The sequence below is a fragment of the Cetorhinus maximus genome, chromosome 35 (genome assembly GCF_964194155.1).
Source record: "Cetorhinus maximus chromosome 35, sCetMax3.hap1.1, whole genome shotgun sequence".
NCBI classification, from domain to species: domain Eukaryota; kingdom Metazoa; phylum Chordata; class Chondrichthyes; order Lamniformes; family Cetorhinidae; genus Cetorhinus; species Cetorhinus maximus.
The window spans coordinates 11291496-11363584 of NC_135913.1; the positions used below are offsets into that span (position 1 = coordinate 11291496).

At 42.6% G+C, this 72089-nt stretch overlaps 1 protein-coding gene and 1 non-coding gene across 2 annotated transcripts; both read right to left on the reverse strand.

Moving 5' to 3' along the window:
- Positions 1-15857: 15857 nt before the first annotated feature.
- Positions 15858-17740, reverse strand: LOC144672002 (putative G-protein coupled receptor 139). The gene is made up of 2 exons (XM_078533937.1): positions 17671-17740; positions 15858-16762 (listed from the first exon to the last, which is right to left on the reverse strand). The coding sequence occupies exons 1-2, from the start codon at positions 17738-17740 to the stop codon at positions 15858-15860; spliced, it is 975 nt and encodes a 324-aa protein (XP_078390063.1).
- An 11907-nt stretch (positions 17741-29647) lies between these two features.
- Positions 29648-29719, reverse strand: trnag-ccc (transfer RNA glycine (anticodon CCC)). Its single transcript has one exon. It is a non-coding gene; the product is annotated as a tRNA-Gly (tRNA).
- Between the last annotated feature and the right edge of the window lie 42370 nt (positions 29720-72089).

Sequence of the window (72089 nt, forward strand, 5' to 3'; positions counted from 1 at the left end):
CCAATGCTTAAATTGCAGTAAAGCAGTCACATGAGGAGAAATCTGCGCCTTGAAAGCTTTCTCCCCAGTTTGACCCCATGCCTGACACTTGGCACCACACCTCAAATTCTCAGCCCCATGGGCAGACACTTTGACTTGCAACCGGAATTTAATTCATTGAAAAAAATGCTTAAATGTTCAATAAAATGTATCGGCCGTATCTCAGTTGGTAGAACCCACGCCTTTGCCTCAGAAGGTTACATTCTAAAGTCCAACTGCAGGCCTTGCACACAAACATAACAACCGACACTTCAGTGCAGTATTGAGGGAGAGTTACATTGTCTTTCAGATGCTCTCTCAATTGGGTGTTGAAGATCGCATGGCACTATTTCAGTAACAAGGATGTCCTGGAACAAAACCTATCCCTCAATCATCCTTACAATAACACTAATTATCTTGACAGTCTAACATTGCTGTTCGTGAGAATTTCTTCTGCCCAAAGCGGCCCCTGCATTTCGTAAAATGCAACAGTGACAACACTTCAACGGAATTTCATTAGCTGTGAAGAACTTTGTGAAGTCCTGTGGCCGTGAAAGCGGTTATGCAAGTGCATGTACTTGAGTTTCCTTTTTTGAAATGCTGATCAGTTTTAATGAATGTTTAGTACAATAAGTCAGGTTAACGGTTATTTAAAAGATGATCTGGATTCATTAACGCCAAATGCTGTATGTATTTTTAATCGAACACAGACATACGCTACTTAGTAATTTGGGAAAAAGAGCAAATCATGCCTTCATTCGATTTTGGGAAATGCGCGCCACTTGCGCTGATATTCATTGCCTATCCCTTGTGGCCCTCCCGCTTTAACGGCCCGTGACGTGAACGTGTTTATACATTACTGCTATTGATGCGACTGAATGGGTTTAGGCCACTTCAGAATGTATTTAAGCAGCAACATGATTGGATTAATATCGCTTTACCGAAAGGACATTAATGAACCTACTGGGCCTTTACGACACAGCAAAAGCTACATGACCACTTTTACTGCTATTCATTTACTGCTATTGTTCATTTCATTAAATCATACAGCACAGAGCGTTGTCATTTAGTGCATCTTCTGAAAGAGATATTAAATAGTTCGGTGCCCCTGCTCTATCTTTATCGCTTAACGTTTGTTCTTTTTAAGTGGAGAATCAGTTCGTTTTTCTGTTACAAAGGCAGCTGTTTGATTCACTAAATTAAGCAAATATTTCAGAACATAGAAAATTGCTGAGTAAATGGGAAGATATCAGAAAATCCTTCCTTATATTTCTTTCTTCTTTTTTGTCAATTATTATAAATCTGTTTCCCTTGGTTACTGACCCTCGTGCCAATGGATAATATTTCTAATTTCCTTAACTATACAAGCACTTCGTATTCTTGATTCCCTCTACTATATCTACGTTAGTATTTCCCGTTTGAAGGAGATTATTCCAAGCTTCTCCAGGTTCTCCACATAACTGAAGTCCACGAGTCCTGGTGAAGTTCCAGTCCAACTAATCTGCACCTTCCACGTGAAGGACTCTAGATCATTCCTGAATTGTATTTCCCAGAATTTCGCAAAATACCCTAGCTCATGTCTAACCAGTGATTTGTACATATTCCTCATAATTTATTGCTTTTCTTGTATATGCCCCCTCTATTTGAAAAGCCTGTGTGACTTGTTCACAGCTTTCTCAACTTGAGTTGCCACCTTTAATCACTTGTGTCAAGGGGCCACACGGGTACCTTCGCCTGTTTACAACTCTAGTTAGTACCTCTCAGAATGCTTCTTCCAAGATGAATCACCACGCTTATCAAATTCAGCTTTCATCTGCCGTGTTTTAAACCTTTCACCTCTTAGCCTGTGCCCTCCTGAAGTCTGTAACCTTCCTTGATAATTACTGTAATTCCATGCCCTGTCTTAATGTTTTGAAACTATACTCTGTATTTCGGAATTCAGCTCATTAGTCCATATAAACACGAAGAGTGGCTCAGATACACTGAGAGGCACCTTTGTGCACTCTCTTAGTGTTAAACGAAGTAACCGTTTACTACTATTGCTAGTTTTCTGACTCACAAGCAAATCCCTTTTGACCAGGACACCGCCCCTTTAATGTCATGACCTTCGACTTTGAGAACAGGAGCTATTTTAAAACGAAATTCAAATTGTAAGTGTACCATTCGACCTGGGCTCACCCCATAATATAAACTCTACACCATGGCTATGATAAACCTAGGCCTTTAACAGTATTAGTGCTCATACGGAACTCTTCTTCCCAAATCATTTATCTGTCCTTTGCTCCAATTTTCGCCTGGCAGTCCACGAGCAATGGAAGAGGAAGACAAAGAGGGAGGGAGGAGAGAGCCAAATTATTATTTGTGATATAGTGGAAGGGATGAGAGAGTAAAGAAAGAAATGGATGATGGATCAATGTAAATAAGCAGTTACTAGTGATGTTGCCTTTTCCAGTTACAACTCCTCTAGCTCCATCTTTTATTTATTTACTTACACCGTTGTCAGCTGTTTTTGATTTCCACCATCAACCCCTTGGTCATCTATTCTCTACTAACTTTCCTCGTGTTTATTCCACACCTCACTTACATTGCCCTGTATTTGCTTAAAACCTGTTGCATCTCTAACTTGGTTGAGAACAGGAGGAACTTCTTCTCTCAGAGTTTCGAAGTTCGTTATTCTTTGGAATTCTCTTCCCCAGGGAGCAGTATACGCTGAGTCATTGAATATGTTCAAGGCTGAGTTAGACAGCTTTTCGATTGAAAAGGATATCTGAGGTTTGAGGGTCAGACAAACAAGTGGAATTAAAGCAACGGCTAGATCAATCTCAATGAATGGCAGAAAAGACTCGAGGGGCCAATATCCCCTATTTCTCCTATATCTAACTTTCATGCAGTTCTGATGAAAGTCCGTCGACTTTCAGTGATCGACCATTTATCCTGATATGTTTGAGGCTGTCAGTTCAGACGACTGGTTCTTTGTCCTGAGGTCATACTGAATCCGCCTTGTTTTTTATGTCAAACTATCAGTTTCTCAGATTGTGTCTCATTCCACTCCACACTTTAGCAAATTTATTGAATTTACTTGTAAGGCTTGCTATTTGAAATCACAAACTTGGGCTTGTGAATTATTGAGCGATGTCATTCTCCAATCAAAATATTTAATTTCATTATCGATCATTGTGGCCTTTTAGCTCCTTATTCTAATTTCTCGATTCACTATGTATTACTAATCGAGTTTTTATTTCATTGATTTTATGGAATGCTTGTACTCTTTGCTATTTTAAGATGTCAATGTGCTTTGTGTTGTTCCGCAGAAATGCAATACATTTGTTGCAATTGCAGCATAATTGCAATTTTTATGCTAGGTCCAGTTAAAGTGATATCACTTTCTCTGTTAATTTGCCCACTAAGTTGTTGCTGTTTCATTCTATTCCCTACAGTTAACTCAGCGGTGATTGTGATGCTGAAACAAGGGAAATGTGGCTCGTCCAAATGTATCACTCAATACCTATTGGCAATGACAACGGCAGATCTACTGCTTGTCATCATTGATGTTATACTGAACCGAATTAATAATATTTATTTCCCAATTAATTTCTTATTCATTACTCCTGCGTGTAAGCTGAAAATAACTCTGTTTCTTGCAGTTTTGTATTGTTCTGTCTGGTTCACAGTCGTTTTTACCTTTGATCGGTTTGTAGCCATTTCTTGCCAGAAACTAAAGCCAAAATATTGCACCAAGAGAACAGCAGTTGTGGTTGTGGTAACTGTGAGCGTTGTCAACTGTGTGAGATCCATTCCCTGTCACGTTGTCTTTATTCCTTCAATAATTATCGACAACATACCGTGGTTTTGCATTCAATCACAAGAGTATTATACCTCATCTTTTTGGATCGCCTTCGAGTGGACTGACAGTATATTAACACCGTTGATATCATTTGTCCTGATTGTGGTGTTCAACTCTCTGACGGCCAGGAACATTGTCATTGTTAATCGACTCCGGGGCCAAGGCAAAGCAGAGAATCATACTGACCCAGAAATGGATAACCGAAGGAAATCCATCATTTTACTCTTTGCTTTGTCCGCCAATTTTATATTGTTGTGGATTGCATATGTTGTACATTCGTTGAACTGGCAGGTAGTAAACTATAATTATAAAGACAAAAATTTTAGCAATCCAATATTTTTCACCCAACAATGTGGATTCATGCTACGGCTTCTAAGCTCGTGCACGAACATTTATGCACTAACCCAGAGCAAATTTAGAGAGGAGTTGAAGAACGGGCTTGAATATCCATTCATTTTAATTGTTAAAATATTTTCACGACAACGTTGATTTGAACGTTAATAAGGCATGCATTATTAGTGTTATCACTCACTCCCCTTTCAAATTTTCATTCCATACTATCAAGTTACATTCATTGCAATCCGGCATAATAAATAATAACTGATAACTGTGGCCATGGTAGATTCGCTATTCATACCCCTAACAACATTGTGGGCTGCCAGACCGTTGACTTCCCATCCAATTGAAACATCTCCCTACCGCTTTGCAGCTCAGTGGGACTTCACCATAGATAGAGCATCTCCAGCGAACCTGATAGTCTAGTCCCTGTAATGCTATGTGTGAATTCATATAAAGATCTAGACTTGGAGCTCTCCTCTCCCTCAATTGCATTCAGCAACTTGGTGAAATCGTCCCAAGTCGTCGGAGCAGATGAAGTGCTGGGACCCAACTATACATTGCCGCCATTTTCTCAACATGGACCGTCTTTGGCTTGTGCAGCTGCTTGTTTGACCTCGAATTATGAATGTGATGCAAATCTCCTCTAGTTAACCACGAGAGAGACAAGAGCTGTCAGCCTTGGCTCCTTTGCAAATGCAGTAAGCTTGCCGTCGATTCTATCCTTCTCAATGGATACTGTGTCATGCTGATTCGCATTGTGTACACTTTTGACATCCTGTGAACCAATCCGCTGAGATTATGGTCTTTATATCCTCTTCGCCAAGTAGAGAACCCCCTTTCTGCCCTGTAACAGCATTTGTCCCTGCGACAACACATCTACTGCTAAGAAACTTAGCCATGGATATGTCATCTGCAGATGCGGATAACCCAATGCTCTCCTAGACAAACTTTTCACGAACCAAGGTTGTTCATAAATAATACCTAATATTGAAGATCTATATAGGCATCCAGTTCCCACAATGTCCTCAATTACTAACTCTCACCTTCGCGGTCACTTCATGTCGTTAGCCAATGGTACTTTCAGTAGAGCCATTTGTCTCGTGCCCCCAGCCCTTTGTTCCCCCATTTCTAGACGTACCTTCATTCATGTCGCCCAGGTTCTGTAAACCTTTCCCTATACCCCTTTACCTCTGAACTTATCGCGCTTCTTTAAAAAACCTTCCTTAAAATTCACCTGGCCAAACCAAATTTTGCCCCCTCTGCTAATACACCTTCCACTGACTTGGGATTCATTTTTGTTGGATGAAGGATCTCTGAATTACAATAGGATGACGGGGCCACTTTCTGCATTAAAGGTGGTAAAATAATATAAGTTCTTATTGTATAATTATATTTGGTTTCCCGCTTTTAAAATTTCACAACACAGAAGGAAATTATTTACCCCACATATCCTTACTGGTTCTCTGAAACAAGAAACGGTTCGACCAATTTCCAGAATGGTTATATATGGTTATGCTTTTTGCCTCTGTTATGCCTTCACAACCATCTTCTTTAAAACAATTGTTATTTGGTTTCATGGCTAAGAAGGCTAAATTTATACTCTGTAGTTTCGAATTTACCATGCTTTGGGTATAGTGTACAATTCAGTTTATCAAAAATCCTCACAAACTTAACCAATTTATTCGGTCACAACTTAAACGCGATAGTTCTAATAAAATGATTTAAAATAACATCACAGTTTTATCGCTCAGTGAGGTTAGTACTGTTACTTATGATTTTTGGGTGGGTGCCACTGTCATGGCTGGCATCTGTGCCTGTCTACTTACTCTGAGAAAACGCTGGTGTAACTCTGCCGTCTGTACAGCGATGGTACTCTCACAGCCTTGACACCGACTTTGCCTCGTCTCAGCTGATCTGCTGTTGAAACCCTCATTCCGGGCTTTGTTGCCTGCAGACCTTACTATTCAAATACACTCCTGCCCCACCTCCTACATTTTGCCTTCCATAAACTTGTGGTAATCCAAATCCCTGCTATCCGAGTCCTTATCTACAGCAAGTCGAGTTCACATATTATGCTTGTGCTCGCTGACCTCCATCATCTCCCGGTCAATGAATGCCTGGATTTTAAAATCCTCATCTTTGTTTACAACTCCACCACCTTCCCTCCTCCACCCATCCGCCCCCCACACCCCCCCCCCCCACCCCCAACAACGCATTGCCCCATGGCGTCACCCATTGTAAACCTGAAACCTCCTCCAACCCCACAGACCGCGGCTATATTTGTGATCTTCTAATCTGGCATATTGGACATCCCCAGTTATAATTGTTCCATCATTCGTACCAGTATCTTTCGTTCTTAGGTCCTTCTCTCTGAATTTCCCGCCACAAATCTCCCCGCCCCTCTATGTCTCTTCCACACTTCAAGATACTCCTTAAAGCTTCAATCTTTGATCAAGCTTCTAACCACCGTCCTAAATGCTCCCCACGTGTTCTCCACGTAGATTGTTTCTATGGCATTTCTTTGAAGGCGCCATATAAATATAAGTTGCAGTTGTTGCTACTTACACCCCATCTTTCCTGAATCGCACAGGTATGGAAAATATGTTGAATGTTTTTGCATTTTAATGGTGTTACTCGTGTAAAACAAGTCATTGTAGAAAAATGACAGATGATTGACTGATGGCTTATGCTTTCCAATATCGTGCCAAGTCGCCTACCCTCCACTACCAACCCTCAGCTAAACATTCCCCCTCCCCCTCCCCCCCCCCCCCCCCCCGCTGCATCCCACGACCCCAGGCCCCCGGTCCCTATTATGAGTTCTCAGCGTCTTGGTCTCGATGTTGTGGACCATTCCCTTTTACCATTCCACTCCCTGAACCCGAACGAACTTGTTACCTTCTGAATGAAATGTGTGTGAAGGGAATTCAGTGTTCAATTATTTATTTGATTCGAAAGAAATGTCATCAATGTTTGCCTCAAATTCTAAAAGGAAACCGTGCTCCCAATTCTAAGTTGAAACACATCTACACGTTGTGCCACAATATGTGGCCAAGGGCTTCTGAGTGCCAACCTCCCATATTTAACTCTTCCCCCTCTTTCTTACAGTGAACATAGTGACAATAGTGACCCTCTGCAGAGGAAAGTCCCACCTTTCCAAAAGCATCTCTATGTAAATGGTGGCCATGGCAGCAGTAGATCTACTGGTCGCGCTCGTCTATAAATTGCGCATCAAATTTTCCGGGAACGCTTTCCATATTCATTCCTCTCCTACACTGTCATTTGCAAACTTAAGGTGCACATGACTTCTACCAAGGTCGGTTTGTGTATGTGGTTTACTGTCTCCTTCACGTTTGACCAGTTTGTAGCTATATGTTGTGATAAACTGAAAACTGGGTATTGCACAATGAGAAATGCGTCCATCGTCATAATAATTATTTCTGTGATAATGTGCTTAGAGAACATCACTTTTTGGTTTGCCTTTCAACATAAACTAATAATTAACAATATTCAGTGGGGTTTCATCCCCAGTGAGACCTTTTTCAGGTCGCCTGCAGGCAGAGCCTACTTCAAATTACAAAGTGTTCTGAATACATTGGTTCCTTTCGCTTTAATATTACTGTTTAATTTTAACGGTCAGGCGCATTTTAGTAACCAATATTGCGCGCAGGAAGCTCCGGGCTCCCCGGACTGGGACTCAGCGCGACCCAGAGAAGGAAATCCATTATTTTGCTGTTCGCCGTGTCGGCCAATTATATATTTTTGAGTCTGACATCGTTGGTGTGTCAGTGGACTGATGCCCTGGTTCAAGGTATCCAACAAGAATATACAGGTGCTGCATATGTTGCCAATGAGACCGGATATATGCTCACCCAGTTGAAGTCTTGTATAAACACATGCATTTATGCAGCGACCCGAACGAATTTCAGGGAAGAGCTCGTTAATGTGTTGAAACCCCCTTGGATATTTAATTTTCCAATTGGTTAAAAATATGAAAAATCAAAGCCAAACGCCCTGCCCTAGTTTGAGCACAATTGCAGCCCGTGACTCCGTATTGAATGTTCACCTTTCCGTTTTGGTCCAAGGGTTTTGTTGTCATTGAAAATGAACTAGAATCGGAAAACATTTCCTGAATTTAGTGCCGTGTGTTTCATGTCTACTGGGACTCTACATCTCAATTTCCGGCTGAAACCTTTCACTTTACACCCCAGATTCAAAGGCAACAGTCATGATTGAGGTTCAGATAAGGAGTCGAACATGTGCAAATCATCCTTTACTGCCCTACACTTCAGCACCAGGAATAACTCTCTGTTATATTAATTGACTGGTGTGAAAGTTAAAACTTTGGTTTATAATTTCCATCCACTAGGACGTTTCCTCCACAGAATTATCTAGGCGATAATGCTGGTTGACCTCGAGTTTGGGACCTCTGCATACATGCCAAACACCCTCCACCTGTTGAATTTTTTTCTGTTTAGCCTCCCATATGACGTTATCCCGTAATATATTGGCGGCTACAACAACATGTCGGTCATGGGGGCTTCTGTTTCTATTATTTTGTCAGGATGGCATTTCCATTCCGCTCTTTTATCTTTACACACTGTGACCACTCCTCTGCTGAATTCTTACCAGATTACTACTATTAAATCCCCCGTATACCCTGAGACCCTTACCGCCGTAACTGAATGATTTATTTTTTTGTGATTCATTGGCCGGTCCATTGTTGCAACTCGAGCTACTTCCCTATTTTCCATTAAGGCCCGTGACCTTCACTGCTTGTCCATCATCCTGGACATTCAATTAATTCTTATCGTTTCCAATCGGTTACCCTGCTCGCCCTACCATTTTTGCATCCCTCCAGTTGTTATATCCTTCTGGATGGTCCGACATACGGGGGTCAACTTTGGGCAGCTGGCATCTAGACAAAATATCCCACTCCTGTTCATCACGATCAGTTTATCTCTTGACAACCAACCCGGATTTATCATATCCTGTTCCTCCATAAAAAGGAGCATTAGGACCGTTTTTGGACCAAACAGGGGATTTATACACATGGAGGCAGGGGAACTGGTGTCTATTACATGGTGTAGACATTGGTATACAGGGAACATGTCAAAATTTGGACACCATAGTTTTAGAGCTGCAAAAGGGCAAAAAGATGCAAAAGTTCCTGGAATGTGAGAATAGGTGGCAGATGAATTCAATGCAGCGAAATTTGTGGTGATACATTTTGGTAGAAAGAACATGGACAGACAACATAAAATGATGGGTGCAAGTCTAAGGGCGCAGTAGGAGCAGAGGGGCCTGGGTGTATGTGTTTCTGTGCCATTAAGCGTTGCAGGACAGGTTGAGAGAGCAGTTAATAAAGAATACATTATGCTAGGCATTATGATTAGCGCCAGAGAGTTCAATGTCTGGGAGATTATGTTGCGTATGTCTAAGACTTCAACTGGAGAGCTGGGTACAGTTCTGGAAAGGATTTGAAGGCACTGGAGAGGTTGCAGAAGAGGCTTACAAGAATTATTACCGGGATATGAAACTTCAGATATGAAGATAGATTGGAGAATTTGGGAAACTTTTCCTTGAACAAGGAAGCAGATAGGGGATTGATAGAAGTAATCAAGGTCATGAAGAGTCTGTACAGGATAGATAGGGGGAAAAGTGTTCCTATTGGCGGGATAATTGAGAACCTGGGGCATAGATTTAAGGTAATTGGCAAAATAATTAAAAGTGATATGAGAACAAACGTTATCACAAAGCGAGTGGTTAGGCCTGGAATGCACTACCTGAGTGTCTAGTGGGGACATGTCCGATAGAGGTATGCAATAGGGAATTGGATAAGTGCTTGAAAAGAAACAATGCACAGATTTAAATGGAAAAGGCAGGAGAATGGCAATCGATGAACGGATTATTGGGAAAGACGGTGCTGAAACGATGGATCGAATGACGTCCTTCTGTGCTATAACAATTCTGTGATTCTGTCTCTACACTGCAAAATATATGAGTGTAAGATGCACAAGCTGTCATCGCCAGGTAACACCGCACAGTTGAACGAATATCGGGCCCAAACGCTCATCACTGGGCTGAAGCTTCCGTAACCCAGTACAAACCCTTCAGGCCAGTTGTCATCAATGTCAGCGTTGAAATTGTTTATTTTACACTTTGCCGGAAAGAATCGATTTTTTGCGCTTTGGGCAATTTATTGTGTAATGGTAATTGGAATCAGAGCAAACAACTCTTAATCATTCTACGTGCAATGCTAGGTTTCAAACGCCTAGTCCGCCATTCCAGACCAGCTTTTGGTCAGAACTCTAAAACTGTCTAAAAGTGCCACCACCTTCAGATCGCCGATCAGCAATTCCGTCTTTGTACTGATGGCTGCACCAATATTCTGTCGACCTCGAAATTCAGCAATCATGGAGTCCTCAATTCTTTCAATCGCTGCAGCGTTGTCTGTGTTTGATCAGAAAATAATTGGAAATGATTGTTTCCGCCTTTTTTACGGCAGCAGCCATTTGGTCTAAAATAGGTTCTTTTCCATGAAACTGAAATACCGTCAGAACCAGGAGTCTAACTCTATGTGACATTTGCGCACTGCCCAGCACCTTAAATGCAAGCAAAGCTTCGGGGACCTATTCACGAAACTTTGTTAATCTTTTATGTCGTCTTCCATGGATTGATTATTTGACTTCATAAATTTATCATAATTTGACAACACTTCGTAGGCGTGCAACAAATCAATTTTCTTCTAAATCCGATCCATAACTTGTAACAGATGAGTTAATCCCTCTTTAGCATCTAAATCACTCGCATCCAGCTCCGGAAATACTTTACTCCTAATCTTCCTATTTCTTGATGGTGACAAAGCCAAAGCCGGTCTTTGCATCACCTTGGTTAACGAGTTGAATCGAGTCCACATTCCCATCTGCTTCTGCACTGTTCATTCAGTTTAGATTTGGGGAAAAAAAAACAGCGAGTGATCAAATCTTGAAATTTGCATCGGGCTTCAGCCATTTTGCACCAGAAGTTTCCCTGGACCGTGCTCTTGCCAAAAAATAGTGAAAACATGACATATTCAGCTTCCAACCACTACAGCTCGATGACCATTCCCTACTACCATGTTATAATTTGCTGCACATTCACTGAGTAATGAAGGAATCTGGGGCCAATCCTTACATGACAAAGGTTTATTCGTGAAACCTAGAGGATTCATGTACATACTTCCTTTCCTTCCACCACACGGGTCAAAGCCGTTTCTTATATATACTTAAGAATAATGCAGCGACGTTTCCGCAATTAGTAACAATTTCTCTCACAACTAGAGTATGCACTTAAAAGTGACAGGATTGTAATATTAACAATCAAAAACCTTAAGTTAGGCACTTCAGAATTGGTCTGTGGACAAACACAGGAGGTTCTGACTACCAGTTAGGCAGGTATAGGGATTCGGAAAGTAGCAATGGATGGGCATCCGCCCTAGCACTTGCCGAACAGGTTTGACGGGCTTGCAGCCTCACGAAAGCAGTGGCTATAATGCTGCCTACGGGTACTCATTCAAATGGGCAAAGTAAAGAAAAATGAATTTACTTGTAGAAAGCGAAACTAAAGTTAGGTTGATAGAGAGCAATCTGCATCCAAGAACGTGAATTCTGAATGTTCAGCTGCTGCCAAGATGCCAGTTTTAAGGGCACCTCTTCTAGGTTGGAGATGAATCTGGAATGGGAGGGGGAGGATCTAGTTGCTGTGATCCACGTGGGAACGAAAAACATCGCTAAAACTAAGGAAGAGTTTCTGCTGAGGTAGCGTGAGCATCTACGGGTCAAACGAAGAGGTAAAATCGGAGAAAAATTATATACCTGCATTACTACATGTGCCACCAGAAATTTGACATAGGGTGAATAAGAACAGAGGGTAGAAAACTCAAAGATTGGTGTGGGAGTTTATTACATATATTAATGAATGGGTGGCCAATACAAAAATGTAGTTCCAAAGTGGCCCCCATTGGGAATTCAATATGCACAGATACTTCAGAGAATAGGTAAAAAGGAAAGGGAGATGGAATAACACTGTGAATAAACGATGAGTTCAATATATTAGTGAAAAGTGATATTGGATCGGAAAATTATGATGCCAAATCACTTAGGGTGTAGCCATCAGATATCCAATGAAATGATATCATTGGCAGGAGTTGTTTACAATACCCCAATATACCTTATTTTAGGCCATACATTATATCAACAAAAAAAAATGGGGCTTCAAAATGTACTGCAATAATTGTGGGAGATTTCAATCTTCACAAAGTTTAGACAAATCATAGTGCCAAAGATAGAGTTAAGGACAGAGTTCATATAATGTGCTCATGCCCTTTTCGTAGGCTAATGAAGTCTGGTACCAACACAGGGCAGAGTGTTTCAGAGTTTGTAAGGCACAATCAGAAGGATTAAGTAATTACCTCACAGTGAAGGATCCTCATATACTCATAGACTCATAGACGTTTAGAACACAGAAGGAGGCCATTCGGCCCAACGTGTCTGCGGCGGTCGGTAAACATCTGACTACACTAATCCCATTTCCCAGTGCGTGGTCCATAGCCCTGGTCATTTGAATCCAAGTGAATATCGAAATGCTTCTTAAATGTGACAAGAGATTGTGATTCAGCTGTCCTTTCAGGCAATGTAGCAATCCAATTCTGCCAGCTGTCTCAACCTCCCCCAATACCAAAGCTGGACGCTGCATCCAGTTTAAAGAGAATGCGATGATAACAAAAAAGTCAACTTCCTTTCATCACAATTTGTTACAAAAGCTGGATGCTACGCGGTTTGTTAGAGCTGGGTTCCATGGCCCATAACTTCCTGGGCTCCAGAGCAGGGTACATGGCGAAACCCCAAATATGCGCAGGGAGGATCCCAGGTAATGGTTGCACAGCAATTGCCTAGGTTGTTCAAACTACCTTTAGGCAATTTCCCTGCACTGTGAAACATCTAAAAAATTAATTTAAATCAGAAAATTCCGATGTTTCGAACTGTCTTGCCTCAATATATACACAGAAGAAGTTAAAAGAATTAAAACCACTTCTAACTTCCAAGCAACTATTGCAAATACCCACACCGAAACCCATTGGAACCCTGCCCACCCGCCCCCCACCCCCCTCCACACCACCACATCGCTCCTCCACCCCTCACAGACACGAAACCCCGGGGACTCCTCCCTCACCAAACTACCCCACCCCCACGGAACACAAGCCGTGTTCCCCCACTTCCGAGACTCCACCCAACACTGACAGCACTGACCCGGACACGACCCGGCACTCCCTCCAACTGTCAAACCCTCACCCAGACTGGCCGACTCGCCGACTACCGGGAAAATCCCAGAATCGTCACCCCGACTGCCCGGCCCATCCCTAAAGGGCCACCCTCTCACCCCGAGTGTTCGAACACCTCCCGGCCACCTCTCACTCTCCACACACACCCCCACCAACCCCCCCACACCCCCACCACAGCACTATTGATTGTCCGTACCCCGACTGCCCGGTTCTCCACCTAGACTGCTCTACTCTCCCCTCTGACTGCCTGATCAAGCCCCTCCCCTGACTGCGATCTTCCCTCTCGACTACCCGACCCTCCTCCCACCCCACCGACTGCACGACCTCCCCACCACTCCACATGGCTACCCGCCCCTCTCCCCCCACTGACCGACCAACGTCCCATGGACCCCTTCTCTCCACCTCCACCAGCACAAAATTCTAAACACTTACTTCACAACCCCACTATTTCCCTGGCTTGAAAGGGGTTGGGCCTTACAAAATATCTGATTTACGGTAGCCAGTGCCCTGAAAACGGACCTCCTTGCGTCCGACTCTGCCCTGGTGGACTACACGCTCAGGGAGTGCGCTGCGCTATCGAGTTCTTGCCGGGCCTGAGTGCGAAGACAGTTGGAGATATGACCTGTAGGATCTCATGGTAAGAAAGTGGGAGGAGAGCGGCAATCCGACTTAGATTGTCACTCCGCGGAAACTAAGACCCGATGTAGATTTTGATCTTTTTAATGTCGGGATAGCGTGCAACATTAAAGTGTGATTATGAAAGGAAGTACTTAAATATTATTATTTAATGAAGCCCATTCACGTGTAAAGTACTGACACTATTGTTAGCGTAAGGATTTCAATAATGTTCGTGACAATGACATGAGGCAACATAAGTTTATAGGTCCCACAGTACATGCACACCATTAAATAAGGTTCAGATTACAGCTACAATGAATTATAGTTGCTTAGGTATTCAATTGTGTTACAATTTTGACCACATTGAGTTGAGATTTTTGCTTCAAATGCAGATAATCATTACGCATCGGACATTTTGTTAAAATTTCCTTGCTTCCTCCAATTGACAGTCGTCACAAATCTCATTTGCAGAATTTTATAAAATTTAAAGTTCAAGTTTATGTAAGGAACGTTTCATTTACTTTCCTTGAATAGCTATGAAAGATTTGCGCCGGTTTTCTTCATTGACTGTGGCACATTTCGGTTTTCTCGCTGCAACAGGTCACTTTTTCCACACAAACTGGTGTCCCAAGGCCGACCTTCGACACTTCCGGGTGGATGGAGGGTTTGTGGAATCTCTCGCGGAATGTCCGAGCACCAGGTCGTGTCCAATATATTAAATCAGCTCTCAATACCAGCAAGGAGGTAACGGTGGTTTTCTTGTCTACTTGTTTTTTTTTGCAAAAGAAAGTTCTGGAAATAGCCACTTACACATCCTTGAACTTTAATAGAATGTACATTGATACCATCCTGCCCTATTATTTTGAGTCTTGCCGAGTGGATTTAAGTTTAGCAGGGTAAGAAAGGATAAAAGTAGACAGCTTCCGTCAGTTGAAATAACTCTAAATAAACCCCACAGATTAAGAACATTTTAAACAATTTAGAATTGATGAAGTGTAAAGCTAGGTTCGTGAACAGAGGTAAAGTCATTCGGCAGGTTAATCAACAGTGGCAAAATATATGTCCATATTTAGGATCAAATTGAAGACAAAATAAACGATGTAGATTGAAGGGTTTTTGAGGCTGGCCTGGTAAATTGGATTTATTTGCTCAGTGGATGGTAAATTACGACTAGTACTGCTTGGGTGTATTTGTTTTCTATTGTCGTCGCATTTCAATATTTTAATGCGCAAGCGAGATATCAAGTAATTATTTGTAAACAAATATATCTAATCTCACAGTAACCGGCCAATTTCTTCCCATCTCCATCAATGGACACCTCTACAGATCCAGGCAAAATGTGGGGATTGAGTTTGTTGTGAGATAAGCGTGCACAATATTCGCAATACAATTATAAAGTAATCACAAATGATGACGATTGTAGCACATTGCTTCAACAATACAGACATATTAATAATCAGATGTATCTCACTGCAACAACAAGTGTAGCTCAGTTTATGCTTTGCCCATGTTCTAACTCAATGCTTCACCGTTGATATAGCAGGAAATGGTTGTGTTCGCTCGTGAAAATATCAAACAGACAGCACAAAATGGAAAAGATCGTATAAATATTTATTTTCATACAAGCAAATCATTTTTTTCCTGGTAAGAAACGGCTTTTCGAGAATGTAACACGGCTCTTGTGCAGCATGTTAGGGCTGGAAGCGTTGTTTTCATTCTTCAGTTTTTATCCAATGTCAGAATAAATGTGTAAGGAGATTTCGCCAACTTCTTTAACTCTTCCCTGAATTTAGTTTGAGTAGCTGCATAAATACACGCGTTTGTGCAAGAGTTCAAATGCATAAGCATATATCCACTTTCAGCGGCGATATAGGCAAGTTTTCCATGATCATCTCCGTAATGCACGGTGTTGGTCACTCTGTTAACTAAAAAGCTCACGGCCGCTGTTAACCACAGCAGTACAAAACTACCCGATACAGTGAACAGTAAAATGATGGATTTCCTTCGGTTGTCCGTCTTTGGATCTTTCTGATTCTCAAGGTTGTTACCCCGAAGCTTCCTGCGGACTCTACCGGCTATTGAAATACGCCTGACTGTCAAACCATTGAACAGTAATATTAAAGCAAAAGGAAACCATGAGATTAAAACGCTTTGTAACCAGGAGTAAGCTGCACCAGCAGGCGATAGAAGGAAGGCCACACTGGAGCGGCAGCCTCTGTGAACATTGTCAGCCATTCGGTCATGTTCAAAGGCAAACAAAAAGGGGATGTCCTCTAAATAGATCAGGACTGAGACCGTTGTGAGAACCGTGGCCGCACTTTTCACAGTGCAATACTTTGTTTTAAACTTCTGACAACATATAGCTACAAATCTGTCAAACGTGAATGAGACTGTAAACCACACGGACATATCCAGGGTGGTACAATTCACGTACACAACGAATTTACAAACGACAGTGTAGGACAGGAATGAATGTGGAAAGTGATATGTGAAAATGTGATAAACCACTATATTGAAGATCATGACCAGTAGATTTGCCGTGGTCATTGCCATCATGTAAACAGAGATACATTTAGATAGACCGCAATTTCCCTTGGAGAGAATGATGATTGTCATGAGGTTCGCTGAAAGGAAAAAAGAACAAAAATCATGCTTTTATAAAATGCTTTTAACGGCCAGTGGAAGTAGCAAAACTCATTAGAACCAATGAAGTGCTTCTCTTTATTGAAATGCAGCCTCTGTTGTGAAAGAGTAAAGACAGAAGAGTGGTAAATGTGGGCACACAGATAAATTTCACAGTACTTTGTGAGGAAGATACAAATATGACCCTACCAACGGAGGGACAAGGGGATTTCTCGTTAATCATATATTTAACAGTTGACAACTTAAACAATTAAGAAAACAATTGCAAATTCAGAGCAGAGGCCTGGGAGTCATGTGTCCTTCCAGTACACTTCCAGTCAGACACCATCAATAACTAAGTACAAATCCATAGCTATTTCTGGAACTTATGAATAGAAAGAGTACAATCATCTGAGACGAACGAATTCAATTCAATTCACTAACATGTGTTTTTTCTATTTACAATTTCCTAATATTGATAACCGCGTTGGCACTGGTAGAACGACAAAGGTTCTTTGCAGCTGCGTGGAGGTGAACAATCCTCAGCAGCAATCATTTCTCAAACTATCTTCCAAAGTGCCCTGTTGGTTGCAGGCGCTGCAGCCCGAGCAACCATCAACGTAGAGAAAAACCATAATAACGCGATATGAAGCAGCACATTCTTTGGTGACCTATCTACTGTGGTAACAATGGAGGAATCATTCTTGTCTTCCCTCTGCATAGGGGGTGAAAGCTGAACACCCACTGCCCATGAATTACTCACCAGAATTTGGTTTGCACTATCTGGTATATATACTGATATACTGGTGAATATCTGATGCTGCAATGAGGAGATTCTCTGAATCTATTATACTAATCAATAAAAATGAGATTGTAAACAGCGACAAAACAATTGTATACGCTCACCTACCAGGAACACCGAAGGCTGTGAGGACCGGGTAGTAAATCTCCTTTATCCTTACAATTATTGAACGTTCCATTTTCTTTAGTATGTTGTGTGATTCTTTACGGCTTTACAGGTCCACTGAGAATGTACCTAAGATATGTAAAGGCTCCAAATTTATAGAACAACCTCTGCTCCGAAGGGAATGTAAAACAGGTTACTAATTGGTTTTAGTTACATTCACTTAACAAACAGGGCAATATTCCCCACTTCGTCATGCCCAAGACGAAGTGGGGAATCCTCAGTGGCAAGTGGGAAGCTGCCCATCTCAGTCCGTGAAAAAGTTTTAATTAAGTTAATGAGAAGGGTGTAGTTCCTGAGGGAATAAGATCTCTGAACATCTTATGATCCTTTAGGGGAACATTCCTCCCCAACAACATGTTAGGATCTTAGTACCTCATGTAAACTTGATGAAAGCATCACTTAGCCATCAAATAATTTTAAAAGAATGATTTGTACTGCGGCAACGATTGATGTGAATTTAAAGTGATGTTACTAATGACGGTTTTGTTGTAACTTTTCAGAAACCGACACAATTATAGAATCACAGGTGATGAACCAGCTCTACTTTTATTGATGACGACCCAACATAAACTTACTGCTGGTGCTCCCATTCTAACATTGCTGGTGAAAATTCTATACTATCATTGCTGTCGGCGACCCTACCATGGTGTTGCTGGTGATAACATTATTCGAAGATTGCTGCAACTGAAGATGCAGCACTATAAATGCCGCTTTTCCAAAGGTAACATAACAAGTGATGATAATATTCAGCATTATGTAATGAGCCTTTTCCAGCATTATTTGTTTGTTATTATTTATTATATTCAGCATTATTATCACGGCTTGCTTATCTCCACAATCACCACACCCTCAACTTCTCTCTTCCCCCCCCCCCCCCCCACCTTAAACCAGTTTATATTTCTCCTTTCTCCTAACTATGCTTCAGTTCTGCCGAAGGGCCATGAAGGCTTGAAACGTTAACTGATTTCTTCTCCGCCGATGCTGCCAGACCTGCTGAGTTTTTCCAGGTAATTCTGTTTTTATTTGTTTGACCCTGCTCTGACATCAAAAATTGTGTGTCAAATATAATTTTAATTGTGTTGAATGTATCTTATGTTAGGAGCCCCTCCTCCAAATTGACTGCTGGTGACCAGATAGTAACATTATTGTTGTTGACTTATCATTAATAGAGATGAGGCTGTTCTAACGTTAGCTCCAGCGAATCTGCGGCAAAAATAATGATTGTATGGGGATGAAAGACTTCTCAAATAGAGAACCCTCCAATCCTTGCTCCTTGCATGAACCACTCAATGTCACCCGGGCGAGACATTTCTAATGGGGCCGAGCAGGGTGGTTTCCTCAGCCCATCACAAGTGAGACAATTTGCAAACACTGTGGGTGGGCAGGAGCAAAGGACGGTAACTATCAAAAGCAATGGGTCAGGTAAAGGACAATAGCACATTAACATGTGGATCAGGATTGTGTCCATGACCGGCAAAACAACTGCATGATAGCTTGGGATAGCTTGCCAACGTCAAAGCTGACCTGCTGCCCCTGCAGGAGTGTGTGAAACCGCACCTCAGCTCTTGCAGGTATTGGTAGCGATGGCAGTTCAATGGGCCATCAAGTTCCTCGTGAGGAAATGACTCATATTTCCCTGGCCTGGGTATTCTGTTGCAGGGAGGCAACCTCACCAGCTCCAAAGTTGAGGCAGTGCTTGGCAGGAACCTCTTCTTCGCAGGCGTAATGTATAATAAAAGTCCATCTGGTTAAATAACATTTACGCCCCAGCCCAAAGCAATGAGCGGATGGACATTCTTCACCAGCTCCCAGTGCTGCTGGCAACATCCAGGCCGGTCATTGTAGCAGATGCCTTCAACTGTATCGTCCATGCAGCTGGATGATCTGGCAGGGCTAACAGCAAACTGAACGCCACGTCCGGTATTCTGATTGACACAATAAAAGATGCCAAGCTGCATGTCATATTCAGCAACCCTGCAGATGGATCGCCGTTTAGGTATTATTGGACGCGGCCCGACATCCTATGCGTACTGCGATAAGCTTCCTGTTTGTGTGCTTATGTTGACGGTCAGATCCACCAGCGTCATGCCGGCATTGTCCTTTGACCACTGCCTCCTACTGGCTGATTGGCATTTGCAGGAAAACCAGAGGTTTGGCAGAGGGGACATGGAAGCTGAGCGTGAAACTTTTGACCCTAGTGAACATCGAGGAACTCAAAAGAGATCACAAATGTTGGAGAATGGCTAAATGCAGATTTGAGTCTCTGACACAATGGTGGGAAGTAAACAAGGCGAACATCAAATATTCTTTATTCCCCAAAGATGTTCGGAAGGCTAGAAAAGAACCGAGAAAAATCTCCCGACTCCAGAAAAGCATGCTGGATCTGCTCCAGCTGCAGCCGATGATGGTCGGTGTAGATTTAAGTAAGGGGCAGGAGGTTTAGAGTGGTGTGAGGAAGAATGTTTTCACCCAGAGGGTGGTGGGAATCTGGAACTCACTGCCTGAAAGTGTGGTAGAGGCAGAAACCTTCAGAACATTTTAGAAGTATTTGGATGGGCACTTGCGATGCAAGGCGATCGGCCTAGTGCTGAAAAATGGGATTAGAATAGTTGGGTACTTGTTTGTGCGCCGCAGACTCGATGGGCCGAATGGCTTTTTATGTGCTGTAGACCTATATGAATCTATCACACATAGATCTTAGATGAAGCATGGGCGGCAGCCTCGACAAACTGCTAACTCTGGAACAGCTGATGGAAGCCCTTGAGTTATTCGCAAAGAGTAAACTCCTAGAAGCGAAAGCTTACAGTCTGAGGTGTATTCTGCTCTGTGTGACTGGATCCGCCCAGACGCGCTTGAAGTGTATTAGGGCAATGCTTCTGGTTTGCAGTATGTCAGAATCCGTAAGGAAAGCCTTCATCACTCTCATGTACAAGCAGAACAGGGGAAAGGGAAGAAAATAGAGATCGGTGACCCACTTAACTCTAAGAGAGGACCACAACATTCTGTCCAAGGCAAATGCCAATTGGGTAAAGGCTGCTCTGGGGTTCGTGATCCATCCTGACCAAGCCTGTGCTGTACCCAGCGGGAAAGCATCCGATCTCACGTTACTCAGGGATATGGTTCTCAATTTGCAGAACAGGGGCGTGGACACCTGCCTCCTCAGCCTAGGTCTTGATAAAGCCCGTGACAAAATAATGCGCACTAATATGGTGGAACTGCTCTCAAAAATGCAGTGTGGGAGGGGCATTGCAACTAGATCCAATTGCTCCACACGAACATCAAGAGCGCAGTTTCAATCAGTGGGTTACAGCCACAGCAGATATGATTACTGAGCAAGCCAGATCCCAGAGGGAAACCTGTCTAAGTGGCCATAAACCCTTTGCCTGTATTTTGAAAACGAGGAGGAAGAGTTATTGAGCACAAAAGCATAACACTCCAGGAACACCTGTATGATTTTAACAATTAAAAGATTTATTTTAAAAAACTTAAAAACATGCGATTAAAGTTACACAGCTAAAAGCAGTCTTACAGAACAACTAAACTCACAAAAACACATTTGGTCAAAACACATGAATAAACCTGCTCCATGGCAGCAACTTCTGTACAGATGTCTAACCATAAAGATCCAGTCATATTACCCAAAGATATTAGTTGTTGCTGCTTGAATCAACGTATACCACACAACTCCTCCAACACTTCTACACAGATGGGAATATCAGAAACGAATATTGAGAAGCAAAATGCTCCCTGAAAACAATAGTTTTTATGGCTTGAAACTGGGTGACTGCTTAAAATTCAAAACTTCCACACCTTCTCAGCACACAAAGCTGGTACTTAGGAAGTTTTCCCACACAGCCACACCTGCTCAGTTGAACATATTTCCTCAAATAAATTTTCCCTTTCTTCTCAAGGTCGTTCGTCCTCAGCAACACTTTTTCAAATATATTAATCTATCATGTTTTTCCATTGCCTCTACTTTCTAGTCAGTAAGAAGTGATATACCTTCTCCTGTTTACCTATGAAACCTCTGTAAGTTGAATAACTTTCTCGTCATTTCATTCCTTTGAAAAGCGGCAGGTGAAAACATCGTGTCCGCACTTATATGGCATATATTAAATTCAACCTATTTACTTGTAACTCAAATACACCATAAAACCTCATTACAAATGCATGAAGCTAACAGCTTAACACTTTTATTTTCAGTTCTCACTGAGAAGCTGTCTCTGTTAACCTCCCCCTTTTTTTAACGAATCATGAACACACATAGGTGCGCACACACGTACACACACACACATACACATGCGCACACACGCACACACATACACACGCACACACACACAACACTACCATAACCCCATAAATGTATTGCAAAAAAATCCATCATCATAATGGGAACCAGAAAGCTTTCCAATTAAATCTGGAGTCAGGCAGGGCTGCCATCGCTCCCCTGCCCTGTTTATGTGTTGCACACAACGTTTTGCTGAGTACATTAGGCAGGATTCAGGCAGAGGAGGAGTAAAGATCCTGGACAGTGGATGAACTCAGGTCAAATCTTCCTCTACATGGACTATGTTGCCGTCTCCTTCTCGGGTCCACAGTCGGTGTACAACCTGATCATCATTGGTGACCTGTTCAAACTGGCCTCCAGAGCCAAGGTCAATTGTGGAAGGAGCAAGGACATGTTCTTTGTGAACTAGGGTAACTGATCATTTGTCTCTTTCGCTGTCAGATCACACTGCCTGAAGGTGCTGGCGATATAGTTCAGAGAGACCAGGGCATGCGTTAGAAAAAGGAAGAAGCGAGTCGCAGTGGTCAAACAAAACCTGGACTTCTGGGATCGATGCTCGCTATCCATTGCGGATGAGAACCTGGTCATCAGATGAGAGGCACTTTCGGTATGGCTGCAGGTGGCGCAGGTCTGGCCTGTCCCTCCCCGCTGCACTATGTAAATCATCCAAGCAACCTCCTGTTTTATCTGGGGATTGAAATTAACCATGTTCACAGGGAAGCGATACACAAACACCTCGGAAAAGAGGCAAAAACATAGCCAACACCACTTCATCCTTATGACCATATTATTTGTAAGCTGCATCAAGCTGTACACAGACTATGGTTCGCAAACACCAAGTGCCACTACGTGCTGAGAATTTTCCAGTACCTGGTATTGCCAAGGTTGGTCGTGGCCTCTTTGTGGGAAGAACATTCCAAACAGTTGGGAGGTGCTGTACCGCTGATACCTCTTGGACATGTTTATGGACAGAAACTCTTTTGGCCACAAGTCCGACAGGGGCCTGCACTTGTCGTCATAGGGGCCCTGATGGAAAAGGAGATGGTGCATTTTGTGGCATCGATCCATAAGCAGTCTGTCAATGTCATTTGGTGGAACGCCTCATAGCCAGGACATTCAAGCAAGCACCAAGGCTTGTCTCGCAAGTGGTGTCAAATTCCTTCCCAGTCGGATCCTTCCTGCACACCCGGAGTTTCACCCTCTCTACGCATTCTCCTCGGGAAGTCTGTGGTGGGGAAGAGATCAATGCTCACTTCCGTCTGGAATGTGCCTTTGCAAAGAAGGCCTGGTGAGAGGTGCAATGGCTATTGACGAGGTTCATCACTAGCAGTTATGTGACAGAGGTCTCTGTGCTTAATGGGCTCTTTCCATTGGCGCACATGGCGACAAACATCTACTGCGACTGGAGGGTCATCAGCTGGCTGGAATATGTTCCTTGGGCTGCCTAAATTTGCTGTGCTTCCAGTGCAAATGGTCGCCCTCGGCCGAGTGCTGCAGACTGGCCCACACCCAGGTCCAGGGCTATGATCTGAAGGACACACTAAATCTGGAACAGCCGCAGAGGAACAATGGTGAACGGTTGCTGCCTGAGGCCTTTCGGTCATAGTTCACTGAGGGGCTGAAAAGCTTCGGAGTGTCTATCTGTCATTGAAGATAGTTCCCAAATATAGTAAATAGTATTGAAATTGTATTGAGGCTCCTGAGGAACATGTTGTATGGAAGAAAGTTGAACTCTATTGCACTTTTTGTAACTTGACAGTTTCAAATAATTCCCCCAGGCTGTGGGCCTGACATGGAATGAATATTGCAAACATCAAGAGAATTATAATCGTGTAAAGATAGCTAAGAGTGGAACACACTGTCTGGAGAAAAGTCGAATTTTATGGAACTTTCAGTTAGTTTCACATTGAAATGTTTCTTAATGTACAGTTGCAACTTTTATGAAAAAAGTATGTTTTGATTCGGAGGAAAGCAGCTCCAAAGAAGGGAACCAAATTCACTCGATTGAAAGGCCAGTGAAGGGCGGAAAGAAGCAGAGAAAGTCAAGGAAGGAATGCTACTCCATTTACATGTATAAAGTGATGAAGCAGGTTCACACCAACACCAGAAACTCCTCCGAAACCATGAGCATCATGGACTCCTTTGTAAACGATATTTTCGGAGATATAGTGGGTGAGCCTTCCCGCCTGGCCCATTCCAACAAGCGCAGTACCTTCAGCTCCCTGGAGATCCAGACCACCGTGCGCCTGCTGCTGCCCCAGGACCTGGCCAAACACGCGGTGTTGAAGGGACAAAGTCGGTGAACAAGTCCACCAGCTCCAAGTCAAACTCCGCAATTTACTCCTAATATAAACTTAAAAATAACCGCTCTTTGAAAGCCATCAGAACCTCCCTTCATTTGCCACATTTCTATGTACTTTAACACAACAATACAAATTCAGTCCAACAATAGAGCCAAGTCTACCTCAGATTTTTTGGACCAGAATCCGAGCAATAACCTTCACGTCCTCCTGCACGTTATGTTTAAAGTTGTTATTATTTTGGCGTTTCTTTGGTCAAACAGCTGCTTTCAAGAATGAATGTCAGACTTTCCGAACTTCACTCTCTCTCTCTTTCTCTGAATTTAGTCCCAGAAATGTTCACTGGCTGATTCCCTAATTTTCAGCAACCTCGGGCAGTGTTCCAGTCCGGAGAAGGGTTATTACTGAGCGGAATAGGGACAGTTTGAGAGCTCGGCCCAGGGTTCGGCTCTGCCTGAAATCCCGCAGGAGTATCTGTGAATAGGGACGGATGTTCAAGTCGCATTAGCCACTTTTAGAAAGACTGTGATAAAAGGTTTCAGTTCAGGGAATGTTGTGAATGGGGAATTATTCCCGCCGGGTAAAGTTTGAAAGCGACAGCGAAATAAACCACAGTGTATAGAGGAAATTAGTTTTGAGATGGAAAGAGCTGAATAAAACAAGATAAAGAGAGCTGATTTTAAATCTCTGACTAAGGACGGCATTTATTTTAAACAAAACCTAAAATTGCTGGAAAAACTCAGCAGGTCTGGCTGCATCTGTGGAGAGAGGGACAGAGTTAACGTTTCGCGTCCGTATGACTCTTCTTCAGCATAATTATGATTTTAAAATTCTCCTATTTTAAACCTCTACTCCCCTACATGCAAATTGGCGGGCTTTTTGAAATGGAGAAAGTCTCTGGTCTGACCGCCCTCTTCCGTTTCCCAGTTCTAAGACTGGGGGAAAAATATGCACATGAGGTGTATCAAAAAGAGACCAATCAGAGCAGTTCTCGGTCGATACGAAAAGTATATGCTGTCCATCAGCCGAGGCCTAGAACCAAATCTTAATCAGAATAGGCATATTCTCCAACATGTGTACAGATGAGCTGGGTTCAAGTAATTCTGGTGCTCTAGTCAGTCTTAACAGCAATTTTGGATCACATTAATTTAACTAATTTAATTAAGTGACAAACTTGTCAGTTAATCTGTTTAATTCCTGTAAAAGGCACTGGAAATGTTCTGAACAGGACCAAGCGGCGGGAAGTCTCGGGCCAAGGCCAAGTCCAGCTCATCCCGGGCCGGACTGCAGTTCCCTGTGAGCCGTGTTCACAGGCTCCTGGGAAAGGAGAACTATGCTGAGCGTGTGGGTGCCGGAGCCCCGGTCAATCTGGCTGCTGTGTTCGAGTATCTGACGGCTGAAACACTCGGGCTGGCCGGTAACCCGGCCCCAGGACGCCAGATAGAGCCGCATCATCCCCGGAGAACTGCAGCTGCCCGTCCGCAACCATCAGGAACTCAACAAGCTGCTGGGAGGTGTCACCATCGCTCCGGGCGGGGGGGCTGCCTAATATCCAGATCGGGCTGCTGTCCGGGAAAAGCAGCGCCGTGAGCTCCAAGAACAAGTGGAGTAGGGAAACTTTCACCTGAAAAAGCCCAAAGGCTCTTTTCAGAGCCATCCAGAGTCTGTGTGAAGGAGCCGATTACTGTATGAAAAGATTCACTCATTTCATGATACCAGTGCTGAGAGGAGTGGAACGGACGGAGAAACACAGACCGATATTTGAGACCGTGACCACATCTATTGTATTTACTGACAGTCCTTACTGTCCTGTTTCCTCATTATAACTGAGAGATTAACCTGTTTCCATGTGTGAGATTCTGCTGTTAGCTCTTCATCCTATTCTAGTTGAATTAGATAAAGTGACACAAAAACCCTGAAATATAACCATTAAATAAGATAAGAGAAAGGCGCATTGCGGCCTTCAAGAGATCAGAAACATTGTTCAATTCCCTAGAGTAAATGAATTAAAGCGGCCTGTTTAACCATTGTTACAGTCAGAAAATGCTAGGAACATCCGCGTGTTAGGCCCCGTTTGGTCCTTAGTTTGTCCGGTAAACCAGTTTCAGACTCATTCACGGACTGGGCGAATATCATTCCATACAAACCCCAGTCCCTTAATTCCATTTTCCCGCATTTGTTTTCTGACACCTTCTGCTCACAATTTTCCCCCCTTCTAAAAATAGTGTTTGAAAACAACAATTCTATGCAAATCAGCAACATTATACATTATTGTAAGAAAACCTGTGATCTGGGGCCTGGCAGGTACCGGAGATGCTGTTTCTGAATTCTCGGTCAGGTATCAGACTCACACTGCATTAGTTAAAGATCTGCTGCATTACCGGAATCAGACACATATCACTGGTTACAGATTTGTCATCCTCAACATGGGTTGGTCAACATGTGACTCCAGGCACAAAGCTCTTAACTGCCCCCCTGAAATGGCCCAGCAAAGCCCTGGGTGTTATTAAAATCACTCAGTTGTACAGACCACTTAGGGGGTGGGGAAATGTTGATCTCAGCAGTGAAATACCACAGCTCTTTCCTTTGTCCATTTGGTGACTCTGAAAAGAGCCGATATTGCACTTGGTGCTGATCCGGGTTTTCGCCTCGCTCTCCGCAGATACGGCGGGCGAGCTGGGTGTCTTTGGGCATGATGGTGACTCGCTTGGATGGTGCACAGGCTGATGTCCTCAATGAGACCCCACCCCAGATCATTCTCGCTGGCCTCCAGCAGGTACATGACGGACGAGCTCTGGAAATGCAGGTCTGCCTTGAAGCCCTGAGCGATCTCCTGCACCAGGTGCTGGAAGGGCAGTTTGCAGATGAGCAGCTCGGTGGATTTACTGCTAGCGGCGGATCTCTCTCAGAGCCACAGTGCCGGCTCTGTAGCGATGAGGCTTCTTCAATCGGCCCGTGGCTGGCGCGCTCTTTCAACCTTTGGGAGCCAGCCGCCTCTGAGGTGCTTTCCCCCTGGCCGATTTTTCTGCTTGGTCCTGGCCGTTTTCTGAATAGTACTTTTGAAATTGAAAATTATACTTTATTCACAAAACAACTGAAAGAACATAACAACACATTTCTAAATCGCCATCACAAAAAGTGCAATCAGGTTCAACATTTACACATGGGTCACAAGGTGCTTCAATACAATTAGTGAATATTACACTCATTCCAATATAGCCATTATAGACAACTAAGCAGTGCAATGCTATTGGAGTTATCAACATACATCATTGTGAATCTGAGGTGCTTCAATACAATTAGAATACAATTAGTATTCAATGCATGCATTCATTGTGAGCCCTATAGTCCGAGGGGTCCATTCCTTTCCCAATCCCTCAGTGAGAACAGTTATTTTATATATATATATATACTTTATTGTTAAAATATCCGAAAGAACATTAAAAAATACTCCTAAATGGCCATCACAGAATATGCAGTCGGTTTAACTTTTACACATGGATCACGAGGTGTTTCAATACAATCAAAGATTATTACACTCTTTTCAATATGCTCATTACAGACAGTCAGGCGGTGCAATGATATTGGAGTTATCAACATACGTTTTCTGAAGAGTTGTCAGCACAATCTCTAACACAGGAACTGTTAATATCGAGTCTGCTGCACGCCCGCCGTTTAATACTCTGTCAGGACCCACCCCGAGCAGGAATTGGTTGGAACCAGGTAGGGTTAAACCAAACTCTCACATTGAAGTGCAACACGGGAAACTAGAGGCCGCCATTGGCTGATCTTTAATTAGACAATTTCGAAAGTTGCAGGAACCAACTAATATCAACTAGAAGGCAGTGGTCAGCACGTAACGTCCTAGAGGCCCTGAGGGAAAAGGAGAGGGTGAACCCTGTGGGATGGTTCCCCGAGCAGACTGTCAAAGTCATTTGGCAGAATGCCTCATCGCCAGAACTTTCCAACAAGCACCAAGACGTAGCTTGGCTGGTGGTGAGAAAGGCCCTCCCCGTCAGATCCTTCCTACACGCCAGGAGGCTCACCCCCTCTGCACGTTGCCCTCGAGGTGGCTGTGGTGGGGAAGAGACCGTTGTTCACCTTCTTGTGGATTGTGCCTTTGCAAAGAAAGTCTGGAGAGAGATGCAGTGGTTGCTGTCGAGGTTCATCCCGAGCAGTTCTGTGACACAGGACTCTGTGCTCTACGGGCTGTTCCCAGGGACACACACCGAGACAAACATCAACTGCAGCTGGAGGATCATCAACTCGGTGAAAGAGGCGCTTTGGTCTGCCCAAAACTTGTTGGTCTTCCAGCGCAAAGAGTTGTCCCCGACCGATTGTTGCGGACTGGCACAATCCAAAGTCCAGGACTACGTGCTGAGGGACGCACTAAAGCTTGGGGCAGCTGCCGCAAAGGCGCAATGGGGAAGGGTCGCTGTCTAAGACCTTTCTACCACAGCGCACCGAGAGACTGGGAACTGTTTAGAGCCCCTCGGGCTGTACAGATCAAAATGAAAGGCTGTAAATGATTGTAATATTGTTTGTACTGATGCACCTGGTGATACATTTTGTAAAAGTTTAACCTGGATTGTACCCTTGTAATGTTGTTTTTGAAATGGTTTGGAATGTGATTGAAGATATTTTATGAATAAAGTATATTTTTGCAAAAAAAAAACTAGAACCAATCAATAAAATACACTTTGTTTTTATTCTGTATTTAACATAACCATCACGAGAAAGATTTAACAAGACGGTGCAATGTCGCCTTCATTCACAGCTTTCTGAATTCAATCGAAAGCAGAACTATTCTGCTCCAACTGCCCCTCCCCACTTTAGTCAACAGCATAAAACCCATCACATTTCTACCTCTCCCTGGTTCCGAAGAAGAGTCATATTGGGCTCGAAAAGTTAACGCCGTTTTTTCCCCTCTCCACAGAAGCTGCCAAAGCTGCTAAGCTTTTCCAGCACTTTCTTATTTTTCAATCCCAATATTTCCATTCCGATTTCACACTGCAGTTCACGGAAAATCATAGTTATTAAGGATAAGGATCAAACGTGAGTAAAATTTTAAATAAAACTGGAACGTATTTTTATTTGAATTGCACCCGCGTACATTTGAATGTAAAAATATATTTAGATGAGTACTTGAAACGCCATAGCTTACAGGGGTACTTTTAGGGGGCATTTCGACGGGCTAATTGCTGGAAAATAGGAATAGAATAGATCGGTACTTAATGGCCGGCAAGGGTACGAAAGGCCCTTTTCTGCGCTGTATAACTCTAAAATGCCCAAAAACTGCATCTTCCGATTGAATGGTTTGAAGTTGAAAGAATGCGATGGCCGGGGATCGAACCCGGGTCAACTGCTTGGGAAGCAACCAGGCTCACCACTACACCACCATCGCTGACTACGTCATAATCACAGAGTATCACTCTGGATTTTGGGACTGAACCGGTCATTATTGGTTCCTGTTTTTTCTTCAACCATTCGCAACAAATTTGTAATGCACACAGCCCCTGTTAAGCGAGTAGCTGATACCTATAATATTTGATGAGGTTTAGATGGATTTTCCTGAAGTTCACACCAGTCATTAAGTAAAGTTAAACCATAATTGTAATTATAGTTCACAACATTCAGCACTAATTATTTTACTTGCCCACTCAATGATGAATAACACATGTCCCATTCTGTAACTTTCATGCAGACAGGCCAGGATTCACAGGCATATTAGGCAGCAGAAGAAGGCCATTCTGTATGGACCTCTTCGTCCAATGACTAATAACACATGTTCCATCGTATAGCACTTATTCACATGGCTTACATTCCAGGGGCAAAACGTTCAAAACTAAAGACATTATGAAGTACCTGTGTGAAACATTGTTTGGACCTCAGCTGTGACATGGCGCTCGGTGTCAAAAAGGTATAATAATTCTCATAATCTCACTAGAATTTATTGTAAAATGGAGTAACAGTGGGATGTGTATATGTATCTACATGTGTCTGTGTGCGTGTGTGTGTGATTCAATTGAATGAGGGGCAGCTAGACTGGGTGCTTTGATCTGAGAAGAGAGATTAGGTTTGAAATGTAAATTAGGCAAACACGCGGAAGTTTAGAAACACAGGCCTCAAGGGAGCACTTGCATTTTGGAATAAATCATTCCAGGTTGTTTTCAAAGCGGGTGGGGGGTGGGGGGTAGGGGCTGGGGGGGGCGGGAGGGGGGGTGGGTGGCGGTGGTGAACTGTGCCACCTATCGCGGTGAAGTTTAGAAACAGTGTTTATCTTTCCCCAAATATTATTGATAAATCTTAGTGCTATGAGAAGTGTTTTCTTATCTGGGAGATAAAGCCCCAAACATAGTGAAGCAATGGGCATTAGCATTTAAAGACGGAGATATGCTTAAAGAAGGAAAAAGGGCTGTATGTAAGGGAAGGTATTTTGAAGATCTTACAAGTGTGTGAAAATGCCATCAGCATCAATGCCTCAAGCTACTGTCTTCAAAGGGCTGAAGTTAAGAAAATCACTCGGAAGTCGACGTGCTCAAGGTACAAGGTCCCTTTGCCTGGATCTTTTATAATCTATCTGTCTGACTGTAGCCTTTATGAATGTGTAACTGGGAGTTAGGTTGAGTAGGGATTTGGAGGTTATCATAGTATAATTTGTAGATCTATGCATATATTTATATCTTCTTCCATTTCTTCCATTAATAAATGTTTAATCCAGCTTCGTAAAAGTCTATAAAAAAATCCATGGCCTTTTTAGGACTGAATTCAGGGCACGAATTCAAAATTTATACAATTTGTAGAACAAATTGTGGCAGTTGTTTCAAGTTTCTCATCTGGGATTAAACAACTCAGCATTCACCATTGGCTGTGCGATAACAGAGCTGGGAGCTCTTTGCGGGATATGTTTGAAGTTCCTTGATTTTTTTACAGTTAGTGAATCTTAAGATTACGAGTACGAGAAGCACTTTGAATTCAGGAGTTGGGGTGAGGAATTTTGTAGTGGTGAGAATGCAATATGGCTTTGGCAGTTGTTGAGACTTGTTTGGGAGTTGAAGTTATGACTTTGGCTGGTTTAAAAAAAGTAACTAAAGTTAAGTCACTGGAATTGGCAGATAGATTACAATTAGGGTTACCTGCAGTGGGTAAGAAAGCAGATATGATTGAAGGCCAGAGCAGCATTAAAAATTCGAAGTTATACCTGACACTAGTGAGTCACAGCTGTAGGTCTTGAGACTTCAGTTAGAAATGAAGAGGCTTGAATTTGAACCAGCAAAGAGACTGAGAAAGCTTGAATTGGAGGCAGAAGAAAATGAAAAGAATTGGAAATGAATAAACTGTTACTAGACAGAGCAGAAAAAGAAAGGGGAAAAGAGAGATCATTTCAAAAAGAAATGGAAATCCGAAAACTTGATCTCGAGAGGGGAAAGCTGACAATAGGAAAGAGGATTAAGGAAGGCCCCAGAGAATATTGGCTTGAGAGACTGGTAGTTAAAATAGAGACCTCAGATTCTGTGGAAAGTACTGTTGATGAAAAATCTTTTAACTTAAAATCCAGTGGGAAGATTATTAAATTTGTACAAGCTATTCTAAAGATTGAGGAAAAATATGTTGAAACATTATTTATTTCATTTCAGAATATAGCTAAACAGATAAAATGGCCACTGGAAAACTGGACATGGTTGTTACCATCCAGGTTGGTGGGTAGAGCACATGAGGTAATGCTTTGCTGTCAGAAGAAATGTCGGCGAATTATGATGTCGTAAAAAAAGGCTATTTTGAGTGCACGTGAGCTCGTGCCTGAGGCGTACGGACAGAAATTTAGGAATATAAGAAAACAGCCAGGGAAAACTTATATTGGGTTGGAAAGAGTAAAACGATTCTCGTGAATCTTTTCTTCACTTTTTCCAACATTCTTCACATCTTCACACACTTCCTATAGTGCAACACCCAGAACTAGACGGGATGCACCAGCTAAGGCTGAAGTAACGCCTTCTACAAATCTTTTTGTTCTATTTTCATCACAAAACACTTTGGTTTTTGTGCCATGAAAGCTTCTGACTCCTGTCCTCACAGATAATCGATGTTCGAATTGAGAATTTCCAGGAAAAGCAGTTGATACGAGCGATCAGTCAGGAAACTCTTGAATCTTTGAGAAGCCGTGAAATGCATGCCACGCGTGCTCCTATTTCTCGTGTTCTTACAGGCACTGCTCAGGGGAAACATCGGCGTTATATAGACCATGGAGTGGAATCCGTGCTGATACACAAGTGGGGCTCCAGAGTTTGGTGGCTTAGCTTACGAGTTCAGGTTTGATAATCGGAGAGTGGTGTAATCATTGAGTGGCTACAACACTGAAAGAGGCTAATTGGCCCTGCTAATTGGCTGACTTTCTGAAGGAGATGTTTTCCTCGTGTCAATCCCCAGCCTTCTCCATGGTCTCTGCACATTGATTTTTTCTTTTCAGGGCTTCTCCCTTTTATGTTTTCTTGAGTATAAAAGAATGAGGGGTGATCTGATCGAGGTATCTACCCTGGTAAAATTATTTGTTAGGTTCAATACAGAGAAACTGATCCCCGGCGGAAAATGGGGCTGAATTTTAACATTTTTATGCCACTGATCTTTGGCGATAGAGTCCAGTCCAAGCAAGAGGAAAGTGAGGAAGCATTTTTTAAACCTAGAGTAGCTGTAAATCTAGAAGAAACTCTTAACAATTATCGAGGCTACCTCGATTTCGATAAAATTGGTTTATTATTCTTTGCATAGCAAGGAAACGTCTCAATATCTTCTGCTCTCCTTGAAGGATTCAGCGGACGTTGCTCGTTTTGCTCTTGTAATTTATTTGGGAGTAATCATTGTAATAATAATAATAATAATCAATTACCTTAAAACAAAATGCAGCGCGTAAACAGGTCCTGGAGCCCTGCACCTCAGGACAAGAGTCTGATGCACTGCAAACCTGGCTATCCAGGGTCTGGTCACCAGCTTTCCCAAAGCAGCCATGGGAAAGAGGCGTCACAACCATCAACATATTGCATCCATTTCAGCGAGTTTTGAATTTCCAGAACTTGGGGAGGGAAGCCACAAAGGAATAGAGACACATTTCGCGAGTAGGTAAACGGGATCATATGCTGTATTATGTGGTAAAGTGTGATACCATCCCATTGAAAGCAAGAAAGCTCATTCAGAATAACGTTCTAAATTGGATGAATCACAAGGTGACACAAGATGTGTCAGCCCAAGGTCTTCATTAACAAGCTCCAACACTTATCCCTCCCCACACTTTTTTGCATAACGTGCAGTAACATAAATCAGTCAATCCCTTCCATCCTCTCAGCTATCGCCCGCAATAAATCAAAATGCTCCTTATGCATATCCCCACGTAATAATCAGGGCTTCTTCTGGGCTTAGTTGATCTGATTTAAAATCACGCATGAAGAGAAGCATTAGAGGGATTGGATTTCAGCAATTGTTATTTACTAAACAGGCGCTTTAACAAAATAACACATAGACCCAGCTTGCAACCTTGACCTTTAATGCGAAACTTTGAATTGTATCGCACTATTTTGCTGCAAACATCATTGTGGATCTGTTTTGAGGCGGCGTGACAGTGCAAATTGAGAGCTTTCCTTTGAAGGAGTGCCCAAGCAGTGGCATGAATCCTGAAGCAATCAGTGCTAAGGGGATAGAGCAGATGGATTCGTCTCAAATATCAAAGAATCAGAGGTGATTTGATTGAAGGATTTTCCATTTTATGGGCCTTGACAGGGTAGATGTTGGTAATATTTTTCCTAAGGCTGGGGATTCTAGCACTATTGGTCAGAGTCTCAGAAAAAGGCATCAGCTATTATCCGCCAGATGAGGAAAATGTCTTCATTCAAACTGTTTCGAATCATCTTAATTCCAGACACGGGAGAGTTGTGGAATTTCAAGGCAGAGATCGATATCTCCCGGTGTTCTCTGGGATTCATTGGTACAACGTGGTAGTTCAGTTAAGTGCAATTGAGGAACATCAGCCAGGAAGTTTGAGAAGCCGTCAAGACCAGTACATGATACACTTGTTCCTATTTCTTATGTTCTTAAAGGCACGACTCAGAGGAACAAACACGATTATACTGACTTGGTGTGGAAGCAGTGTAGATTAACCAGTCAGATTCCAGGGTTTAGTGTGTTACGTTCGGAGTACAAGTTCTATACTCACAGAATCATAGAATGGTTAAAGCATCTAATGATGTCATTTGGCGCAAAGGATCTGTGCTGGCACTTGAATGAACAATTAATCGCTGTCACTGCCCAGCCTTCTCCCAGGTCCCCTGCACATTATTCTTTTCAGGGGTCCTAACATTTTCTCTTCCCTTGAGTATAGAAGAATGAAGGTGATCTGATCGAGGGTCCTATCCAGTGAAAATCAATCGGCAAGTTAAATAAGGAGAACTGTTTCCCGGCGGTAAGAATAGGGTTGAATCTTAACATGTTTTTGACGCTGAACCCCAAGGATGGCCTCTCGGCCAACCGAGAGAAAAGTCAGGTAGCACTTTTCACACTTTATCACACTTAGGGTAGCAGGAAATCTAGAAACCATTTCTTTAAATAAATTCCCAGCCAGCCACAATTTCCTGACGATGAAATGTTATGCCAGTGCCAGAGTCGTCTCGGTATCTCCTTTTCTCCATGAAGAATTCAGCGGACATTGCTCGCTTTTTTTTTTTCCGTTTCATGGGAAGTGAACACCTTGACCTAAAAGCGGCGATCAGGCGTGGACTGGAACGCTAGACCCTTAAATTAATTGCTGGCTGCTTTACCAACTAAGCTAAACGGGCTCGTTTGAGCTCCATACCTCCATCCGCTGCCTGACAAGAGGCATCACGCCCTACTTTTTGTCCATTTCCTTCTTTACCTACCATCCACAGCGCATTTCCCTCACGGAACCTTCCTTTGGCTTCATTTCACAAATCTTCTAACTTGTACAAACGGCTCTTTCCTTTCCAGTGCGTGTGATGTGATAACAGTTGTTACCCAGGTATCTATACCGGGCCTTCGAAACATCTAAAGGTAACTTTGATCCTATCCGGCTTCTTCATATTGTCACATAATTCTCAGTGCTATTTTTGGTTTGTTTAGTTTAAAGCCATACATTTAATCAAACGAATAGAGGCAGCACTGAGAACTGAACTCAGGAACTCCCATCCATGAGGGATGGCGCCATTATGCGGCACAGCTTTGCTTTGTGAAAATTTGAATTGTGCCCCACTGTTGCTGCAAATATCACTGTTCACTGAGAGAATTAGTAAGTAATCGGTACTGGGTCTGCAATGCTTTGGAGATTGCATTTATTTCGGGAGATATCCAATGGGAAAAAACAAAGGGATAGAGATGGATTCCGCGAGTGGGTAAACGATTTAATTTGCTGTCTGTTGTGGGAAGTGTGGAACCATCCCCTTGAAAGACAGAAACTTCATTTGTTGTAACGTTCTAAACTGTGTGAATCACAAAATGTAGGTGTGTAAATAGGTCAGTCGGCAAATTCTGCATTAAAAATCTCCAGCATTTAAACCCTCTTTCCTGCATAACGTGCAGTAACATAAATCAGTCAATCCCTCCCCTTGCTCTCTCCTACCGCCGGTAACAAGTCAAAGTGCTTCCTTAAGCATTAACCACCAAAGGTAATATTGATTCATTCGGGTTTCTTTATATTGTCACGTAAATCCAAATGATTTGTTTGGACTTTGTTGGGTTGATTTAAATTTCATTACCTCTGTTTCCAATGTTTTTTTTGCTATTTTTATCCCCTTTCTTTCTTTATTCATTCTGTTTGCATTCGGTCAGTTGCTATGCAGCCATCCACAAACTCCTCTGGATAAATTGTTTGTTTGTTTCTTTACCATTACCATTGCAACGCTCTCCAACTTTTCCATCATGAAACCTTTTCTCTCTAGCACTCTACCCTTACAGATGTTCGCTTTTGTACATTCTCCCGCCTCCAGCTCTCCACTGGTTTTTAAAACTGTTATATTTATATTTTCTTTCAGTCCTGATGAAAATCCAATCGACCTGAAGCGCTCGCTTTGTTTACCTCCACTGATGCTGCGCTGTGAAAGCTGAAGAGCAGTCAGTTGGGCAGTGATAATATTTGCAAATTGCGGCTGCATTTGTTTACCTCTGCAGCTCTTTCTTTGACATTTTTGTCGCCTCAGTGGTGTATTTAAATGTATTCTGTCAGCTTGCAACTTTTTAAATATAAATCATGATTTAGATTCGAATAAGCTGGGTATCATTCACGCTAGATTCTCTAATGCCAGCCTCAATTTGGAACATGATGACAAGAGTGGAAAACTTTGTATAGCCGTGGAGAAAGTTCAGTAGCTGCTGATGACTCTCCTTGTACCTCAATAAATGAGAGCAACTGGGCCGTTAGATTTTGGTTTAATTAAGAAGGGAGAGAAGACACACTATTTAACGCTAAGAAACTAGAGATAAATATGCAACTGAAAGGGAACAACTTTTGGTGAAAGAATGTTTATTTTTGCCTACTTCACCGTAGTATGTGTCTTAACGGAATTACCCCATTTGGGAGCATAATTCTGTGACTCAACGTTGTTGAAAAGTGATGCATTCTTTAATAAGATGTGTGATTTCAGAAACATTATGTCAATGTAGTTTTAACCGGTGATAACTTTGATATCGATGATTAATATAATCGTTTTCCAGTTGGTCATTTCCTACTGTTGCCGCTGCCTGACCTCTCCTCCCTTTTCTTCTGATCCTGCTTATTGACTTCTATACTCTCCCAATCTGAAATCGGCTCCTCCCATACACTCACCCAAAGTCCCTGCATTATTCTCAGGCCAATCCCCACTGTGCACCGTCCATGTCTTGTCCATCATTCTTCTCCACTCTCAGGCGCACCGTATTGTACAACACAAGTGCACTCCGGATCACCGGCACCATGTAACTGAAGGCCAGTCAGTACATTGAGCTGAAATCATGAGTGAGATGGTCAATGAGAATCTTTACCCAACTTAACAAAATGGATCGTGAGGTTAAATTGAAGAGGAGCCGTGTCTAAAACATAGGTTCCCAATTGCTGCCCATCAAACCATGTGTCATATTACAATCAATGGAACAGAATATTGGCGGAAGTGTATAATGGGCATCTGACAGCAGTGCCTTTGTTTTCAGTCTTCGAAAATGTTCACTTTCACCTTCGAAATATGAAAATGGATTACAGATGGATCAGGAGATTTACGAAAATTCGTTTGTTTCTAGAATTGCGATCACGACATATGGGCGAGTGCAGCAGGGGTTAATGGTGGGGGTGGGGAATGCGACAATGACAGGCTCGAGGTTGCTGCCAGCTGCTCCCACTTCACACATTTAAACAGCGCCAAGTGGGTCGTTCCTGTTTCAGATGGTGTGTGAAAGGCGGGATGTTATATCCTTCACTGGGGACACTTAAAGAATGTCAGATTCTCTTGGGATCAATGGAAGTTGTTGCAAAAGCGATTTGATAAGGAGGCAGTTAAAGACCTAAGACAAACATAAACTAAAATGAGGTTAAATGTAAATGTAGAGAAGATTAGACGTTCTGGTGAATAGGAAAGAAACAAGGAAGAGCAAAAAATGAGAAACACATAACAAGAGCTACAACAGGTAGTATGATAGGAAACTTGCAAGGATGTTAATATCAAAACAGTTTCCTAATTACGTGAAGGTGAATAAAGTTAGTGAGACACGAAAGCAAAATATTGCGCATCATACGCTGTTAAGAATGTCAAATTCTCTTGGAATAAATGGGAGATGCTGAAAAAAAACTATTTGATATGGAGTCACTTATAGCCCTGCGGGATAATGTGCTACTTCCCAGGAAAGCATCCATGGAAAGCTAAAGTGGTAAGAGTGAACGTCAACTAAAATAAAATTTAAGAAGTGATTGTGGAAATACTGGACAATTCGGGCAGCATCTGTTGACAATGAAACAGACGCAAAATTAAGGAGCATGTGTTGAATTTTAAATTTGCACTTAACCTCTGCTGGGAAACTTGATAACGCGATTGTCCAAGAGGTATTGGAAGGAAAATAAGTTATACGAGACATCATTGGCTTCACACCCATGCGGATTATGTGCCGCTTCGATGTAGCTCAGCACTGATCACAGTGTGCGGTTTGACATTTTGCTTGTTTCCCCAGGTGCTTCAAGCTAATTTGTAGAACATTAGGAGGGTAGGATGGTAAAGTGGTAAATAGTGAGGAGATAATCCGAAAACTGCAGGACGATATCAATGGACTGATCAGGTGGGAAGAGCAGTAGCAAATGGAACTCAACACGGAAAAAATGTGCGGCAATACTCTTGGGGAGGGCTAACAGAGCAATGGTTGACACTAGGAATAGTAGGTCCCGGGAATTACTGAAGATGAGTGGGACCTTGGTGTGCATGTCCATAGATCCATGGAAGCAGCAGGGCAGGTAGATAAGGTGGTTAAGAATGCATATGGGATACTTACCTTTATTAACTAATGCATAGAATACAAGAGCAGGGAGGCTATACTGGAACTGTGTAAAAACTGGTTAGGCCACAAGTGGAGTACTGTGTGCAGTTTTGGTCACGAAATTATGGGAAGGATGCATTTGCACTGGATAGGGTGCAATGGAGATTTGCTGCCTGGGCTGGAGGGACTGAGTTCTAAGGAATGTTTGGATAGGCTGGGGTTGTTTTAATTGGAACAGCGAAGGTTAAGAGGGGACCTGGTAGAGGTGCATAAGATTATGAGGGGCGTAGATAAGGTGGATAGGAAACCACTTTCCCCATTAGTACAGACGTCAATAAACAGGGTACATAGAATTAAGGTAAAAAGTGTAAGGCTAAGAGGTGAGTGGAGGAGAAATTATTTCACCCAGAGGGCGGTGGAAGTCTGGAACTCACTCCCTGATAGGGTGTTTGCATCAGAAACTCTTGCAACATTGCCATGGCATCCAGGACTATGGGCCAAGCGCTATAAAAAGGGATTATCCTGACCTCGGTCGTTGGTAAGATTTTAGGGTCCATTATTAAGGATGAGATTTCAGAATACTTGGAAGTGCATGATAAAATAGGGTAAAGTCAGCATGGTTTCATCAAGGGAAAGTCATGCCTGACAAGTCTGTTAGAATTATTTGAGGAGGTAACGAGTAGGTTAGACAAAGGAGGGCCAATGGATGTTATCTAATTGGACTTCTAGAATGCTTTTGACAAGGTGCCACACAGGAGCATACTCAGTAAGATAAGAGTCCATGGTGTTTGAGGCAAGGTAACAGCATGGATAGAAGATTGGCTGTCTGGCAGGAGGCAGGGAGTGGGGATAACGGGGTCCATCTCACGATGGCGGCCGGTGACTACAGGAGTTCCGCAGAGGTCACTGTTGGGACCACAACTTTTCACTTTATAAATTAATGATCTAGATGAAGGAACTGAGGGCATTCTGGCTAAGTTTGCAGATGACACAAAGATAGGTGGAGGGACAGGTGGAGGAGTCCAGGAGGCTGCAGGAGGATTTAGACAGATTAGGAGAATGGGCAAAGAAGTGGCAGATGGAATACAACGTGGGGAAGTGTGAGGTCATGCACTTTGGTAGGAAGAATAGAGATATAGACTATTTTCTAAATGGGAAGAGAATTCAGACATCCGGAGTGCAAAGTGACTTGGGAGTCCTAGTCCAGGATTCTCTTAAGGTTAAGTTGCAGGTTGAGTCGGTAGTTAGGAAGGCAAATGCAATGTTAGCATTTATTTCGAGAGGACTAGAATATAAAAGCAGGGGTGTGCTGCTGAGGCTTTATAAGGCTCTGGTCAGACCACATTTAGAATATTGTGAGCAATTTTGGGCCCCGTATCTCAGGAAGGATGTGCTGGCCCTCGAGAAGGTCCAGAGGAGGTTCATGAGAACAATCCCAGGAATGAAAGTCTTAACATATGAGGAACATTTGAGGACTCTGGGTCTATACTCGGTGGAGTTTAGAAGGATGAGGGGGGATCTGATTGAAATTTACAGAATACTGAAAGGCCTGGATTGAGTGGACGTGGGAAGATGTTTCCATTAGTAGGAGAGAGTAGGACCCAAGGGCAGAGCCTAAGAGTAAAGGGAAGACCATTTAGAACAGAGATGAAGAGAAACTTCATTAGCCAGAGAGTGTTGAATCTATGGAATTCATTGCCACAGAAGGCTGTGGAGGCCAGGTAATTGGGGGTATTTAAGACCAAGATAGATAGATTCTTGATTGGTAAGGGGATCAAAGGTTACGGAGAGAAGGCGGGAGAATGGGGTTGCGAAACATATCGGCCATGATTGAATGGCGGAGCAGACTCGATGGGCCGAATGCCCTAAGTTCTACTCCTATGTCTTATGGTCTTATTAGTGTAGTCAGATCTTTGTTACACGATGGGCCGAGTGGCCTCCTTCTGTGTTGCAAACGTGTATGGGCCTATGAGAGTCCGTTGTGCAGTATATCTAGAAGACATATAGAAGCAGCAAATGATTATTTGCCGAGCCAGCAGCTGACTGCCTGTTTCCTTATGAATCGGCTTTGCTGAAAGAGGCAGCATTTGGTTGTTGGGAAGCGAGTTATTGTTTCATGTAGCGGGTCGTTGATAGCTTGAATGCAACAGCTTAAGCAAAATATCAGTTTATCGATGGCATGGAATTTTGCACCTTCAGATTTGCTGTCGGCAGAATGGTTTCAACATTGAGAAAAAAAGGGGAGCGTACACTTTCCTGAGCAGCTTTGTGAAGTTTGGAACTTTGAGACAACTCTTGGAATAAACTTATCCTTCCAGCTCGCTGGTGACCTGAAGCTTTGAGTTTGCAAATGTGAGAGTTCTAATGTTCCAGCTGGTGCGCGATCAGACAGTCGGGAAGAATACTGGATTATCCACTCACCAATAGACTGAATTTGAAAATCACTTGTTCTTACTCGGAAAAATTTGAAGGCTTGAATTGTTAGCTCATGTGTTTAGTCCGTGGCGCGTGTAACGCACAACTCGCAGGTTTGACCCCTATACTGGCCTGTGAAGCTTTTCTGTCTTAAACCTCATGGTGATTGCGATGTTCAGTTACAGTCCTGAAGTAGTTCCTGACACGCTGCAAGGGGGTTTCAACTGGGGGCATTTACCGCTGTTGGATTGCACTTTTCATTTCGTTCGTGCTGCTTGGAAAATTTACGCCTTTTGTTCTGACAAATCCCGGCTAATTTAAACACTTCTGTGCCAGCGATCTGTCGTTAACATGTGATCAAACATTTTCTACTGTACAGTAGAATACTTGCAAAAGAGCAGTGACAACGCTGCCGTTCGCTGCAATGTTGCAGGCAAATTCACTCGAGCGAACCTGCAATCGCCAGTGCCACGAGTCATGCTTGTTTACCTTAAAGGGATCGCATTCAAGCCATTTACGGCCCTCTACACGGATTGAAAACTCAATTCCAAACAACTGCACGCAAATTTTTCCCTGATTATCCTCTTCCCATTGATATATTTGATGCTTCTGTATATGTTTCTGAAAAGCTGCACAACGGACTCCCAATGTTTTGTTAATTACTTTCAATCAAGGCTGGAACGAAACAAAATACTTCACCGCATAACGTCTACTTCATTGCTGAGGTAATTTTATGGGGCACATTTTTTATGTGGCTGAGAAGCCATTGCTTTGCCGTATAACTTTTTCCAATTCCAATCTATCTCACATCTGCTCTTTATCAGGACACCCAGCAGAGGATAAAAACAAAAAATTAGTGAGCTTCCCCTACCGTTAATTGTCGCTGCTGTATGACTGTTGCCAAAGTAAATACATCAATCATAAGGGCAGTTGGCCTTTTCCTCGTTCTGTCATTTACTACTTTCCCAACTTGCCCTAAACGTCCAAAGTCGTTGATTCAGAGCCAGGAGGAAATATATTTATGTTCCCTGCCCTTGCAACTCCGCCCAATTATACTAACAAAACGAAATGATACAGGCACTGGGTCATTTCGCGCTGAACCCCTAGTCATGAGTTTGCATTTAGTATCCACCTTACTCCTCATTCGCAGTTCAGTTCAAAAGGTTGAACTGCAACAAACTTGTGATACGGCAACATTTCAAAGCTATTTTTACTTCAATGTTTCAATTGCTTTCACTTCTTATATTCAGCAATCCTTCTCAAGGCAATTCTGGATGAGCAACTTATACTCTTCATGGGAGACATGTCAAATCCCATGTTAGAAAAAGAGAAAGAGAGATTGCATAAGAACTGATGGCGATATTTTTTTCAGTTTGAGATTTGCTTGGGATATCAGCCTAATGATGGCGAAACATTGTGAACCTTGCGGCAGAATATTTTCAACATTGAGAAAATGAAGGTCGCTGATGCTGCTGAGCAGTTTTGTGAAGATCAAAACACTCAGACAGCTCTGGGGAGAAAAGATTTCCTTCCAGCTCGCTACTAACCTGAAGCTTTGAGTTCACAATTTTTTTTATTCATTCACGGGATGTGGGCTTCACTCGTTTGGCCAGAATTTATCACCCCTCCCTAGTTTCCCTTGAAACGGTGGTGGTGAGCTGTCTTCTTTAACCGCTGCAGTTCATGTGGTGTGGGTACACCCACAGTGCTTCAGGAAGGGAGCTCCTGGATGCTGACCCAGCGACAGTGAAGGGACAGCGTTATATTTCCAAGTCAGAGCTTGGAGGGGAACTTCCAGGTGGTGGCCTTCCCATCTCTCGGCTGCCCTCGCCTTTCTATCTGGTAGTGGTCATGCGCTTGTGGAAGCTGCTACCGGAGGAGCCTTAGTGAATACCTGCATTGCATTTGATAAATATTACATATTGCCGCTACTGTGAGTTGGTGGTGGAGGGTGTGAATGTTTTTGGATGTGGTGTCAATCAAGGGGGCTGCTTTGTCCTGGACGGTGACAAGCTTCTTGACTGTTTGGGAACTGCACTCATCCAGGCAATTGGGTAGGTTCCCATCACAATCCTTACTTATGCCTTGTAGATGGTGGCCAGGCTTTGGGGAATCAGGAGGTGAGTTACTCGTCACAGGATTCCAAGCCTCTGACGTGCTTTCATAGCCACAGTATTTATATGGCTAATCCAGCTCAGTTTTTGGACAATGGCAACAGCTAGAGTATTGATAATGGGGGATTCAGTGAGTGTAATGATATTGAATATCAATGAGGTGGTGGTTGGGTTCTATCTTATTGCATATGGTCATTGCTTGGCACTTGTGTGGCACAAGTGTTACTAGCCACTTTTGAGGCCAATCCTAGACATTGTCCAGGATATTTGCATTTGGACATGGACTGCGGGAGTATTTGAGGAGTCGCGAATGGTGCTGAACATTGTTCAATCATCAGTAAACATGCCAAGTTCTGACCGTATGATGGGAAGAAGGTCATTGATGAAGCATCTGAAGATAGTTGTGTCGAAGACACTACCCTGAGGAACTCCTGCAGTGATGTCTGGGTGCTGAGATGATTGACCTCCAACAACCACAGCCATCTTCCTTTATGCTAGGTATGACTCCAACCAGCGGAGAGTTCTCCCCTGATTCACATTGACTTCAGTTTTGCCAGGGTTCCTTGATGCCACACTCGGTCAAACGCTGCCTTGATGTCAAGGGCATCTTTCATCGTGATACTAACTACCCAACACGATATTTCGTACATTCCAGTTGGTGCACGATCAGTCAGCAAGGCAAAATGCTGTGATACCCACTCTGCTGCTGGTCTGAATTTGAACACTTGATCACACGAAGGACGTGTGGAAGCAGTCGCTGTTTAGCTCAGATGCGTAGAGTTTGGTACCAATAACGTCAAAATCACGGGTTCCATACCCTGTTGGGCAATGTTGTCTTGAAGCAATCTTTTGTTTTCCTTCAGGACCCATGCATGTTTGCCGTCATCCTGCAAAACAAATCTGGATAGCGGCACTTGCTCATGTATCAGCAGCTTTTCTCCCTTCTTGGAAATTCCTGCCTTTTGATGTGGCAGATCCATCCTTTTAACACCTCTGTGCCACAAATCTGTGGGTAATATGCAATCAAACTTTTGCAACTTTACAGAGGAACAGTTGCAAACGAGCAGTGACATCTCTCTGAACTGTGTCCAAGCCTGCCGTTCGCTACAATGCTGCAGCCAAATTCACTCGAGCTGACTTGCAACCGCCAATGCAACTAGTCCTACAACCCTACATTAAAGTAATTGCAATTAAGGTTTCAACCGTCCTATACACAAATTAATAACTCGTTTCCCAACAACTCCACGCAAATGCTGCCTCTTTCAGTAATGCTGCCTATTCGTAAGCACATTTCTTTAAATGCTGCCAGCTGCTGGACAGGCCAAAAAAAAACATTTGATGCTTCGAGATGCCTTTTTAAAAAAGCTGCACAACGTGTGCTTCATTGTTGAGCTACTTGTAAGCGGCACATAATCTGTGTCGCTGAAAAGCCAATGCCTTCCACTATGCCTTTTTTATCAATCTCTCCTTAGCTGTCACCTACCCCTGACTTTATATCTTGTTCTACCTGCCTCTATCCTTTCAAAACAGTATAAAATCCATCACAAAGATATTCGTGTACATGCTTTGCCTATAAATTAATATGTAACAATGAGGCCAGCGAGTGCAGTGTCACTGGGCTGGTCAATGGAGGAAAGATATTTCAGCTAAATGTTGTGTTAATGGTTTGCAGGCCTATAAGGTTGTGCAGGATGAGAATTGAAATTTTACCATGGTGTTGCGGACCACGATGAGAGGTGTGTGGATTTAAATCTAGCAGCACTTCTCCACAGGTCGCTACAATCATTTAAGTGTTTAATTAACTCACCAAATGGCAATCTACTTACCTTTGATACTGCTATGCCCAATCATAAAAAATCTTTAACCTGGCTTCTTTCAAGGAAAACAAAATAATCGATTTATTAGAAAACAAACTTATGTTTTTTTTAAAGAAAATCAAGTTGTAAAACTGGTTCACAAACACTTTGTAATTTGGAAGTGTAATGATTTCAACCCCTTAAAAAAAAACAGGTACCCCGACAATCGTACACTCACACACAAACACAAACACAAACCAAACACGATCTCTGCAGGGGCTGGAGTATGGGAGAGTTTTCTTTTAAAGGATAAAGTTAGAAAAGTTCTCGACACTGTTGACCTAACAGAACTCTGTTCACAATAGATCTGGAAGTGCTTTCAGACGGATCTTTTGTGAAACACTGTCTTTGATAATTCTCGCTTGTCACAACTTTGTAGACTATTAAAAGATTCTAGATGAGTTATTCTGAGGAGAATTCCCAGGTTTAAGGTTAACTCTCTTACACTGTAGGCAATTCTGCGGAGGGAGAGAGAGGAGGGGAGAGGGCGAAAGACTCCCTTTGCAGCCTGCTCTCAAGGCACAACACAAACAGACTAACTCTGAGTTCAAAAATAATAATTTCTTCATACTTCTTCCAGGCCGGGTGTTTTCAATCAATCAGCAAGAGCCTTTCGCCCATCAAGAGTCGCTCTTCTTTAACTCTGCTAAACAAAGACCACGTGTCCCCGCTGGACACCTAGCTGTTGATCTGTGGTTTCCTCAAAAAAAAACTGCATAATCACAGGTTGCAATTAAACTTGTAGAGTTGTTAAAAAAAAAATCAGGTGTATGAGTACCTAAAATTCACTGTTTTGCCAATTTTGTATATAGCGTGTTCCTCACAATGGTCACATTTATTATCGAATATGCCGGATTGCAATGATTTCAAAGTGACAGCATGGAATGAAATTTGAAAAGGGACTGATTAGCAACGCTAGGAATTCAGCTCTTGTTGAGATTCGCTTTCATATTGTCGTTCAAATAATTTAATAATTAGAATAAATGGATATTTAAAACCATTCTTTAACTCCTCTCTAAATTTACTCAGGGTTAGTGCGTAAATGCAGGTTTTGGTGCACGAGCTCAGAAGCCATAGCATGAATCAAAATTGTTGGATAAAATAGGCTGGATTACTAAAATATTTGTGCGTAAGATTGTAGTTTACAATTTGCCAATTTAATGAATATGCAACATATGTAATCCACAGCAGGATAAAATTGGCAGACAAAGCAAAGAGTAAAATGATGGAATTCCTTCGGTTCTCCATTTCTCTGTCACTATCATTCTCTGATCTGCCTTGGCGCCGAAGGCCCTTCCGGAGCCCATTGACAATTATAATGTTCCTGACAGTCATAGCGTTGAACACCAAAATCAGGATAAATGGAAGCAACGGTGTTAATATGCTATCAATCATCTCACACGCTATCCAAAAGGATGAGTTATAAAATTCTTGTTTTTCAAGGCAAAACCATGGTATATTGTCGATAATTATGAAACCAGAGAATGGATCTCACACCGCTGACAACGCTCACAGTCCCTATAATCACAGTCGACGTTCTCTTGTTGCAATATTTTGGTTTTAGTTTCTGACAAAAAATGGCTACAAATCAATCAAAGTTAAAGCGACTGTGAACCAAATGGAACAGTTCAGGACCGCAAGAGCCAAAACTATTTTCAGTTTACACACTGGAGTGATGAATAAAAAAATAATTGGGAAATAGATGTTATTAATCCGATTCAGTATAGCATCAATGATGATGAGTAGCAGTCCTGCTGTTGTCATTGCCATTAGGTACAGAGTGATACATTTGGAGAGGCCGCAATTCCCTCGTTTCAGGATCACAATCAACACAAAGTTGACTGCAGGAAATAGGATTAAACAACAACTTCTTAGTAGGCAAATTTCTGACAAAAATGGCATCAGCTTAAAAGGATATACTGTAAAAGTTACGATTATGCGTCAATTGCAAAAAATCTATTGTCATTTTACAGAACAATACAATACTGCTTTCGGGTGTCATTATACAACAAGTATAAAAATTCAATGAAATAAAAGGAACAACATTTCGATGAGTAACAAATGTTAATAATGAATAGAGAAATTATATTAAATAGATAAAGAACAACAATGGTCTATAATGAAATTGAAGATTTTGGTCGGTGCTGTTATAATTATATTAAGGGTCTACAAGCCCATCATTGTGTTTTCAAATCTCAAGTTGTAAAACTAAGTTAAATTAAGCTGCTACTGTCTGGAGTGGCACTAGACATAATTTTGGAATCTGATACAGAGACCTAAAAAAAAAACTGTTTCAGTGTGCCCTGAGGTCAAGGAACCAGTGTCCTTATCTGGACCGGCACCCTCGAGCATATTATCAGGGTAAATTATGGCTAATCGAAATTCAATGGACCGTTATCAGAACTGGGGGAAAACAAAACACACTTTAACTTAAGGAATAGAGTCATAGAGGTCCACAACACAGAAAAAGGCACTTCGACCCATCGAGCCTGCTCCGGTCAAATAAGTTCCTAACTATTCTAATCCCACTTTCCAGCACTAGGCCCATAGCCTTGTATGCCATGGCATCGCAAGTGCACATCCAAATACTTCTTAAATGATCGGAGGGTTGCTGCCTCTATCACCGTTTCAGGCAGTGAGTTCCAGATTCCCACCACCCTCTGGGTGAACAAATGATTCCTCACATCCCCTCTAAACCTCCAGCCCCTTACCTTAAATCTATGCCCCTTAGTTATTGATCCCTCCAGCTAAGGAAAACTTTCCTTCCTGCCTCCAATATCTATGCCCTCATAATTTTATACACCTAAAAATGTACCCCCTCTATCTCTTCTGTTCCTGTGATAATAACCCCAGTCTATCCAATCTCTCCTCACATCTAAAACTCTACAGCACAGGCACAATCTTGTTGAATCTCCCCTGCACTCTCTCTAGTGCAATAACTTCCTTCCTATAATGCGGATTCCAGAACTGCACGCAACACTCTAGCCGTGCCCTCGCCAGCATTTTATACAGAGAAGGAGAAATCCATATGGCCCATTGAGGCTGCTTCACCATGCAGTATGACGATGGTTGATCAAATTATGGCTTTAACTCCGCTTTCCTCATTGACCCTCATAACACGCGACCCACCTTTACAGGCGATAATGTGTTTAACTCAGCCTTGAATATATTCAATGACTGAGCATCCACTGCTATCCGGAGAAAGGACTAGCGAACCCCTGGCGGAATTTCTTCTTACTCAATTTACAGTCGCAACTGGTTTAAGCAAATACAGGGACACGAAAGTGAATGCTGGCGAACAACAGGAGGAAGTGTAGACTAGATTAGATGACGGATGGAATGAAGTTGCAAATGAAAAGCAGAGCATAACTGTACAAGGAAATAAACAAAAGGCGGGCCTAAAGTTTGTGTAAATGGAAAAGACAACATCGCCAGCAACTGCTTCTTTACCTTTATCATCAATCCTATCGTCATTCATCCACTCATTCCTTCAACTCTATCACAAACATTCCCCATTGTTCTCTCCTACCTCCCCAATTTTCCTTTTTCGACCATTGCTCATGGAATGCCAGGAGAAAATTGGAAGTATGAAAGGATACGGGGTTTTGGGAAGGAGAGGTGTTAATGAGCAGCATTAATGTTAGAGGGCAGGTTGATGACGCTTTATAACAGATACGGTAGTGTGGAGTTTATATTATGGGACTAGTCCAAGCACCGATGGTTGTTTCCCAACATGAAGTTCATTTAAAAATAACTCATGTTCTCAGTATCGAAGCTCCTGTCATTAAAGGGGCAACATCAATGTGAATCGGAATGTGGCTGTGAGTCACAAAACTGAAAATATTACTAATGTATTTCATTCCACTCAACGGGGTTACACACGTGTCTTGCCGGGTATCAAAACCACTCATCTTGTTGATATAAACTAATCAGCTGAATTTCGATATAAAGATAATACTTTCAAAATATACGAATGAGACAAGCAGTGGAATTTTAGAAAATCGTGAAGAGAAACTCTTCATGAAGACACAAACTGAGAGGTGAAAGGTGCAAAAACATGAAAGGTCAAAGTTAATTTGGAAAAATGTGGTGCTTCAGCCTGAAAGAAAAAAAAAATATATCTGATAGGCTGTACTAACCTCATGGTGAAACAGAAAAACAGCTGGATGGATCCCTATAGTGAACTAACAAATCAGTGAAGATGGCAGGTAAAGATGAGAAAGCCGCTAACAAGACATAATGATAAATAGAGGCACAGAGAAGAAATACGTGTAAGCCACGTGAAACATTAATGAAGAACTTCAACAGGGATGATGGACTTCAGTTATGTGGAGAGTTTGGAGAAGCTCGAATTATTACTCTTTGGGCGGGAAAAGTAAAACAACGGCATAATAGAGGTGTTCAAAATTATTAAGTGCTTTAATATTTAAGGTTGTTAGAAACGCTCTGCACTGGCATGGGTGTCAGTAACCAGAAGAGACAGATTTATGATCATTGATAAAATAAATAGCCAGCGAGGACACGCAGATTTTTTTTTTCCATTTACACAATATGTTGATTTGGTCTGAAATACTTATTTAATTTAATGGAGAAAGCAAATTATTTCGTGACTTTCAGAAGCGAACTGGCTCCCTACTTGAAAACAAGGAATTTTCAGGCTACTGGGAAAGAGCAGAAGCGCGAGACTATTTAACATCTTTAACAAATAGATTCGAAAGAAGAAGAAAATGGCTGATTTCGATGCTGTATGATTTATTGAATTAAATATCTTCGAGCAGTAAAATTGACCACCTAGACTTTTGAATGTCGTAAATACCCAATAGATTCGTTAATGCCCTTCAGTTAAGGAGAATAAACTTTACTCTCTAAACTACCCCCTGAAGTTGTCCAGTAATCCATTCAGTTGTAACAGTGGAGAACAAGCAGGTTATGAAATTATTCCCTTGTGCACACCAAGATCCAGGCCCTTAATATATATGAGGATGAGCAGAGGGCCTAACACTGGGCCCTGGGAAATCCACTATAACCCCCCTCCTGCTGTAAATAACAATTCACTGCTATTCCTTGTCACTCAGCCAATTTCGAATCCTTATTGGTGTTGTCTATTCAGTGTACCAATTCTAACTTCGTTAACAAGTCAGGTATTCTGTATTTGATTGAACGCACATTGCCCTTATCAACGCTCACTGTTACGTCATTTAAAAAAAACCGAAGCAATTAATTGAACATGACCCTCCCTGAACAAACCTGGGCCAGCTCCCTTCAATGAACCACCTTATGATCACGCAAACATTTTCGGCCAGAAATATCCCTATAGGTTAAACTGGATACATGGATCAATACAATTCGTCTTCCTGGATGTTGAGATCGCTTGTGAAAATGAATGTAACTTGTTAATGGGTGGAGAGTAAATGGCAAAAAGAAAGAATCCATTCAGTGGATTGCTTCTCTGTTTAAAGAACTCCATCAATTTGATGGCAAATTGTGTTCCTTGAAATGTGTGTGAACAAAGATGCGTAACATAACATTGCGGAGTAAAGTTTCCATTCTCCCCATCATTAAATACTCACCGGGGTAATTATTCCATTCGGACAGGAGACAGTGGGAAGACACATGGGGACTGATAGTGGACCAATTTTTTTCGATAATCAATACAACGTTACAGAAGAAATAACTATTACCAGAACATTGTTCCTATAATAAGGAATGCTTTGTTTGTTAATTAAACCGGGGTGTCATATTTTCATTACAACGGAGTGAGATACTCATTTCTGACACACATATGTTATATCCAACTGTTCGCTTTGAATTTTGAGTGAACAGTGCGATGTTTCCTTAGGAATAGATTAGGTTCGTCTTGGGAAACTGCAGGCAGAAAACAAATGGAGTAAAGGAATTCTGATGCACGGTCATATTCGCAAAAACCCTTTTACTTCGCACTTGGACGATTACTTAGAACACCTGCTAGAATTTAACTAGTTAGGAGAGGAACATTTCTTCTTTTTTTCTCTTTTTTTTAAACATAGTCAGAATCATAGTCCAGGGAATTATCATCATCTTCTTAATCTCTTCTCTGAATTTAGTTTGTGTTGTTGCATAAATACATGTGTTTGAACAAGAACTCAAATACATTAGCATGCATCCGGTTTCAGTCGCGATGTATTCAGGAGTTGCAAAATCACCTCGAGTTTGTGCAGTACTTGGCAATCTCGTAGTTAAAAAACTAACGACAGCTGTCAGCCACAACAGTAGAAAACTGCCCGATACTCCAAACAACAAAGTAATCGATTTTCTCCTGTTCTTCATCTCTAAATCACTCTGATTCTCATGTTTGTGACCCCGTAGTGCCCTGCGGGCTCTGCTGGCCACTAAAATTCGCCTGATTGTCAAACAATTAAACAGTAATATCAACCAAAAAGGAAGCCAAGCAACAAAAATGCTTTTTAACCAGGAATATGCCAAACCAGCAGGCGATGAGTAAAAGGCCACACTGGAGAGGCAACCCCAGGCGATATTGTGAATCATTCGTTCAGGTTCATATGCAAACCAAAAGGGGATGTTCTCGAAATAGATCAAAACAGAGACTATTGTTAAAACCACAGTCGCCATTTTCTTAGTGCTGTACTTTGTTTTAAAGTTCTGACAACATATAGCTACAAATCGGTCAAATGTGAAGCAGACAGTAAACCAGACAGAGAGATCCAGGGTAGCAGGATTCAAAGACAGGATGAATTTACAAACGGCAGTGTAGGACAGGAATGAATACGGAAAGTGAAAGCTGATAACGCGATATATTATTACGTTGAAAATCATGACCAGAAGATCAGCTGCGGCCATAGCGGCCATGTAGAGGGAGATACATTTCGATAGGTCACAATTCCCTATGGAGAGAATCGCGATTGTCATTAAGTTGGCTGTAAGAAAGGGAGAAAAAAGTTAAGCAACGAAAAGACAATTGTTACAACATTTTATTGGGAAATATTCGGATCTGTCTCTATTTCGCGTTATCGACACGGATTATTTTCATTTTCATGATAGAGACGAGTGTTGCTGAAACTTTGCTTTTTTTAAATGAAACGATTGACCATCTAAGACCCGTTGTAATTCCAGCAAACGTTATTCAGAAATCACCACGTCTTCAAAATGGTTTCCAGAAGACTAATAGGCACATGGGGATTCCAATAAAACATTCATCCGAGGCACAAACATTAAAATTATGCCGAGAAATTCCACACATTCTCCATAGTCACCCTCAGTAAACAGCCCAACCACCGCTTGGCGAATAGTGCAATTGTGCGGGTTCATGCCGGCAGAACAGAGGTTGGCAGCTCCCTGAACTGCAATGTATTCTCAAAATCCTTTCAAAAGCCCCTGTTGGGTGAAGGCGGCCAAAATCGGAGGAATTACCAACGTCAAGTAAACAGGGAGCCCGGAATAAATGAACTGATTCCCAGGGATAAACAGCAAATCTATTTGGGGTGAATGATTTATTACTTGAGAGGGTGGACGGGGGAGGGGAGTTGTTCGAGGGTAATAGGGGGTAAATCAGCCTCAGCAAAAGGAGGACACTTGAACCCCCGTTGTCACGGTCTAGCGACCAGAACAGACGCTCGTCGGTGGCAAGGATTAGCAGGATACACGTCGATATTTCTCAAATCATCCTGATGGATATGTCACTCCCCAATGAGGTCATTCTCGAAATCTGTTACATTAACATTGAAATTATCAACAACCTTCAGGCCACAGAGTGTGAAACTGACTTACCGGGAACGCCGAATGCTGCCAGAACAGGATAGTAAATGTTCTCTATCTGTAGAACTGTTACCATGTTTTACAGACCTGTCCGAATCCCCTCAAGGTATACGGTTCCGAGTGGAATGCATCTGAGATCCCTTTATGGAACAATCCATGCTCCCCTGAGAAAATCAAGTTACACAATATTTGTGCATTAGTTGAAGTTCTTTAACAAACAATTTGGCGATTTTCTGGTTCACTGCGCCTCGGCCACTAATGGGGAAATTGCGCAAACCAGGACATTAAATCTCACCTGTTAAAATCAGTGGAAGCAACATAATCCCGGATTGAAAGTGCTCTACGCATGCCCCGTGAAATTTGAATGGAATATACCCTTTTGGACACTGCGCCGGGTTATTGTGATCTCTTACTAATTTGGTAAAACCCTCGCCAATCCAGAATGTAAATCAAACTTATTTGCTGCTCAAAGGATCGCAGGTAATGTCTCGCCTCGAACTATACTGCGTATGAACCAAAATGTTATAACTGATATTGAATATACTCTAACAATGACCACGGCTGCCATTTTGGAGCAATAGTGGTAATAAACTGACTCCAAAACTAATGTGGTGACCTTACTCTAACTGCACAGATAGTAACCCCAAACTAAAATAACTCATGGAAACCCGACACTAACACGGCTGGTGATAAACTAATTCCAATAAGCCTGGTGAATTTACGTTGACAAGATGATCATAGCCTGACATTAGTGTTGATGAACCTTTGCAGCCGTTACTGATGATGGCCTATTTTTAAATTACTGTTTTTGCAATTTTTATTCAAGGTTGTAATAAACCGTAACACAAATAAAGAATATCTATTCATTATTTGCATGGAGCGCATCCGCTGATGCACTAATATAATTAAACTCTCTGCCTCTCCCTCTCCTCTGGCGCATCCTTCACATCTAGTGAAGATTGATCTGATAGCAATTACAGGAGCTTGGTGCAGAATGACAATTATTGGCCATTTAATATCGAGAGGAACGCGATATTCAAGAAGAATAGGGTGCTAAGTAAAGGTGGAGAGGTAGCACTGTGAATCGAAGATTGACAAGATTGGTCCAATGGTTAATAATGACCTTGGTTCAGGAGATCAGGATGTAGAATCGGCTTGGGTGGGGATGAGGAATACTAAGGAGAAAAGTCACTAGTAGGAGTGGTCGACTGGCCCCCTACCAGTAACGACAATGTAGGACAAAGTATAAGGAGAAACATTAGGATCTTAGGATAAAGAGGCAGCGATAATCAGGGGATTTTATTCTACGTATAAACAGCGGAAATCAGATTGGCAATGGTAGCCTCAATGAGGAACTCTTAGAATGCTTTCGAGGTAATTTCTTAATGCAACATGCTCTGGAACCAGGCAGAGAGCAACTTCTATTAGACTTGGTATTGTGAAATGAAACAGAGATTAATTAATATCTTCAGAGTAAAGGCACCCTCCATGTGGCAGCGAAAAAATATCATTAAACTTAAAAGGGAGAAGAGTGCGCCCAAGACTAGCACCTTAAGCTTAAAAAAGGGCAAATGTGCGGGCATGAATGCTGAGTTAGCTGAGGTGAACCGAGTTAATCAGCTAGAGAATAGATCAATGGAGAAGCAGTGGCAGACATTTAAGTGGGCATTGCAGAATATTCAGAGTAAGTATATTCCGAGAATAACGAAATGTTCTAAGGTAACGGCCGAGTATCCGTGGTTAACTAAAGAAGTTATTGAGAGCATTAAATGTAATGAAAAGGCATATAACTGCGCAAAGATGATTGACAGGTCCTATGAATGACCAGAATATAAAGAATGGAAAAGAATGACTAAAAGTTTAATCAGGGGAAATTATTTCTATTATGAGAGGAAGATAGCTAGAAATATAAAAATGCACAGAAAGAGATTATACAGGGATTTAGAAAATAAATGATTAAGTAAAGTGACTGTTGGCTCTCTAGACAGTGACAGTGGGGAGTTAATAGCAGATAATGAGAAAATGACAGATGAAATGAACAGATATGTTGATTCTCTGTTGAATATAGAGGATATAAAACACAATCCGTTAATAGCTGTAGATCATGAGGTGAAAGGGAGAGGGGAGCGAGGAGAAATTACAACCACAAGGGAAGCGGTACTGAGAAAACTGATGGAGCTGCGAGATGACAAGCCTCCGGATCCCGATGGATTACATCCAAGGGTGTTAAACGAAGTGTCTAATGAGGTAGTAGATACGCTGGACATAATTTTCCAAAATTCGCGAGATTATGGAATGGTTCTATGTGACTGAAAACTAGCAAATGTAACCCTACAATTTAAGAAGGAAGCGAGTGTCCAGCACTGACGAGCACTGTTTTAAATTAGTGATCACCTGTTTGGAACAGTTATGAGGAGATTTGCTTTCGTCCCAGAAGGCTGTGTGACTTTGGAACTCTGCCTCAGGCGGTGGTGGAGGCGAGGTCATTGAATATTTTTTAGGGCGTAAGTAGATACATTCTTGTTAGGCAAGTGAATCAAGAGTTATCGTGTTTAGTTGGGAATGTGGAATTCGAAACGGAATCATTCAGCCATGAGCATATTGAATAGCGGAGCAGGCTCGAATGTCCGAATGGCCTACTCCTGCTCCCCATCTTCTTTGTTCTAAAGACCTGCCCCTATCTCTACCCCAATATTCTTCGAATGCAATCCATTGGATGAAGTTACTTATCCACTATTGGCATAATCATCTTCCGAGTGCTTATAAACTTCTGAACATGTACATTACCTCTAACATCTCGCTCCTGCTGACATTTGACCTTGTTGGGGTAGAACCACGATGGTCATTTTTTTTTACTTTATGCATTTCAAGACTTCAGTTCCCTCTGTTCGCTTCGCACTGTGCCCATCCTAGTCCATAAAAAGGATAAAAGGAGCCTACCGTTACTTGCACTGTGGAAGTTCCTGCAACATTGTCTAAACTGCTGGCAAACTTGACCCTCGAAATTATACTTATTTTTAATGATCTGTGGTATGCACCCAGTAATATTATATACATCTATTCAATTTCTCACCTGCATTTCTCCGGTGCTGTAAGAGCTTATGTCACGAATGTTGCCACTTAAGCTCTCTTTTATTTCCGAGCCAATCTTTCCTGAAATTGCTGATAAGTGTACAAGAGCAGCTCATTGACAATTACAATTGAGGCCCAACGAGAATGAAACAAGGCTTTGGCTACCTCTCGGATAACGTAGAGCACGTGGAATATGCTTCACTGGGCGGTGGTGGAGGGGAGGTGGGAAGGGTGGGGCGGGGCGGGGAGGAGAGGGGCGTGGTGGTAGGCGAGAGGTACGGGGCACTTCAGGAACAGTAATCCAAAGATGCTCATGTTTAAAATACATGATTTAGGGAAAATACAAGCAAATATCAAGAGTAAAATATCGTTATGGAGGAGACTGAAGTTCAAGGGATGAAATGGGAGCTGGCCCTTGTACCTTGCTGGGTAAAAAAAATCATTGAACAACTGGAGGATTTTAGTAAGAGATAGTAGGAAACAAAGTTCCCAGCCAAGCGGAGGTGGGGGGCTTTTGGGGGGAGGGGGGGAACGTTCCAACAAATCAAGATGATTTAATTGATCTGCATATATAATTTTTGTTTACCAGCTTTGCATCGGTAGATTAAATTTAACACACTTTCAAGTCAGGGAGCTGGAGGAAGAAGGTAATCATTTCAATGATGGAGGCTGCGAGCAGTGATGGACCTTTCACTCCGAACCCCATGTACAACTTTGATGTGCAACAACTTAACCACTCTGTGGCCCGAGATGGACAAATGCAGCCTTTCCACACGCATTAAGTTCTCGGTTCGAAATATCAGGCAGTTGCACTGATTCATTCATTCATCACCTTCGTGCCGTGAACAGTTTGCTAATCTCCCAATAAATGTCAAAATGAAAGTCGCGAATCATAGAATCCCAGCATTCAGAAGGAGGCCTGTAGCTCTTGGAAATTATCCCGGCCTTGGATAGAGTTCCACATTCCCAGAATCCCTCCTCACCCTGTGAATTAGATATTTCAAGACCTTGCTGAATCCGATTACATCACCCTTCAGATAGAAAAGCGTGGTTGCTGGAAATCTGAAAATAAATGAACGAAAAATGTTGTATATTCACAGCAGGTCAAGAAGTAGACAGCGAATGTTTCAGATTGATGACTTCTCGTCAGCACTGAAGGAATGTATATTCATAACAGATTTTAAATAAATGGAGTGCGGCAGGGGGAAGCAAGTGCCAACGCGAAGGTCCGTGAGGGTGGAGAGCAGGAAGCTAAAGGTTTCATGGTACCAAATTCAAAGAGAGTTGTAATGGTCACCGTAAAGAAACAGAATTTGCCTCCAGAGGAGGTTGTGAATGGCAGCACAGCAACCGACCGCATGTAACACGGCGGATAAAGGAAAAACGTGACAAGTCTAGACAAGCAAAAATAATCAAGGAACATCATGCAAGCTGATGTAATGAAGTTTAAATCAACCTCACAACGTCCGAATAAAGCATAAAGCATGGATTTCTTTGTCAATACAACCAAGATGGTCGGATCATAATCACTTCTTGAGGTTTCCGCGAGGAAGCACTATGAAATGTTGCTGCAGATATCTAAGAGGAAAATAATGTGTCGACTGATGAATTTTACTGCAGTTAATCGAGCAAAGAGTGGTGATGGATAAACGTTTCATCTTTTTAATGAAGACCTTGTGATGGCCGATCTATTACACCTCTATACAGTATGATTCACACAATTAGAACATTACTCCGAATGAGCGTTCCCGATTTCAAAAGGATGGTATCACGCATTCCACCAACAAACACCATTCAAAATCGTTTCTGAATTCGCGAAATCAATATCTGTCTATTCGTATCTCCCAATGGAATTTCTGGAACTTAATATTTCCACGGAACAAATGCAATCCTCAAAGCTTTGACGGCCCAGTGCAGGTGAAAGTTCAAAATTCGCACACCATGCAGCACCATCATAGGTGAACAATAATGCTTGCAGCAAAAACTTTGGATCCAATTCTAAAATTTGCATTGCAAGATTCGGCTGCCTGTCAGTGCCATGGCTTAGTTAGGTAGTTTGCGTCCTCAGTAGACAGGGCAACTTGAATCTCAGATTTGAATCCTGTTTGGTCAATGCATGGCTTTGAATGAAGCCACGAAGTTGGAAGCTAGTTTTGAGAATTATGATGCAATGTAAAGAAGCCAGTAAGGTTAGAGGTTACATGGTGAGCCTTTGAAGGCCAGGTGCAGATATCTGGGTAATGTCATTGTAACACCACACGCCTCTAGTAATCAGCGAACAGTTGGTGCAGTTAGAATATTTGTGGAATGAAGCCAAAGGGATGCTGCCGCTCTGCCTGTGAGGGCGAAATTTCAAAGGAGGAAATGCACATGAAATGGTCCGATGCCCCTTGTAAGATAGTGAAGTTAGGTGTGGGAAAACCATTTAAATCAGCCCGAATAGCTCAGCTGAGAGAGCATCAGACGTTTAAAATGGGGCTCCTGGGTTGGATTTGGTATCTAAGAATTGCCCTGTGGCCAAGAGTTTCGTTCCCTGTGGAACGGCAGGGAAGAGAAGGCGAGCAAAATATGCTCAATTCTTCAAGTAGAGCCGAAGAAACAGAGGCGCTTCACTGATTTGCAAATAAGAGCAAAAACAAAAAAAAAACATCCAGAGATTGTGGTAGCCTCGATTATTTTAAGAATTATACCTTGATTTCCAGCAGCCCTTAGTTTGAAAATTGCTTCCTGACATTAACTTGGTTGTCCTAGGCTCCATTGCTGTGGACCAATGGCAGACACATATTACATTTGGCATCCACTTTTTTCACTGGTGGAAACATTTTCCCCGTGTTTAACCTAACAACGCATTTTGGCAGGGTGGAAATCTCGATCAGGTGACACTTCATTATTCTATGCTGAAGAGACCAGAAATTTGAAGAAGGCTTGAAAATTAGGAATGTGAAGGGGACCTGGAGAAAGGTTGAGGAGTGAGGGCGGTGAATTATCCCTTCAATGTACCAGTGCAGACAAGATGGGCTGAATATCATCCTTCTGTTATGTGACCAATCTTTGATTCTATGAGTATGGAACTTGTACTATGAATGTAACCTGCTTAAAAAGGGAATCCTACTGATGAATCTGTAATGCTTCTGCTATAAGGTCAATATAATCTTTATTGTTCCTCTGATTATGTAATTTATGTAAGAACATAAGAAATAGGAACAGGCGTAATCAGGTACTGGTCTTCACGGCTTCTCAAATATTCAACAACTTCCTGGATGATCTGCCTCAATAACACGTTCCTGATCTATCCACATATCCCAAAGATTCCCATAAATCCCCGAGATGGATCCATCGCTGTTTTGAACTCGCGATCATCCACAACCTGGAATTCAAAAGATACCCAACCATTTGAATGAAGACATTTTAGCTGATCTCGCCATAATGGCTGACGCTCTCCTCTGAGATTCTGACCACTAGTGCTCGAATCCCGAGCCTTTGGAAACATATTGCTAAAATCTACCCTGTCAAGGCCCATGAAAAATGTTCTAATTCAAGCGAATCACCTCGCATTCTTCTAAAATTGGTAGGAAACCATATGTACTACCCCGCTAAGTTGGAGCCATGTCGGTGCTCGGACGCTTTTTGAAGCGAATGTTCTCAATTCGCGCTGTCATGCAGCTTCAGAACATATGAACAATGATGCTTGCAGCAAAATAGTTGGGTACAATTCAGGTCGTTGTATTGGAAAACTCAACTGCTGGTTGGCGCCATGGCATAGAACCAAGCCAGTAAACAGGAGATGCTGACTTCAAAATCTGCACAGTACCTCCATCCGTTTAGTCAATGCATGGTTCCCATCAAGCCAAACAAGCCGAGAAGTGGATTTGAAACTTATGTGCCAATATAAAGAAGCCGGAGAGAATCAATATTATCTCTGAAGGTTCATGCGTAAGGAATCGTTTGACTTATTGCCCTCGATTACGGAGAGCAAGAGCCCACTGATTGGTGGTTATTGTGGATGTGGTGATGAAAAATAAACATCCATGTTATCAGCCCTTCTATCTTAATCCACCGCACAGCCTTTCACAAATAGGGATATCACGGGTCACTCCACAGTAATCTCACGGGACTTGGGAAACAATTCAGTGCAGATAATTAAGAATTTAAAGGCTCCTCAGTCAATCATAATTTCTTTCAAAGCATTTTGTTCTCCGCCGGCATTCCACTTTGAAACGGTTCACGACATTAATCTCACTGAACCAGAGAATGACCTTTTTCTGTCCGTCAATGTGTAGGTGGAAAGTTTGAGGTCACTATTTGTCGCATTCCCTCGAGGATGGGACATGACCTGGGTTGGTGGTGGTGGGGGGGATGGTGGTGGTTGGCGCGAATTTGGAATGACATGGGCAATATATGTTATGCATTCTTGGATTTGCCTGCCGCTGGTAAGGCCATAGTTTATTCTCCTTCTTTGGTTGTGAATGAGAGGATGGTAGTGAGCCACCTGCTTGAAACACTGCTGCCCCTTTGGTGTAGGCACATCAGATTTCCAGGTTTTTTGGCCCAGTAAAAGTGAAGGAATGGTAATTCTGTTCCAGGTCAGTATAGTGTGTGGCTTGGAGGGAAACGTGAAGGTACGGGTTTTCTCACGCGCGTCCAGCGATAGTCCTCCTTGATGATAGAAGTTGCCTTCCTGGAAGTTGCCGTCGAAGGGGCCTTGACAATTTGCTACAGTGTACCCTATAGATGGAGCACACTGCTGCCAGTGTGTGTCGGTGGCGGAGGGACTACCTTTTCAAAGTGGGGATCTGGGGTGGGAGCGTGGTAGGGCTGCGCTGCTGCCAATAAAGCAGTTTTCTGATACTGGACGATGTCAAACTTTAAGTATTTCTGCCACTGCATTGAGCCTCTCATATTCTTTGTGAGAACATCCAAAGAAGGTACGTTTTCTTGCTTCTCAATGTGACCAACTGAAAAGGTTTTGAAACTGTGCAGGAGAAGTCTGTTTTGACGGGAGCTCATCGACCTGAAATATTATCCCGGTTATTGCCTCTATCAGCTCTGAAGAAGAGTCATGCGGACTCAAAACGTTAACTTTGTATTTTTTTTCCTCTCTCCACAGATGCTGTCAGACTTGCTGAGTTTTTCCAGCATTTTCTGTTTTTGCATCAATCTGTTTCTGGACAGGCAGGATGGAAAAAGCCTGAATTTTCGAAATAATTCAATACACAACTCTAAATGTCCTTTGCCTTTTCTTTTATGTTAGTGCATTTTTGCTCTGGTATTACAAAAGGAAAGTGGACTGAGTGGAAACTTCTGAATTCAATGCAGATCTCTACATTGATGGTGCGGGAATACCATACATAACCAGCAAGTGAAAGAGCTGTCATGAATTCCTGATCCCTACACATTCTCTTACAACATCATATTTCTTAGCTGATTTTCTTGGGTTTAGCATATCTCCTTCTATGTAAAATGTTATGCAGTAAATTGATGCCCTTGGAGTAATGTTATGAACTTGGATATATAGCTCCTCTTCCTTCTTTGAATAAAATCAATATCGATGATTCAAGACGGGAAACCTTTATTCTAAGAGAACGAGTGTCAAGAAGAGGCGAACTGGTCTGCAGACATGAAGGCTTGGGAAAGGGTAGAGACAGGAGATATTAAATGACAAAGGGTTTTCCGTGGAGAACATCCAAAGGGGGTGGTGACGGGTTTAGAAATAGCACAAAAATTAGGAGCAGGAATAAACCATACGGCCTGTCGAACATTGCCCGCCATTCAATACGATCATGCTGATCTTGGTCTTTAACTACATTCTCCAGTCCAATCCCAATATCCTCAGATTCCCTGAGCGACCAAAAATCGGTCTATACCACTTTTAACTATATTCAACGATGAAGTATCGGTGGTAGAGAATTCCAACGATTCTCTGCTTCTTGAGGGAAGTAATGCCACCTTATCTCAATCCGAAATGATTTGCATCTTATCATGAGATTATGCCCCGGGTTTTACATTCCCCAGCCAGCAGAAACAATCTCTAAACTAGATTTATGCAATCAATCCCCTTCATAATCGTGTATGTTTCAATTAGATTGCCTCTCGGATGTAAACTCCTGAGATTATAGGCACAGTTTATCCAGCTCATCCTCATAGTCAAACGCTCACCCGTGTTCCAATTATTGAACCTTTGCTGTGCCGCCTTTACTGAAAGTGTTTCCTTCATTAAATATGGAGATCAGAAGTGCGAACGGTGTTTAAAACCAGGTCTCAACAAAAACGTGTGCAATTAGAGCAACATGTAATTATTCCTGTTCTGCATTCCTCTTGCAATAAAAGCCAATTTTACGTTCGCCTTCAAATGAACAACAATTGTGTGTCGGTGAGCTCATGAATGTGTGCATAACAAACGTGCAAAGGCACATGAGGGAATAACGAAAGAAACGGGACTAAACCAAGGCCAGCAAAGAAAAAGAAAAAGTAATGAAACGGTGCAGGCGGACATAATGAATTAAAATTGCTGAACTGAGTGTTCATTTTTGGAGACTGTAAAGTGCTGAGTCGATAGATGAGTCGCTGTTCCCAATGCTTTGATTTGGTGAGGCCATCCAATCTCTGGAGTATGTTCTGTTATTCAGATACAACATTTTGGCAATAGAACTGACGGCTCGAGTTCCAGAACTTTTTGCACCCATAGCCAAGCTTTCCCAGTCCAGCTACAACAATGACATCTACTCGGCAATGTGGAAAATTGTCCAGGCTTATACTGTACAAAAGAAGCATAACCAGTCAAGTATGCCCAATGAACTCCGCATCGGTCCACTCTCGATCATCAGTAAAATGATGGGAAGGGTCATCATAGTGCTATCAAAATGGCATTTGCTTAGCAAGAACCTGCTCACTGACGCTCAGTTTTGGTTCAGATAGGGCAATTCAGCTGACCTCCTTAAAACCTTGGTTCAAACATGGGAAAAGAGATGAACGTTAAAGAACGTGAGATTGACTGCCGTTGACAGCAAGCAGTATTTGACAGAGTATGGAACCAACTCTTTCGAGTACGTTCACAGTTCTTGACTTTTTTTTTTCCCGGGAAACTCTTTCGAGTTATCAACAGTCACAGATTGCAACTCTTTCGAGTACAATCACAGTTCCTGGTTTCCGGGAGTGGGACATGAACCCACAACCCTCTGATTCAAAGGCGAGGGTGCTATGAACTGAGCCACAGCTGACACCTCCCAGGAGCACTAGCAAAACTGGAGCCAATGGGAATCAGGTGGAAAACTTGCCGCTGGTTGCAGTCATATCTAGTGCAAAGGGAGATTGTTGTGGTCGTCGGAGGTCAAACATCTCATTTTCAGGACATCACTGCCTCCTGCAGGGTAGTGTCCTAGGCCCAACCATCTTTAGCTGCTTCATCAATGACCATTCTCCCGTCATAAGGTCAGGAGTGGGGATCGTCGCTGTTGATTGTGTATTGTTTAGCACCATTCGCAACTCCTCATGGACTGAAGCGTTAGCCTGGACCTCTGGAACACTAATCCGGTGGCATTATGTAAAACCACCATTTCGCTGTGATGTTCTCTGTAATCCTCGACTGTATAATCGATCCCAGCCTAGTGCAGACATAAGCTTATCTCACACCCCGCAAAAAATTAACTTAAAATTGCAGCCCAGTGATAAACTAATCTGATATATCAACACTGGGTATGGAACTTATCAGGTTTTGTTATAAGAATCCTTTAAGAATGTATGGAGAAGTGTGGATACTGGCGAAACAAATGTGACAAATTTGAATTTCCAAAACCCAGTCGAGAAGTTGCCTCAGTTAATATTGTTACACGAGATGAAAGCTCATAATATATGTGCGTTTTGGAGTGGCGTTAATGCGTGGGGGCGGGAGAGGCACCGTTGGGGTGTTGGGGGCGCTGAACTGAGATACATGCATTCATGTAGCGGATTGGCGAACAAACGTCAAACATAAATTTGGGATGAATGTGTTAATTTCTTATGGACAAAGTGTAATCAATAGACTGTCATCGGGATCAGCGCTGGGGCCCCAAATATGTGTGATCTTTTTGAATGACTTGATTGAAGGGACAGGCGATATTGTAGACGAATCGGGCGGCGATTTCAAGATAGGTAGGAAAGCATGTTACGTGGGTAATGCAAAGAGTCTCCAAATTATTATAAGTACTTAAATGTGAGTGGGCAATAAAGGCAAATGCAGCATGATATGGGAAAATGAGGGGTTGTGCATTTTAGATGTAGGAATAACAAAAAAAGAACAGGAGCATATTTAAATGGGAAATAATCCTACAGTGGAGCAGGTTCTGGATATCCTTCTACATAACTAAAAAAAAATAGCACGCAGGTACAGCCAGTTCTTTAGAAATCAAACAGAACCTTCGTCTTCATTGCAACGTTAATGGAATCCAACAGGGAAATTCGGCTACAGCTACACATGTCCTATCTCACCAGTTATTTCATTTTCCTCCGTTAATATTGTTAAACACACAACTTTGGGTCAGTGTGTTTATTTCTGAATTTAGCCCGATGGTTAATATGCACCAACTGAAATGTTGTCATCCTCCCTCCTTGAACATGAGATTTGACATCATCTCTCCAAACTGCAGACTAACTGATCAATACTCCAACTGCTAACATCTCGTATTATTATCCAAGGTATGGAAAGTGTGAACAGGATTTTACCCTCAGGCCTGCAGCAGGTTTCTTGGCAGGTGGGGCCGGAAAACTCAGAGAGAGGCCAAAATCGGAGATCCTTCAGCTGGAAAACAGATTTGAATTTTACTCTCAGAACTTTCCTGCCGTGACGGCGAGTCAAGCCTCCCACTGATCCATGACGGGGACTCCATTTGCATGTATTACCATGTCACGTCATTATGTGTGAAGCCAGAGGGTATCACGGGGAGGTTAAAGGGACAGAGAGTGAGATCACGGGGAGGTTAAAGGGACAGGGAGGGAGATCACGGGGAGGTTAACGGGACAAAGTGAGAGATCATGGGGAGATTAAAGGGACAGAGAGTGATATCACGGGGAGGTTAAAGGGACAGTGAGTGAGATTATGGGGAGGTTAAAGGTACAGAGAGTGATCACGAGGAGGTTAAAGGGACAGAGAGTGAGATCATGGGGAAGTTAAAGGGGCAGAGAGTGAGATCACGGGGAGGTTAACGGGACAGAGAGTCAGATCACGGGGAGGTTAAAGGACAGAGAGTGAGATCACGGGGAGGTTAAAGGGACAGAGTGTGAGATCACGGGCAGGTTAAAGGGACAGAGAGTGAGATTACGGGGAGGTTAAAGGACAGAGAGTGAGATCACGGGGAGGTTAAAGGGACAGAGAGTGAGATTACGGGGAGGTTAGAGGAACAGAGAGTGATATCACGGGGAGGTTAAAGGTACAGAGAGTGATAACGGGGACGTTAAAGGGACAGAGTGTGAGATCACCGGGAGGTTAAACCGACAGAGAGTGAGATCACGGGGAGGTTAAAGGGACAGAGAGTGAGATCACGGGGAGGTTGAAGGGACAGAGAGTGAGATCACGGGGAGGTTAAAGGGACAGAGAGTGAGATCACGGGGAGGTTAAAGGGACAGAGAGTGTGATCACGGGGAGGTTAAAGGGACAGAGATTGTGAGTTCACGGGGAGGTTAAAGGGACAGATATTCAGATCATGGGTATGTTAAAGGGACAGAGAGTGAGATCACGGGGAGGTTAAAAGGACAGAGAGTGAGATCACGGGAATGATAAAGGGTCAGAGAGTGAGATCACGGGGAGGTTACAGGGACAGGGAGTGAGATCACGGTGAGGTTAAAGAGAGAGAGAGAGCTCACGGGGAGGATAAAGGGACAGAGAATGAGATCACGGGGAGGTTAAAGGGACAGACAGTGAGATCACAGGGAGGTTAAAGAGACAGAGAGTGAGATTACGGGGAGGTTAAAGGGACAGAGAGTGAGATCACGGGGAGGTTAAAGGGACAGAGAGTGAGATCACGGGGAGGTTAAAGGGACAGAGAATGAGATCACGGGGAGGTTAGAGGGACAGAGTGAGATCACGGGGAGGTTAAAGGGACAGAGAGTGAGATCACGGGGAGGTTAAAGGGACAGAGAGAGATTTCGGGTAGGTTAAAGAGACAGAGAGCGTGATCACGGGAAGGTTAAGGGACAGAGAGTGAGATCAATGGGAGGTTAAAGAAACACAGAGTGAGATCACGGGAATGTTAAGGGACAGAGAGTGAGATCACGGGGAGGTTAAAGGGACAGAGAGTGAGATCACGGGGAGGTTAAGGGGACAGAGAGTGAGATCACGGGCACTTTAAAGGGGCAGTGAGTGAGATCACGGTGAGTTTAAAGCGACAGAGGGTGCAATCACTGGGAGGTTAAAGTGAAAGAGAGTGAGATCACGGGCAGGTTAAAGGGACAGAGAGTGAGATAATGGGGAGGTTAATGGGACACAGAGTGAGATCACGGGGAGGTTAAAGGGACAGAGAGTGAGATCACAGGGAGGTTAAAGGGACAGAGAGTGAGATCACGGGGAGGATAAAGGGACAGAGAGTGAGACCACCCGGAGGTTAAAGGGAAAGCGCGTGAGATCATGGGGAGGTTAAAGGTACAGAGAGTGAGCACGGGGAGGTTAAAATGACAGAGAGTGAGATTACGGGGACTTTAAAGGAAAAGACAGTGATCACGGGGAGGTTTAAGGGAAAGAGAGTGAGATCACGGGGAGGTTAAAGGGACAGAGAGTGAGATCACGGAGGTTAATGGGACAGAGAGTGTGATCACGGGGAGGTTTAAGGGAAAGAGAGTGAGATCACGGTGAGGTTAAAGGGACAGGGAGTGAGATCACGGGGAGGTAAATGGGACAAAGTGAGAGAGCACGGGGAGTTTAAAGGGACAGAGAGTGAGATCACGGGGAGGTTAAAGGGACAGAGAGTGAGATCACGGGGAGGTTAAGGGGACAGAGAGTGAGATCACGGGCACTTTAAAGAGGCAGTGAGTGAGATCACGGTGAGTTTAAAGCAACAGAGGGTGCGATCACGGGGAGGTTAAAGTGACAGAGAGTGAAATCACGGCGATGTTAAGGGGACAGAGAGTGAGATAATTGGGAGGTTAATGGGACAGAGAGTGAGATCACAGGGAGGTTAAAGGGACAGAGAGTGAGATCAGGGGCAGGTTAAAGAAACAGAGAGTGAGATCACGGGGATTTTAAAGGACAGCGAGTGGGATCACGGTGAGGTTAAAGGGACAGAGAGTGGGATCACGGTGAGGTTAAAGGGACAGAGACTGGGATCACGGTGAGGTTAAAGGGACAGAGAGTGAGATCACGTGGTGGTTAAAGGGACAGAGAGTGAGATCACGGGGAGGCTAAAGGGACAGAGAGTGTGATCACGGGGAGGCAGCGGACGCCAGGATTGGGATGAGGCTACGCAAATGATGACAGGTGCTAGATTGGCTCTGTCCCCATAAAGGGAGCGCCCTTCCCATTTTGTTCCCACAGTCAGAGACTCCAATCGCCACCCTCACCCCTCTGCCAGAGGGAAAGCCTCACTCTGCCCACCTCAGCGACAGACCATGCCCCTCACTGCCACCACAGCGCCAGGCTCCATTCTCTCTTCGTTTCCATTGCAACGTCACGAGCCTAATTGTCCTCATGGACGCAGGGCCCTCCCAGCTCTCTAACCATGGCCACAGGATCCACCATCCCTTCTGTCAACAGGGCGATAGGTGGCAGCCCACTCTGCCGTGACAGGGACATGCCCTGGCCCCCACATTTTACAATGGGGACAAGGCTGGTCACCACTCTACCACAACAGAGGCAGCTCACCGCCCCGCTGGAAGAGTGATATCAAATGGAAGAAAAGTAGAAACAGTCACTGCTTAATTTCTTCAAATCATCGAAAGCATCGAAGAATTTGAGTAAAGGGATAGTTCAGCACATTCTAAAACTGCTCTTTATGGGGTCTGTGGAACATTCTTTGTTCCAGTCCTACTCTGGCCCTCTCCCACAACTCTTTCTCCGGTACATCGATGATTACTTCGGTGCTGCTTCATGATCTCATCGGGACTTGGAAAAATTTATTAACTTTGCTTCCAATCTCCAGCCCTCCATCATTTTCACACGGTCCATCTCTGACACTTCCCTTCCCTTCCTTGACCTCTCTGTCTCAATTTCTGGTGATAGACTGTCCACCAATATCCATTGCAAGCCTATCGACTTCCACAGGTACCTCGACTACAGTTCCTCACACCCCGCTTCGTAAGGACTCTATCCCATTCTCTTAATTCCTTCGCCTCCGTCGCATCTGTTCTGATTATGCTACCTTCAAAAACAGTTCCTCTGACACGTCCTCCTTCTTCCTTAACCGAGGTTTTCCACTCACAGTGGTTGACAGGGCCCTCAACCCTATCCGGCCCATCTCCTGCGCATCCGCTCTCACACCTTCCTCTACCTCCCAGAAACATGATACGGTTCCCCTTGTCCTCATTTATCACCCCACCAGCCTCCGCATTCAAAGGATCATCCACCGCCATTTCTGCCAACTCCAGCATGATGCCAACACCAAACGCTTCTTCCCTTCACCCCCCCTGGCGGCATTCCGTAGGGATCGTTCCCTCCGGGACACCCTGGTCCACTCCTCCATCACCCCCTACACCTCAACCCCCACCTATGCCACCTCCCCATGCCCACGCACAAGATGCAACACGTGCCCCTTCAATTCCTCTCTCCTCAACGTCCAAGGGCCCAAACATTCCTTTCATGTGAAGCATCATTGCACTTGCATTTCCCCTAACTTAGTCTGCTGCATTCATTGCTCCCAATGCGGTCTCCCCTAAATTAGAGAGACCATACGCAAACTGGGCAACCGCTTTGCAGAACACCTGCGGTCTGTCCGCAAGAAAGACCCAAACCTCCCTATCGCTTGCCATTATAACACTCCACCCTGCTCTCTTGCCCACCTGTCTGTCCTTGGCTTGCTGCATTGTTCCAGTGTGTCCCAACGCAAACTGGAGGAACAGCACCTCATCTTCCGACTTGGACCTTTACAGCCTTCCGAACTGAATATTGAATTCAACAACTTTAGCTCTTGAACTCCTTCGTCCATCCCCACCCCCTTTCCGTTTCCTCCCCTTCCCGTTTGTTTTTTTTCCAATAATGTATATAGATTTTTCTTTTCCCACCTATTTCTATTATTTTTAAATCTCTACCTGTAATTCCCTGTCAGTTTTTCAACCCCACCCCCGCTAAAGCTGTACCTTGAGTGTCCTGCCATCCATTCTTAATTAGCACATTCTCTTAGATAATATCACCACCAGCAACACCTCTTTGTTCCTTTTACTGTGAGATCTTTTGATTATCTGTTCCTATCACTGCTTGCTTGTCCCTACAACCACCCCACCCCCACAACTTCTCTCCACCCCCCCCACCTCCCCCCCACCTTAAACCAGCTTATATTTCACCCCTCTCCTATTTTTACTTAGTTCTGTTGAAGGGTCATGAGGACTCGAAACGTCAACTCTTTCCTTCTCCGCCAATGATGCCAGACCTGCTGAGTTTTTCCAGGTAATTCTATTTTTGTTCTGAATGTTGAGGTTGTTGTTGAATTTGTCGGTGCTCTTCAATGTTGAAATTGTTGGTGTTTTCAATGTTGAGGTTGTTGTTAAATTTGGTGGTATTTTTCAAAGTTGATGTCGATGTTGCATTTGTTGGTGTTATTCCATGTTTAATTTGTTGTTGAATTTGATGATGGTTTTCAATTTTGATGTTGCTGTTGAATTACATGGTGTTATTGATTCTTGAGGTTGTTGTTGATTTAGATGGTAGTTTTCAATGTTGAGTTTGTTGTTGATTTAGATGGCGTTTTTCAATGTTGATTTTGTTGTTGAATTCAATTTTTTATGTTGAAGTTGTTGAATTTGCTGGAATTTTTCAAAGGACAAGTTGGTGTTGAATTTGTTCGTCATTTCAATTTTTAGGTTGTTGAATTTGTTGGTGGTTTTCAAAGTTGTGGTTGTGGATGAAATTGATGGTGGTTTTCAATGTTGCTGTTGTTCTTGAATTTGTTAATGTTTTTCAATGTTTAGAGTATTCTTGAATCTGTTGTTGTTTTCCAATGTTGAGGTTGTTGTTGAAATTTTTGAGTCTGTTCAATGTTGAATTTATTGCTGTTTTTCAATGTTGTGGTTGTTGTTGAATTTGTTAGTGGTTTCAATGTCAAGTTGTTGTTGAATTTGTTGGTTTTTTCAAAGTTGCGGTTTTGTTGAATTTGTTGGTGTTTTTACATCTTGTGGTTGTTTTTGAATTTGTTGGTCTTTTCATTGTTTATTTTGTTGAACTAGTTGGTAATATTCAATGTTGATTTAGTTGTTGAATTTGTTGGGGTTATTCCACTTTTTGTTTGTTGTTGAACTTGTTGGGTTTTTTCAATGCTGATGTTCCTGTTGAAAAAGTTGTTGTTTTCAATGATGAGGTTGTTTAAATTGTTGTTGTTTTTCAATATTGATGTTGTTGTTAAATTTGTCGGTGTTTTCAAATTTGAGGTTGCTGAATTTGTTGTTGATTTTCAAAGTTGAGCTTGTTGTTCTGATCGTTGTGTTTTTTTAAATCTTGAGATTGTTGTTGAATTTGTTGGCGTTTTTCAATTTTGAGGTTGATGTTGAATTTGTTGTGGTGAATCCACGTTGAGTTTGTGGTTGAAATTGTTGTTTTTGTCAATGTTGAGTTTCTTGTTTAAAAAGTTTATGTTTTCAATTTTGAGTATGTTTATCAACCTTGATGTTGTTGTTGAATTTGTTGGTGTTTTTCAATGTTTATGTTGTTGAATTGTTGCTGTTTTTCAATGTTGAGATTGTTTTTGAATTGGTTGAGGATTTTCAATCTTGAGGTTTTTGTTGAATTTGCTTCTGTTTTACAAGGTTCATGTCGTTGTTCAATTTGTTGGTGTTTTTCAATGCTGAGGTTGTTGTTGAATTGTTGATGTCATTCAATGTTGTCGTTGTTGAACTGGTTGCTTTTCAACATTGAGGATGTTGTTCAATTTGTCGGTGTTTTTCAATGTTGAGGTTGTTGTTGAATTTTTTGTTGTTTTTCAACGTTGAAGTTGTTGTTCAATTTGTTGGTGTTTTCAATGTTGATTTTACTGAATTTGTTATTGTTTTTCAAAGTTGAGGGTGTAGTTAAATTTGTTGGTGATTTTCAATCTTCAGGTTTTTCTTGAATTTGTATTGTCTCATTTCAGAATAAAAAAACACAGGGAGTTTCAACTCTGCTTCTCGTATTCCTCTAATAAACCAGTGACTAGACTGATATTGACATGGATCATCTGTGCTGTCTGTCTGTGTCACTGTATATGTGTGTCCATACATGTGTGTGACTGTGTGTGTATGTGTGTGTATGTGTGTGTTTGTGTGTACGTGTGTGAGGCTGAGTCTATGTGTATGAATTTGGGTGACTCTGTGTATGTCTGTGTCTGCACTTGAGTGTGAGTGTATCTGTCTACGTGTGTGTGTGTCTGTGTGTGTGTATGTGAGAGAGAGAGAGTGTGTTATTGGCATTGTAAAACAGCAACACATTCCACCTTTGGAACAGAATCATTTTACACACCGTGTGCCCTGTCGATGTTAACTGCTTCCATAAATTACTGAGATATCTTTTAGCCTCTCTGTCTCTATTGTGCGTTGGAGAAGCCTCGCCACTTTCACAATTGTCAACACAGATTTATGAAAGGAAAACTTTCCTTGACAATTTTGTTGGAGCTTTTTTGTTGTTTGTGGCTGGCGGGTTAAATACGGGTCATGATTGGACTTAGTGCATTTGGACTCCAACTCAGCTGGCCTCTCTCTGTGTCCGACAGGAGTGCAGACCAAGAGCTGCAAAATGGGAATAGATGGCAGAGCTCTTCATATCAATGCCAGCATGGAGACAATGTGAATGGAGGCTGTAAAGGTGTGAAAATAAATTATCTCCCATTTATTGTTTGCATTTTCAATGATTTTTTCTGGGACAAACAATCTGTTTGAGAAACCGAGTAAATTATCTTGTAAAAATATTTCGTAAAAAGCTTTATCAAAATCCAACGTG

Excerpts from the sequence above, each read along its gene's own strand:
- LOC144672002 (XM_078533937.1), bottom strand. The coding sequence starts at position 17,740 with ATGGAACGTTCAATAATTGTAAGGATAAAGGAGATTTACTACCCGGTC. Across the intron at positions 16,763-17,670 it reads CACAGCCTTCGGTGTTCCTG|CGAACCTCATGACAATCATC; the intron begins GTAGGTGAGCGT and ends TTTTCCTTTCAG.